Source organism: Polistes fuscatus, unplaced genomic scaffold, assembly GCF_010416935.1.
Source record: "Polistes fuscatus isolate 324 unplaced genomic scaffold, CU_Pfus_HIC Scaffold12, whole genome shotgun sequence".
Lineage (NCBI taxonomy): Eukaryota > Metazoa > Arthropoda > Insecta > Hymenoptera > Vespidae > Polistes > Polistes fuscatus.
The window spans coordinates 3,195,027-3,267,115 of record NW_025113020.1 but is presented as its reverse complement, the minus strand read 5'-3'; the positions used below and the strand labels follow the sequence as shown (position 1 = coordinate 3,267,115).

Sequence of the window (72,089 nt, the reverse complement as noted above, 5' to 3'; positions counted from 1 at the left end):
CGTACTCAATTCGACTTTTAAAACGATCTCTGTGCAATTGATTCTCGTTATTATTAGAAAAAAAATTAAAGTAGTTCTTTAACATATCATTGTATGAAAGATTAGAAAAGTTTATATTATCGTATTATTTTTGACAAGCGTATGGACATCATCGTGCACCATTATAACGAAGAATTTACCCTTTTATCACTTGGTATCTCGATCTTTTTTGCTACATACTCAAATCTATTAAACCACACATAAAATTTTTCTGCATTGTTTGTATTGTAAATACCAATAAAGGTAAGTGCTTTATTTACATAAGAATGTATTTTATTTTCTTCTGAATATGTAATTGCTTTTTCTATCACCTTTTCGAACGATAAGCCTGGAAAATGTTTTATATAATTTCTTATATTATCGTCGCGGATTCCAATTAAGAATTGTTCGCATAAAATTTCATTTCGGTAAATAGTATGACTGCACTTATTTGATAATTTCATTAAATTTATTGCATATTCTTTTATCGTTTATTTTCATATTGATTTCGACACTTAAAACGTTTAACATCTAAATTTATTTCGGAGGAATGAAAATAACGGAGAAAATAGCTTACTGTTTGTTCATATGAAAGTTCTGAGAAGTTGACAGTACGAAAATTTTGCTTGACTCTCGTATGGACATCTTGGTCAACCATTTTATTAAAGAATGCAAGCATCAACTTTTCTGGTACTTTAATCATGTCTGCAACATACTCAAATGTTTTTAACCAAACGTGAAACTCATCTCCCGTTTCTTGATTGTAAATATGAATCATTAAAAGTGCTTGATCCATATAATTAAATATTTCACTATTCCTTTCAAATCCAATTGCCTTTGCCACCATTTCATCGATTACAAAGCAAGGATTTTCTAATAAATATTTTTTAATTTATCATTTCGGATTCCATATTGAAGTTGTTTGCAAAATTTTGAATCATGTCTTTCTATATAATTGCACATATTTAATATTTCTTTTAAATTTAAGATGTATTCTTCTAACGTTTCGTCGTCGTACTCAATTCGACTTTTAAAACGATCTCTGTGCAATTGATTCTCGTTATTATTAGAAAAAAAATTAAAGTAGTTCTTTAACATATCATTGTATGAAAGATTAGAAAAGTTTATATTATCGTATTTATTTTTGACAAGCGTATGGACATCATCGTGCACCATTATAACGAAGAATTTACCCATTTTATCACTTGGTATCTCGATCTTTTTTGCTACATACTCAAATCTATTAAACCACACATAAAATTTTTCTGCATTGTTTGTATTGTAAATACCAATAAAGGTAAGTGCTTTATTTACATAAGAATGTATTTTATTTTTTCTGAATATGTAATTGCTTTTTCTATCACCTTTTCGAACGATAAGCCTGGAAAATGTTTTATATAATTTCTTATATTCGTCGCGGATTCCAATTAAGAATTGTTCGCATAAAATTTCATTTCGGTAAATAGTATGACTGCACTTATTTGATAATTTCATTAAATTTATTGCATATTCTTTTATCGTTTCATTTTCATATTGATTTCGACACTTAAAACGTTTAAGATCTATATCGTTTTCGGAGGGAAGAAAATAACGGAGAAAATGGCTTACTGTTTGTTCATATGAAAGTCCAGAGAAGTTGACATTAAGGCAACTCTGCTTGACATTGTTTTGGACATTTTGTTTAACCATTTTATTAAAGAATGTCAGCATTAACTTTTCTGGTACTTTAATCATGTCTGCAATATACTCAAATTTATTTAACCAAACGTGAAACTCGTCTTCTGTTTGTTGATTGTAAGTATGAATTATAGGAAGTGCAAGGTTTACGTAAGAATCTATTCCATTAATTTCTAAAAATGTAATTGCTTTTTCTGTCATTTCTTGGAACGATATGCCAACAAAATGTTGTAAATAATTTCTTATATTATCGTCGCGGATTCCAATTAGAAATTGTTTGCATAAAATTTCATTTCGGTCACTAGTATGACTGCACTTATTTGATAATTTTATTAAATTTATTGCATATTCTTTTATCGTTTCATTTTCATATTGATTTCGACACTTAAAACGTTTAAGATCTATATCTTTTTCGGAGGGAAGAAAATAACGGAGAAAATGGCTTACTGTTTGTTCATATGAAAGTCCGGAAAAGTTGACATTAAGCCAACTGTGCTTGACATTGTTTTGGACATTTTGTTTAACCATTTTATTAAAGAATGTCAATATCAACTTTTCTGGTACTTTAATCATGTCAGCAACATACTCAAATTTATTTAACCAAACGTGAAACTCGTCTTCTGTTTGTTGATTGTAAGTATGAATTATAGGAAGTGCAAGGTTTACGTAAGAATCTATTCCATTAATTTCTAAAAATGTAATTGCTTTTTCTGTCATTTCTTGGAACGATATGCCAACAAAATGTTGTAAATAATTTCTTATATTATTGTCGCGGACTCCAATTAGAAATTGTTTGCATAAAATTTCATTTCGGTCACTAGTATGACTGCACTTATTTGATAATTTTATTAAATTTATTGCATATTCTTTTATCGTTTCATTTTCATATTGATTTCGACACTTAAAACGTTTAAGATCTAAATCGTTTTCGGAGGGAAGAAAATAACAGAGAAAATGGCTTACTGTTTGTTCATATGAAAGTCCGGAGAAGTTGACAGTAGGAAAATTCTGCTTGACTCTCGTATGGACATCTTGGTCAACCATTTTATTAAAGAATGCCAGCATCAAATTTTCTGATACTTTAATCATGTCTGCAACATACTCAAATCTATTTAACCAAGCGTGAAACTCATCTCCCGTTTCTTGATTGTAAATATGAATCATTGAAAGTGCTTGATACATATAATTAAGTATTTCATTATTCCTTTCAAATTCAATTGTCTTTGCCACCATTTCATCGATTACAGAGCAAGGATTTTCTATTAAATATTTTTTAAATTTATTGTTTCGGATTCCACACTGGAATTGTTTGCAAAATTTTGAATCATGTCTATTTATATAATTGCACATATTTATTATTTCTTTTAAATTAACTATGTATTCTTCTAACGTTTCGTCGTCGTACTGAATTCGACTTTTAAAACGATCCCTGTGCAATTGATTCTCGTTATTATTAGAAAAAAAATTAAAGTAGTTCTTTAACATATCATTGTATGAAAGATTAGAAAAGTTTATATTATCGTATTTATTTTTGACAAGCGTATGGACATCATCGTGCACCATTATAACGAAGAATTTACCCATTTTATCACTTGGTATCTCGATCTTTTTTGCTACATACTCAAATCTATTAAACCACACATAAAATTTTTCTGCTTTGTTTTTTTTGTAAATATTAATAAGTGTAAGTGCTTTATTTACATAAGAATGTATTTTAATTTCTTCGGAATATGGAATTGCTTTTTCTATCATCTTTCTGAACGATAAGCCAGGAAAATGTTTTATATAATTTCTCATATTATCGTCGCGGATTCCAATTAAGAATTGTTCGCATAAAATATTATTTCGGTCAATAGTATGACTGCACTTATTTGATAATTTCATTAAATTTATTGCATATTCTTTTATCGTTTCATTTTCATATTGATTTCGACACTTAAAACGTTTAAGATATAAATCGTCTTCGGAGGGAAGAAAATAACGGAGAAAATGGCTTACTATTTGGTCATATGAAAGTCCGGAGAAGTTGACATTAAGCCAACTCTGCTTGACATTGTTTTGGACATTTTGTTTAACCATTTTATTAAAGAATGTCAGCTTTAACTTTTCTGGTACTTTAATCATGTCTGCAACATACTCAAATTTATTTATCCAAACATGAAACTCGTCTTCTGTTTGTTGATTATAAATATGAATCATTGAAAGTGCTTGATCCATATAAGGAAGTATTTCATTATTCTTTTCAAATTCAATTGTCTTTGCCACCATTTCATCGATTACAGAGCAAGGATTTTCTAATAAATATTTTTTTAATTTATTGTTTCGGATTCCACACTGGAATTGTTTGCAAAAATTTGAATCATGTCTTTTTATATAATTGCACATATTTAATATTTCTTTTAAATTAATGATGTATTCTTCTAACGTTTCGTCGTCGTACTGAATTCGACTTTTAAAACGATCTCTGTGCAATTGATTCTCGTTATTATCAGAAAAGAAATTAAAGTAGTTCTTTAATATATCATTGTATGAAAGATTAGAAAAGTTTATATTATCGTATTTATTTTTGACAAGCGTATGGACATCATCGTGCATCATTTTAACGAAGAATTCAACCATTTTATCACTTGGTATCTCGATCTTTTTTGCTACATACTCAAATCTATTAAACCACACATAAAATTTTTCTGCATTGTTTGTATTGTAAATATTAATAAAGGTAAGTGCTTTATTTACATAAGAATGTATTTTATTTTCTTTTGAATATGTAATTGCTTTTACTATCATTTCTTGGAACGATAAGCCAACAAAATGTTGTATATAATTTCTTATATTATGGTCGCGGATTCCAATTAAGAATTGTTCGCATAAAATTTTATTTCGGTCACTAGTATGACTGCACTTATTTGATAATTTCATTAAATTTATTGCATATTCTTTTATCGTTTCATTTTCATATTGATTTCGACACTTAAGACGTTTAAGATCTAAATCGTTTTCGGAGGGAAGAAAATAACGGAGAAAATGGCTTACTGTTTGTTCATATGAAAGTCCGGAGAAGTTGACAGTAGGAAAATTCTGCTTGACTCTCGTATGGACATCTTGGTCAACCATTTTATTAAAGAATGCCAGCATCAAATTTTCTGATACTTTAATCATGTCTGCAACATACTCAAATCTATTTAACCAAACGTGAAACTCATCTTCCGTTTCTTGGTTGTAAATATTCATCATCGAAAGAATTTCATTTCGATAATGAAGTATATGTTTATATTCGTTTAATAAATTCTCGTTGCTCATTATTTTCAAAGCAGGGTACACTTTTTATCAGTTATTGCTCGTAAATAGTTAATCTTTTATTCCAAAATTATGTCTATGCACTTTCTTTTTGTTTTTATCACAAAACGCAATACACTTTTCATAAAGTAATTCAAAAGACTATTTTTTTTTTGGTTTTCAAGAAAACGTATATATCTTATATTATATATTATATTTTTTACACGTATATATAAAGAAAGTTTCTAAGTGTTGTAATGTATACTGAAGAATTTTTACAAAAAAATTGTATAATTAATTAGAATACAAGTGAAAAATTTCAACTAATATCCAAACGGTTTAATATATGATTAACGACTAAATATTTAAATCTTATTGCTTTCAGATAGAAGTGCCCTACATTAGTCTTAGATAGAGATAATAATACATCTACAGATGATCACAATAAACAATACATGCGATATAATAAATTTAAACGGAGAGCAGAGTAAACAGTTACATTATCCTCTTCTTCAGACGATATTATAAATATACATATTAATTTCAATTTATAATATTGATACAAATAAATATTCTCATAATATCTTAATAAGTATTAAATAATTACAAGCTCCGTTTGGACATTTTACACCAAAAAATAATAATTTAAACATCCGAAAATAAACACACACACACGCACGCACGTACGCACACAACTCATAATGAATCCATACATGAAATGTCTGATTCCTTCTCTCTAGTAAGTTTTCCGAAAAAAAATCTGACGAATAAAAGATAGGAATTATGATAATGTTTATGATAGTTTAGTTTAGTAAAAGAATCTCTTTGCACGCAGATGCGAAATATATTTTTATAAATAAGATACAAAAACAATACCAATACAATAAGACGTGTACGCTGTTTGACTATTAGACGCTGACTGCCTTCTTAGGCCATTTTTTTGTATACTTTGTTTAGTTCTCGTCGTAAGAAACTACAGTTATTCCGCTGTTTACATTATTTTGCCAAAAACCTACTTTGACTTGCATTCAATACTCTCACACCTTACGTCTCACACATACTAACGATTCGTATTACTCGTCATCACACACATACATAAATCTCATTACAAAATACAAAATTAAAATTAATAAAAATATTCTCCTTAATTAATTTTTATTAATAGTAACTTTATATTTTCTTCTAATTCGTAAAAAATATTTAGTATAAAACACTAGTTTTTGAAGCCTAAATATAAATTTATTTCGATAATTACGTAAGATCTATATATATTTGTATGAATTTATTCGAAAACATTGAACAATACTGTTTAATGACTATAACACAGCTTTGTCCTTTATTTCCTTTTATTTATCCTGTAATTGTTATTTGAAAAAATGTTCATATAACATTCATAACAAGAATGTTCATTTTAATCAATTATTTAACGTTGCGAATTATTAATAATAAAAAATTGCATTAATTTGTTACAGTCGGACTATTATACCTTTATTTTTTTCTCTTTTATGTAACTGTAGTTTCTTAAAGCTAATTCACTTGACCCGCGACAGATAATGATTTTTCTCCATAAAAATAGCATTACTAACAATTTCATCAAACGGGAAGTGAAAAATATTACCTAAATGAGATCTTATATAATCGCTGATGATTCCATTGATAAATTTTGTGCTTAATATAGATTCCTTGCGTGCATTATAATCGCACTTATTATAGAGTTTCCGTAAATTAATAGAATATTTCTCTATGGTTTCTTGTTCATACTGATTTCTACATTTGAAACGTTTTACATGCAAATCAACATCCGAGGGTGAAAAATATTCAAGGTACTTTAGTATTGTATCTTCGTATGTAAGTTTATTTAACCGTAAAATAGGGTAGTTTTCTCTGACAGCTGTATGAACGTCATTATCTTCCATTTTTTTGAAGAATTCCACCATCATCTCGTCTGGTACCTTGATCGTGTCTGCTATGTACTCAAATTTATTTAACCAAACGTAAAACTCATCTTCCCTTTCTTGATTGTAAATTTGAATCTTTCAAAGTAATTCGTGTAAGGAAGTATTTCTGTTCCACCGTAAAATTCAATTGCCTTTGCCACCATTACATTTGTGTTCCAGAAAGTAATTTGACTTAAATATTTTTTTAATTCATCGTCTTGGATTCCAGATAGGAATTGTTCGCCTAATCTTGTGTCAAGTGGACGAGTATAATGGCACCTAATTAGTATTTTGCGTAAATTATCAACGTAATTTTTTAATGATTCGTCGTAGTATTGTAATCGACTTTTAAAACGGCGTCTGTGCAATAATTTTTCATTACCATTAGAAAAATAATTAAAGTAATAGCTTGTTTTTTCATAGTATGAAAGTTCAGAGACGTTTATATTAGAATATTTATTTTTGACAAGAGTATGGACATCATCGTGAACCATTTTAATGAAGAATTTACCCATATTGTCATTTGGTATCTCGATCTTATTTACTACATACTCAAATCTATTAAACCACAAACAAAAATCATTTGCAGCATTTTTAGATAAAACTTCGAAAATATTAATCATTGTAAGTGCTTGGTTTACGTAAGGAAGTACTTTTTTATCCTCCAAAAATGTAATGGCTTTCTTTACTAATTCTTCGAACGATAAGCCAAAAAACTGTCTTAAATAATTTCTAACATTATCGTCGAGGATTCCACTAAAGAATTGTTCGCATAATACTTCGTTTTTGTTACTCGCAGAACTGCACTTATTAAACAATTTCAATAAATTCTTAGCATATGTATCTATCGTTTCATTTTCATATTGATTACGACATTTGAAACGTTTTAAATACAAATCAACATCCGAGGGTGAAAAATATTGAAGGTACTTTAGTATTCTGTCTTCGTATGTAAGTTTATTTAACCGTAAAGTAGGATAGTTTTCTCTGACAGCTGTATGAACGTCATTATCTACCATATTTTTGAAGAATTCCACGATCATCTCGTCTGGTAGCATGATCATGTCTGCTATGTACTCAAATTTATTTAACCAAACGTAAAACCCACCTTCCCTTTCTTGATTGTAAATTTGAATCATTGAAAGTGCTTGATTCAAATAAGGAAGTAATCTTTCTTTTCTTACAAATTCAATTGCTTCTGCCACCATTGTATTGATGTTCCCGAAATTATTTTCACTTAAATATTTTTTTAATTTAACGTCTCGGATTCCAGATTTGAATTGTTCGCGTAATTTTTTGTCATCAAAACGAAAGTAATAACACCTAATTTGTATTTTGCGTAAATTATCAATGTAATCTTCTAATGATTCGTCGTCGTATTGTAATCGAAGTTGAAAACGACGTCTGTGCAATATTTTTTCCTTATCATTAGAAAAATAATTAAAGTAATAGCTTGTTTTTTCATAGTATGAAAGTTGAGAGACGTTTATATTAGAATATTTATTTTTGACAAGAGTATGGACATCATCGTGAACCATTTTAATGAAGAATTTACCCACATTGTCATTTGGTATCTCGATCTTATTTACTACATACTCAAATCTATTAAACCACAAACAAAAATCATTTGCAGCATTTTTAGATAAAACTTCGAAAATATTAATCATTGTAAGTGCTTGGTTTACGTAAGGAAGTATTTTATTATCCTCCAAAAATGTAATGGCTTTCTCTACTAATTCTTCGAACGATAAGCCAAAAAACTGTCTTAAATAATTTCTGACATTATCGTCGAGGATTCCATTAAAGAATTGTTCGCATAATACTTCGTTTTTTTTACTCGCAGAACTGCACTTATTAAACAATTTCAATAAATTCTTAGCATATGTATCTATCGTTTCATTTTCATATTGAATACGAAATTTGAAACGTTTTAAATGCAAATCAACATCCCAGGGTGAAAAATATTCAAGGTAATATAGTATTGCATCTTCGTATGTATGTATATTGAACATTAAAGTAGGGTACTTTTGCGTGACATGTATATGAACGTCAATATCTACCATTTTTCCGAAAAATTCCATCATTATCTCGTCCGGTACCTTGATCATGTCTGCTATGTATTCAAATTTATTTAACCAAACGTGAAACTCATCTTCCCTTTCTTGATTGTAAGTTTGAATCATTGTAATTGCTTGATCTATATAATAGGATATTCCTTTTGTTCTTTCAAATTCAATTGCATATGCCACCATTTCATAGAAGGTCGAGAAAGTATTTTCTCTTAAATATTTTTTTAATCCATCGTCTTGGATTCCAGATTGGAATTGTTCGCGTAATCTAGTTTCCTTGTATTCTTTAAATACGCACTTATCATGTAGTTTCCGTAAATTAATAGAATATTTCTTAATTGTTTCCTCTTCATATTGATATCGAGCTTTAAAACGTTCCGTGTGGAAATAATTTTCTTTTACAGAATAAATAAAACTAGCGTAATATTTTATTATATTCTCGTATGAAAGCTCTGGAAAATTTATATCAGAGAATGTGGATTTGACAATTGTATGGATATCATCCTCCACCATGTTTTCAAAGAACTCAATCATTTTATCGTCTGGTACCTGGATCATGTCTGCCACATACTCAAATCGATTTAACCACGTATGAAAAGTAAATTTCTCCTTTTTTTTGAAGATAGTCATAAAGGAAAGAGCCCAATTTACGTAGTAAGATATTTGATTAACTTCGTGTGATGAATCCTGGTTGCTCATTATTTTAAAAAAAAGGAAAACTTCTAATTACTTATTGTTCATTAATAGATGAACGTTTGAAAATTCTTTGTACGGACTTTTTGTTTATTCTTTTACCACCAACTTCAGTACACTATTCATAGAGTGAGTTTATAGGACTTCATTTTGAAAGATCTTGAAAGTTTAGGAACACGAATACGTTTTATATTTTCAATTATTTCTTTTATATTTAAAATGTAGGTTAACGATCTGAATTTCGTTGTTTATATGTGAAAGATTTTGAAAGAAATTATAAAGCAAACAAGAATAAATGTACAAAAGTTCAACTAATACCTTAAAGGTTTAACGTATTCTTAACGACTGACTCACTATTTAAATCTATTTTTTTTTAGATAGATGTAGAGAAGGGAAATTTATTTAGCGTCCCACATTTGTTTTGATTAGAAATAATAATAATGTAAGAAGCAATGAGAAGAATCAAGTCTTCGTTGAATATTTCAAATTTCAACGTTTAGCAGGATCAACGGTTACATTATACTTCTGACAATGTTATTGTTTTATATATGAAAAGAAATGTATTTATATTGACATATTAGTATTCTCATAATATTTTGATAATTATAAATTAATTATTGATAAATGTATCGCTCGAAAGTTGGACAAGATAATAAAAAAATCATAACATGGTGCTTTTATTTTATTGAACGTTTTGTTTTCATTGGGAATTCTTCATCAATTATAAAATTTATGATATAATCTTAAAAATACATAGTTTATCTTTCTCTCAAAACATTTATTAAATAGTTATTAAAGATTATCTCTATCCTCAATGTTTAAAGTCTCCTATGTATTGACAAGATATACATTATTAGATATTAATGAATCTTACAATATTTTGTTATTCATAAAATATTGACCATGTATACTGTGAATTTTTAAACTTAAATGTTCTTATTATTGCCTCCTTATACATAACACATAATCAATTTCTACATCAACGTTTAATTTTTTTTTTTGTCAATTTTCCGAAAGGATATCTGACGAACAGAAAAAAGTAATTCTGATTTTGTGTATGTTAACTTAGTTAAGTAAAAAAATTTCTATATACAGTAATGCAATATATTTTGATAAATAAAAAAAAACAATACTAATACAATAAGACGAGTTCGCTATTTGACTATTGGACACTGACTGCCTTGTAAGGACATTTTTTTTCTATACTTTGATTAGCTCTTGTAAGAGACTATAGTTATTCTATTGTTTACATTATTTTGCCAAAAACCTACTTTGGCTTGCATACAATACTCTCACACTTTATGTCTCACACATACAAACGATTCTTATTATTCGTGGTCACATAAATACATAAGTCTCATAAATTGTGTTCCTGTTTAGTACAATATTTAAATAAATAACAAAATATTCTCTTGAAAATCAATAATAACTTTATCTTTTAGTCTTATTCGTAAAAAATATTTAGTGGAAAAAAAAATTTTTGCGTCCCAAATATAAATATATTTCGATAATTGTGTAAGATCCAAAAATTATTGTTTGAACTTATTCCATAACATTAAAGAATTGTGTTTAATGACAGTAACACAACTTTATCAGTTACTTCATTTTATTTAACTTGTGTTTGTTATTTGAAAAAATGTTCATATAATGTGACATACTTGAAATCAATTATTTAACATTGCAAATTATTAATTACAAAAAATTGCAATAACTATCTACAGTTAGGTTATAATACTTTCACGAGTTCTCTTTTTATGTTCCTGTAGTTTTTTAAAGCTAATTCATTTGAATTGCGACCAATAATTTTCCATAGTAAAAGCAATATTTACAATTAATCTAAACGGTAAGGAAGACATATTATTTATATGATATCTTATATCATCGTTGATGATTCCATTGATGAATTTTTCGCGCAAGTTTTTTTCTTGGCGACTTGTATCATCACACTTATCATATAATTTCTCCAAATTTTTATAATATTTCTTAATCGTTTCTTTTTCATATTGATTTCGACACATGAAACGTTTGATATGTAAATCAGCTTCGGTGGGAAGAAAATAACGGAGGTAATGGTTTACTATCTTCTCGTATGGAAGTTTACAGAAGTTGTCATTATGCAAACTCTGCTTGACACTCGTATGGACATTTTGATCAACCATTCTATTAAAGCTGTCTCTTATACACATCTAGATGTGTATAAGAGACAGCTATTAAAGAGTGTAACCATTTTCTTGTCTGGTACCTTGATCATATCTGCCACATACTCGAATTTATTTAACCAAACGTGAAACTCCTCTTCCCTTTCTTGATTGTAAATATGAATTATTGAAAGTGCTTGATTCATGTAAGAAAGTATTTCTTCTTCATCGTCAAATACATTTACATTTGCCATCATTTCATTGAACGAGAAAGTATTTTCTTCTAACAATTTTTTTAATTTTTTGTTTCGAATTCCACGTAGGAATTGTTTGCGTAATTTAGTTTCCCGGCGACCCGTAAATTCGCACTTATCTAGTATTTTATCTAAATTCATATAGTAATTTTTTAATAATTCGTCCTCGTATTGAATTCGATTTTTAAAACGACTTCTGTAGAATGAAATTTCGTCTTCACTATAAATATATTTTATGTAATAGCTTATTGTATCATCGTATGAAAGTTTAGAGAAGTTTATATTAGAGTATGTATATTTGACATTCGTATGGACATCATTGTGAATCATTTTAACGAAGAATTTACCCATTTTATCGCTTGGTATTTCGATCTTTTTTGCTACATACTCAAATCTATTAAACCACGAAAAAAATTTATATTGATTTTTTGAATTCCAAATATTCATCATCTTAAGTGCTTCATTTACGTAAGTATTTAGTTTAATATCCACAAAAAACGTTATGGCTTTTTCTACCATATCTGCGAACGATAAGCCAAAAAACAGTTTTAAGTAATGTCTTAAACTATCGTCGCAGATTCCATTAACGAATCGTTTGCATAATATTTCGTTATGGTTATCTGCATAACTGCACTTCTTGAATAATTCAAATAAATGTTCAGCATATTCATCTATCGTTTCATTTTCATATTGATTTCGACAGTTAAAACGTTTTATATATAAATTAACATCCAAAGGTGAAAAATATTCATGGTACTTTAGTGTTGTATATTCGTATGTAAATGTTCTTAACCATAAAATAGGGTAGTTTTCTCTGACAGCTGTATGAACGTCATTATCTACCATTTTTTCGAAGAATTCAAACATCATCTCGTCTGGTACCTTGATCATGTATGCTATGTACTCAAATTTATTTAACCAAACGTGAAACTCGCCTGCCGTTGTTAATTTGTAAGTATTAATCATTGAAAGTGCTTCATCCAAATAAGGAAGTATTTCTTTTGTTTTTTCAAATTCAATTGCCTTTGCTACAGTCTTATCGTATGTTTCGCACGGAGATATCGTTAAATGCGTTCTTAAATCTCCCCTGCGGATTCCGGATAGGAATTGTACCAACAATCTAGTTTCCTCGTATTTGTTAAAGACGCACTTATCATGTAGTTTCCGTAAATTAATAGAATATTTCTTAATTGTTTCCTCTTCATATTGATATCGAGCTTTAAAACGTTCCGTGTGGAAATAATTTTCTTTTACAGAATAAATAAAACTAGCGTAATATTTTATTATATTCTCGTATGAAAGCTCTGGAAAATTTATATCAGAGAATGTGGATTTGACAATTGTATGGATATCATCCTCCACCATGTTTTCAAAGAACTCAATCATTTTATCGTCTGGTACCTGAATCATATCTGCCACATACTCAAATCGATTTAACCACGTATGAAAAGTAAAATTCTCCTCTTTTTTGAAGATAGTCATAAAGGGAAGAGCCGAATTTACGTAGTAAGATATTTGATGAACTTCGTGTGATGAATCCTGGTTGCTCATTATTTTTAAAAAAAGGAAAACTTCTAATTACTTATTGTTGATTAATAGATGAACGTTTGAAAATTCTTTGTATGGACTTTTTGTTTATCCTTTTACCACCAACTTCAGTACACTATTCATAGAGTGAGTTTGAAGGACTTAATTTTGAAAGATCTTGAAAGTTTCGGAACACGAATACGTTTTAAATTTTCTATTATTTCTTTTATATTTAAAATGTAGGTTAACGATCTGAATTTCGTAGTTTATATGTGAAAGATTTTGAAAGAAATTATAAAGCAAACAAGAATAAATGTACAAAAGTTCAACAATACCTTAAAGGTTTAACGTATTTTTAACGACTGACTCACTATTTAAATCTATTTTCTTTTAGATAGATGTAGAGAGGGGAAATTTATTTAGCGTCCTACATTTGTTTTGATTAGAAATAATAATAATATAAGAAGCAATGAGAAGAATCAAATCTTCGTTGAATATTTCAAATTTCAACGTTTAGCAAGATCAACAGTTACATTATCCTTCTGACAATGTTATGATTTTATATATGAAAAGAAATGTATTTATATTGACATATTAGTATTCTCATAATATTTTGATAATTATAAATTAATTATTGGTAAATGTATCGCTCGAAAGTTGGACAAGGTTATAAAAAAATCATAACATGATGCTTTGGTCTTATTGAACGTTTTGTTTTCATTTGTTTCATTCATTTTTCATCAATTATAAAATTTATGATATAACCTTAAAAATACATAGTTTATCTTTCTCTCAAAACATTCAATAAATAGTTATTAAAGATTATCTCTATCCTCAATGTTTTAAGTCTCGTATGTAGTTAAAAGACTTATGTATTAAATATTTACCTGGTATGCTTTGAATTTTTACAATTAAAGTTCGAATTATGGTCTCTTTAACATAACTCATAATTATCTCTACATAAATGTTTCATTTGTATTTTTTTCAGTTTTCAAAAGGGATATCTTACGAATAGAAAAATGGAATTCTGATAATGTTTGTGGTAGTTTAGTTAAGTAAAAGAACCTCTCTGCACAGAAATGCAAAATGTATTTTGATAAATAAAATATTTAAAAACCGAACTAATACAATAAGACTAATTAGGATATGTATGTTTTTTTGCCGGTTTCTCACTCTTGTTTGCATTCAACACTCTCACATTCTATGTCACACATACTAATGATTTATCGTACTCGTCTCATCACGTACAGTATAAATATCGTAACTAAATTATCTGCCTTTTTAGTAAAAAATTTCAATAAATAACAATCATAACTTTTTTCTAGATCACATTTTTACAAAAGTTTGGCGTTAATAACAAACTTTTCTGCCTTAAATATAAATACATTTTTGTTAATTGTGTAAAATCCAAAAAAGAGACATTTAAAGTTTCTCGATAACGTCCAGGAATATTGTTTAAGGATAGAAAGACAGCTTCTCGAATAATTTCTTCCTCTATTAATATGCACCAACATAATTTTGTTAGTAAAACTTCTTTGTTCTTAAATAATTGATTAGTAAACTTGACTTGTTTTCAATATTTCTTGTGCTTGTAAAGGATATTACATTAATAAGATATTCTTTTATTAGTTAATAACTTTCGTCAATTTTAAAATATACAAAATTGCACTAATTTACACTCCGCTAATTCCGTTTTATTTGTTTATCGTTCTAACATCTGTAATTTTCTTAATCTTTTCTATTGATCTCGCAAAGAATTTAATTCTTTTGTAAACGTAACGGCAAATTCTACCGTCTTATCGTATGATATCTTAGGCATATTACCTAAATAAATTCTTATAAAATCGTTCCGTATTCCGTTAATAAATTGTTCGCTTAATGCATCTTCTGAGTAATTTGAATGAATGCACTTGTTATATATTTTCCGTAAGCTATCGGCATATTTTTCTATCGTTTCTTCTCCGTATTGCACTCGACACGTAAAACGATTCCTATGTAAATCACTTTCATAACAAGATGAAAAATAACGAAGGTAATAATTTATCATCTCGTCGAATGAAAGTTCAGATAATTTGACGGAAGGGTTAGCCTCCTGGACACTTCTATGAACATCATTCTTCACCATTTTATTGAAGAATTGAACCATTCTCGTATTTGGTACCCCGACGTAATCTGCTACAAACTCAAATTTATTCAACCAGTAATAAAATACAACTTCCTTATCTGGATTATAATTTCGAATCATTGTACGTGCTGGAATTAGATAATTAGATAAATCATTATCTTCTGCAAATTTAATAGCCTTTGCTACCGTTTCATCGAATGACAAATCAAAAGTCTTGTTTAAATAAATTCTTAAATCATCGTCGCGAATTCCACTGACAAATCTTTCGATTAAATTTTCTTCCGTGCGTTCTATAGCACTGCAATTGTTATATATTTTTCGTAATCTATTGGCATATTTTTGTAGCGGCTCTTGTTCGTATTGCTTTCGACACATAAAACGTTTCATATGTAAATCACATTCTTTTGAAGGAGTAAAATAACTTAGATAACAGTTTATTATATCTTCGTATGAAAGTATATAAAAGTTGACAGAAGGGTTAGCTTCTTTGACACTCGTATGGACATCATCGTTCACCATTTTATTAAAGAATTTAATCATTTTCGTATCTGGTATCTCAAGAATATCTGCTACATATTCAAATTTATTCAACCATTTATAAAATGAACGTTTATACCCTGTGTAGTAAGTATGAATGATTGCAGAAGCTTTATCTAGGTAATAAGTTATGTCATTAGCTTTTTCATATTCAATGGCTTTGGCTACTGCTTCATCGAATGATAAGAAACCAAAATTGTTTAAATAAGTTTTCATTTCATAGTCGCGAATACCACAAAGAAATTGTCTCAATAATTTGTTTTCAAGATGAAATTTATTGTCGTCGCACTTATTATATATTTTTCGTAAATTGTAAACATATTTTTCTATCGATTCTTCTTCGTATTGATTTCGACACAAAAAACGAATTCTGTGTAAATTACATTTATGGTTAGGAACGAAATAATATAGGTAATAGTTTATTATATCATCGTATGAAAGTTGAGAAAAGTTGACGGTATAATAATTATGCTTGATAAGATTATGGACATCGTTATCCACCATATTGACGAATAATTGAATCATTTTATCATTAGGTACCTTGATCATATCTGCTACATACTCAAATTTATTTAACCACTCGTAAAACGACTCATTTCCATGTAGTGTGAAAATATTCGTCATTAAATGAGCTCGAATTTGATAATTTTTCGTTTGAATTTCTTCGTATAATACTTCCATGTTGCTCATTGTTTTCAATAAGGATAGCCTTTTTATTATTTTTCTTATGTAAATAAATAATATATTTAAAGTTCGTTTTTCGGATTTTTGTTTTTCTTTTGCCAATAACAGCAATACACTTTTCGTAATGTAATTCGAAATAATTTTCTTTTAATAACAAATATATGTTTTAGATTTTGTATGATATACTTTTGACATTCATATACCGAAGTAACCGATCTTAACGTAGTAACGAATATTAAAAATTTGGTTAAAAAACTGTCAAATTAACTAAATTAAATATGTAAATTCTTAAGCAATATCTTGACGGCTCGAGGTATGATCAACGACTTACAATTTAAACTTTATTGCTTTTAGATAGGAGTGGGGTGATGGGGAAAATATTCAACGTTCTACATTTGCCCTTAATTGTATTTGTATTTGTAAATTGAATACAATCCATAAATCATTGCATAATTTAAATTCGAACGTGGGAAAGATCAATACCTACATTATCCTATTAACAGTGTCATTAATTTAGAAACCTACCAAAATTTCTGATATAAACAGTTTTAGAAATCTATTATAATGTTTATATAGTTTCTTGGTTTGAATTCATTTATAACCGAGTCCACTTCGATTATTTTCGATCGAAAAATCTAACTAATTATTTTATAAATATCGCTAATACATTGTGTTTTTATTTAAAAGAAAATATAAATAATGAAAAGTATTGCGTGTCGAATTAAAATGAATACTTTTGATTTTATCGTTGCCGATTTTATTATGGTATTATTCCCATAATATTTCTTCAACGGTGACTTTTATAACAACATTTATTACATATTTTCTGTAAATTATCAGCATAAATTGCTATCGTTACTTTTTCGTATTGTTTTCGGCAGATGAAACCTTTTTCTGTGTAAAACGGTTTCATTGTAAGAATCAAAATAACGAATAGTAATGTTTTATTATCCGGTTGACCGTAAAGTTATTTTGCTTGATTAGTTTATAGACATTATTATTCAGCATTTTATAGAAACATTTAACCATTTTAACTTCTGGTACTTCGACAATATATCCTAAGTACTCAAATTTATTTAACCACACAAAAAATGGTTCCTTTTCCTCCGATTCATAAATTTGCATCATCGTCAGAGCTCGTTTTTCGTAAAAATACATTTCGTAATTTTCGTTTAATGAATACTCGTTACTCAATATTTTCAAATGAGAAAAATCTTTTTAATGTTTATCGCACATATTTAAATAATTATTTAAAAGTATATTGTTGGGACTTGTTTCTTTTTTCTTTTATCACTACTCTCAATATACTTTTCCTATTAGTAAAACAGAATCAACAGTTAAATTATCCTTCTGTGACAATGTTATGATTTTACATATGAACAGAAATCTATTGATATTGACATATTGGTATTCTCCTAACATTTTGATAATTATAAATTAATTATTGATAAATTTATCGCTGGGAAGTGGGACAAGGTAATAAAGAAATCAGAACGTTATGCTTTGATCTTGTTAAACGTTTCGTTTTCATTTGAACTTCAGCAACTGTAAAATATATTACATAACCTCAAAAATACATAGTTTATGAAAATATTTAATGAATAGTTATTCAAGATTACCTCTTACATTAGTCTTTGGTAAAGATAATAATAAAACTAGAAATAAATGTAATAAACATATCTTGAATATTGCAAATTCAAACGTTAACATAATTCACAGTTTCATTACAATTTTGACAATGTCTTATTTCATAGATTCTTACAAACTAAATGAGTCTCTCTAGCTCATGCTTCTTCACATTCATGCGTATGCCCAAGTATTACATGTTAAATATTTTGTCAGTGAACTGATTTCAAATTATAACTGAAATTATTAAAATGATATTTCTCTAGTGGAGTTTCCCTTTTCTCAATTGAATGTAGAAAACCTTCACCCCTTTCGTGCTTACGTTCCTTTAAAATACAACTTATGCAGTTTCTAATCACTTTGCCGAACTTTGCCCTCATATTTAACCTCGTTGGCTCTTCTAATTATTTTAATTTGCATTGATTGCTATAGTTTTACAAGGGGCCACTTTCGTAACTGGTGCAGAAGTCCCTGATCGCTGATTTTACAAAAATACCATTTTAACAATAACAAAATATAATAAACTTTTAACTCTTTCTTGAGTTTTCGTTCAGACAAATTTAATATTACAGAAAATAATATAATAGAAAAGTCAATATAAATATAATGGTCAAAAAATAAAATTAATTATTATTCGCAATTGAACAATAATTCCGTCAACAATATGTATTACAATAAAATAAATAACACTACTCGAAATTAAATCTAGGTAATATACAATTAAATGAATATAAACTAATGGAGTCAAATATACGAAATATTACAAATAAATAATCGCATTACAATAAATAATCGAATGAAAATAAACCAATTAATAGAATCGAATAATCGATGAAAATATAATCAAAATTAATTTGTAAAGAAAGTTCTCAACAATATTCATAATATTCTAACTGTTCTCTCGATATTGGATGTATTATAATAGTACGATAATATTTAATTGGTTAATTATCTTCCCGAATAATTATGAATAAAATACCAAACACATCCATGCCGCGTTGATAGCACTACTTCTCGTTCAATTATTAAAATCAAGCAGCGCTGCGCATGTTTAGTACATGGATGGGGATGACTGTTTGGGAACACCGTGTGCTGTTGACTACAAAACTCTGCCTAGTTTTTTTAATACCTAGGTGGTCCCAAGCCCAAACAAAGGAGAGGAGGGTTCGAGGGTGAGGCCTAGCAACCTATCCTCGGTGTAAAAACAATAAAGTGCTTCCGGAAATAGCAATAAAAGCTATAACAGAACGAGTCCTAAATAAAAAGAAGAAGAAGAAAATACCAAACTAATTTTTACAATTCGTCTAATTAAATTATATTCTGTTGATTGTTTCAGATCCTGTAGCGTTAAATTTAAGCTATTCTTCTTCACCTTTCGAAATATTTGTTTCTGCACTTAATTCAATGGCCTTTGCTACCAATTTATCGAACGACGTCAGAGAAGTTTCACTTAAATGCTTTTTTATATCACAGTTGCGTAGTCCATGAAGGAATTGTTCGCATAATTTTTTTTCCAAGTATTTTTTGTGGTTAGGTTTATCATTTGTCGTTTGTAAACTATTAGCATGTTTTTCTGTCGTTTCTTTTTCACATTGTTTCCGAGACATTAAACGTTTTTTCTGTAAATCACTTTGTTGGGTAGAACTGAAGTAACGTAGGTAATAGATTATTTTCTCTTCGTATGAAAGTGTATAAAATTTGACGGAAGGGTTAGCCTCCTTGACAATCGTATGGACATCATCCTTCACCATTTTATTGAAGAATTGACCCATTCTCGTATTTGGTACCTCGATAAAATCTGCTATAAATTCAAAATTGTTTACCCATTCAGAAAATATGCCTTCCGTCGTTAAATCGTAAATATTAATTTTTGTAAGAGCTTCATTTATAAAATTAGATATATCATTAGTTTTTTCAAATTCAATGGCCTTTAATATCATTTCATTGAACGATGGGCAAGGATTTTTTAATAAATAATTTCTTAAATCATCGTCACGGATTCCAATAAGGAATTGTTCGCATAATTCTTCTTTCATGCGACTCTTATCAATGCACTTGTCATATAAATCGCATAAACTGTCAGCAAATTTATCTAACCCTTCATTTTCGTATTGCTTACGACAAAGAAAACGTTGCCTGTAAAAATGACTTTCAGAGGTAAAAGAAAAATAACTAGCGTAAAGGTTTATTAGATCTTCGTAGGAAAGTGAAAAATATTTGATGCATGGAAACATTTGCATGATACCCGTTTGCACGTCACATTCAATCATTTTCCTAAGTAATTTAGGCATTATTTTATTTGGCACTCCGACAAAATCTGCTACAAATTCAAATTTATTTAACCAATCTTCAAACGTGCATTCCTTCGTTCGATTGTAAATATTAATCATCTTTGATGCCGAATTTAAATAAGGAGTTAAATTGTTAGATTGTTCAAATGTAATGGCCTTTTCTACTATTTCGTTGAATGATATACCCTGAGATTTATTTAAATGATGTCTTATTTCAATATCGCGAACTCCATCGATGAATCTTTCGATTAACGTTTCTTCCGTGCGAACAAAACTGCATTTGTTATATATTTTTTGTAAACTATTGGCATATATTTTTAGTGGCTCTGGTTCGTATTGATTTCGACACATGAAACGTTTTTTATGTACATCATTTTCATAAAAAGGTGTATAATAACGAAGGTAATGATTTGTTATTTGATCGTATTTAAGTCCAGAAAATATGACGGAAGAAAATGTCTGCTTAACACTCTTATGGACATCATCATCAATCATTTCGTCGAATAATTCAATCATCTTGTCATCCGGGACACCGATGGTATCTGCTACGTATTCGAATTTATTGAACCACTCATAAAACGTGTCATAAGACTTGTCTTCCTTTTCTGGATTGAAAATATTAATCATCCTTAAAGCTGATTTCAGATAACGAGATACGTCATTAGCTTTTACTAATTCCTCGTCCTTTATTACAGTTTCAATGAATGACGGGTCAAAAAAATCATTTAAAAAAGTTCTTTCTTCCTCGCCGCGTAATTCATTTACGAACAGTTTGGATAATTTTTCGTCAAGGTAACTTACATAATCGCAATTGGAATATAAATTTTGTAAATTTTCGGCATAGTTTGCTATCGGCTCTTGCGCAAATTGTCTTCGTTTGGCAAAACGTGTTCTGTATAATTTCAATTTATCAGTACCGTAAAATAAATGTTGATATATATCCAATGTCTGGTCGTATGTAAGTTTAGAAAAGTCGAAAGTTTGGAAACAATTAATGATAAATCTATGGACACTTCCGTATATCATTGACAAGAACAATCTACCCATCATTTTGTATGGTACTTCGATCAAATTTGCTACACTTTCAAATTTGATTAACCAATTAAGAAAAGACGCTTCTTCGTCTGGTTGAAAAACATCTATCGTCGAGAATATCTGATTCAAATAATAATTTGTTCGATTATCCTTTAAATATGCAGCGGCTTTTTCTAACATTTCATCGAATGATAACCAAAAAGTTTCACTTAAATATTTTCTCATATTATCGTCACGGATTCCCCTGAGGAATTGTTCGCATAATATTTCTTCTGTCTGATTCGTAAAAGAGCACAATACGCATAGGGTACGCAAATTTTTAGCATATTTATTTAACGATTCTGATTTATATTGATTTCGATTCTTTAAACGACGTCTGTGAAAATCAGAAGGGCAGGGAAATGCAAGATACGAGATATATAAGTTTACTAGGTCATGGTATGAATGGCCATGAACATCGTGGAAAGAAGAAGTCTTCAAAATAATTTGATGGACATCATTATCAACCATTTTAGAAAAAAAATTACCCATTTCCCTATTCGGTACTTTGATCATATCTGATACGTACTCAAATTCATTTAACCAAACGTCAAAGTCAGAATTCTCTTTTGGATTGAAAATATTAATTATTGAAAGAGCTTGCTTTGAATAATAAGTTATATTAATAGTCATTTCTAATCTACGGGCTTCTATTACAAACTCCTCGAATGATGAAGGCCGATACTTTCTTAAAGAATCTCTTATATCATTGCTGCGTATTCCATGAAGAAATTGATAGCACAATCTAGCGTGTAGGTTAGTTTCGAAATTGCACTTCATAAATATTTTTCTCAAATTACAACCATATTGTGAAATCGGTTCTAGTTCGAATTGCATTCGACAATTAAAGCGAAATTTGTGCAAATCACATGCCTTATTATCAAGAAATAAATTACTATAATAGTGTAATGCCTGATCATATGAATATCTATGAACGTCGTTTAATTTAATATGATTCCTGGTAGATCGTTGGACATCAAAATGCAACATTGAAACGAATAATTCACCCATTTCATATTGCGGTACATTAATCATATTTGCTGCATGCTCTAATGTATTTAACCACATGGGAAAAAACGTTTCTTCATTTATTTTGAAAACATTCATCAACGAAAGTGCTTGATTTCGATAAGTAGATATTTCATCATGTTTGATATATGATAGCAGTTTACTGAACATTTTCAATAAAAAAGAACAAAAAATGAGAAAGCTTTTATTACGTATTGCTCGTAAACAGATGTACGTTTGAATATTCTTTGTTCAAACTTTTTTTCTTTCCTTCCCCCACTAACTTCAGTCCACTTTTCATAAAATATTACGTATATGTTATATATTTTCTATTATATTATTTGTACATGAACATATAAAAAAAAAAGTATGAAAATGTTGTAATGTATATTAAATATTTTCTATTAAAATTACAAAGTTAATAAGAATACACGTAAATACTTTAACTTATATCTTAACACTTCAACGAAAGTTTAACGACTCACTATTTAAACTTTATTGCTTTTGAATTAAATGAGAGTGGAAAATTTATTCAGCGTCCTACATTAGTCTTTGGCAGAGGTAATAATAAAATTGTAAATAATGATAATAAGTATTTCTTCATTATTAGAAATTCAAACTTAAACATTGTTAATATTTCATAATTCCTAGTTCATATTTTTTATGACGATGTCGTATTTCAAAGATTCCTTTAAACTAAAAGCTAAAATACTAAAGAATAATGTAAGTCTTACTAAATGAGTCTCCTTTTCTAATGCTTTTTACTGTTCTTACTTATGCGTAAGCATAAGTATTATATGTTTAAACATTCTTTGATGAATTTCCAGTTCCTTTTCATGGTCCAACAGGCTCGAGATTTAACGAAAAATTAAAATATTTTCGAGTCACTGAAAAAAATAGAAACATATTAATAAATAAATATATTTAAACTTTCCGTTTATTTATTTATATTATTCGAGGAATATACGATCAAAATTAAAGGTTAAAATTTAAAATGTTTTCTTGTCAACGTGATAGATTGAAATAAGTTGTACAAAAAGTATAAACGAATATATATTTTTTATGCCATAATTATAATTCCATTTAACAAAATTTGATTCTTTGATTAAAAGAGAACTGTTTAGTTCTGGGTACTTAAATTGAGTTTTGAAAAAAATTATTAGCTAGAAAATTGGGATGATTTGTTCAACAAATTTTATACCGTTCGCTGTAATACGTTATTTCCTTCTCTATGGGGATGACGGAAGCTTAATGCACTGCTGTGCTCTATTAGATTCTTGCGCAGCGGTGCATTTCACAACAGAGGAAAATTAGGCTTACCGATTAAGGGGGGAAATACGTGTAGAGGCTTCAAAAAATTTAATTCTTTGTTTTTATAAATCGCTTGTAAAACTATTAAAAAATATAGTCATAAAATTTCAAGTAAAAAATCCGAGTCGTTCAAAAGTTATAAACGATTAAGTGAGCGCCCGTCGTTCAATTGTCGGAACGCGTGGCAAGTAATACGGAACGGTCGAGGTTTTTTCGGATTTGTGTACACTCTATCTTACAAAGTTTTTAACCAATCATATTTAAATTTTGAATATAGTTTTTTTTATATAATTACGTTCTATTTGAACCTGAATCCTAAGCGATATCTTTGTTTAAAGTATTATTTTTATAATGAAAAATATATGAAAAAATAGTAAAAAAATCATGCTATATGTTCTCACCCCTGTACAAAATACAAATTTTTATTTTTTCTAAGGAAATGAGGTTCAAATAGAAGATACACATATAAAAAAAGTAATTTTTCTTTGTAAATAATTTCTGATGAAAATTGTGGCTTCCAAGATGTACACAAATTGCTCAGTCGAATGGAAACCTAAAATGCGCGAAAGCTGATATCTCCGCTAGTTTTCGAGATAAATCTTGAAAAATTTTGGAATATGCTCTCAAATATATGTATAAAATGACCTTATAATATTAATAAATAAGATAAATTTTTAATACGTTAAAAGAATTCATGAAAATCATAATGAAAACATCGTTTTACACGTATTTCTCCCCTTAAACCATACTCGTGATTCCGATTAACGCGATCAGCGATACACAGACTCGATCGACCGATATCATTGAAGAAAAAAAATTCAAATCGTTGAATAACAAATATAAACGGATCCTTTTATTACAAATTTTGCCTAAAATAGGCAACGAGGTTTTAATCGAAGTTTTTCTACGTGAACTCGTGAATATTCAGGCTAATCGCGAAAATTAGTTCATCGTCATTCCCACTTACCATGATTATCTCGATATTTTGATGGGCTTGGGAATCACGTAAGCTTTTAAGACTGTCGAAGAGTTTTCTCTAACACGATAACACGGTTATTTAATTCTTCAAAAAATACAGTTGGACAAGCGTAAGTCCGACGTTGAATTTTTGTTCAAACGTCGTTCATTATTGTATTTGAAATACCATACAGGGTTTTTATATTGCAAGGATTTTCTTTGACGGGTCAATTAAGTTTTACGTTTTCTATTGGCACAATTACGTCTTTTATTTGTCATTTTTATTAAAAATTTATCTACCTCATGATAAGCTTATCGCAATAATTCCACGTTGGACGAATCTTTGTACAAACATTGGTTGATATGACATAAGTTTGTGACTTTATCCATAATAAATCTCAAAATATAAAAATTTAATGGTGTTTTTATTCAATGAAAATTGAAATACATAACAATAATGTTTTAGTCTACAATTATTACTAGTCGTTTACATCTAATTTTTACGAAAGTTTACCGTTCGGAACAAACTTTTATGTCTTAAGAAAAAATATTTTCTTATAATCGTATCAGTTTAAAAAAAATAAACCTGTTTAACTTTTCGAGGAAGTGAAAGAATACCGTTTGAAGATAGAAACACAGCAGCTTTGCTTATCTTTTTTTTTAACATGAACAAAAGTATTCTTGCAAAAGGAACTTCTTTGTTCTTAATTGATGCAATAACATAACTCCATTAGAATACTTCTTTTATGGTAAAAAAAAAGTAAAAAAATAATAGCTAATTTGTAAACTATCTTTGCGAATTATTAAAGAATAAAAGTAGCAAAGATTTACAGTCTTCTTATTCTAATTGATTTATTTATAGTTTAGGAACATTTACTTTATTTAAAGTTTATTAATATTTTTAGAAAATACGTATTTATTTTAAGGTTAATTCATTGGCCATTTCTACCGTTCGGTCGAAAGATATAGGTTTCATTCTCAATAGAAACGTTCTTATTAGTTCGTCGCGTATCCCTTTAATAAATTGTTCGATTAATTTTTCTTCCCTGCAATTTGTAAAATTGCACTTATTATACATTTTCTCTAAATTATCAGCATAATCCTCTATCGTTTCTTGTTCATATTGATTTCGACAAAAAAAACGTTTTTCGTTCAAATCAGTTACGTTGGAATAAAAATAACGAAAATATTTGTTTATTAACTCTTCGTATGAAAGTATTAAGAAATTGATATAATAGTAATATTTCTTGACACACGTATGAACATTATTATCCACCATTTTAATGAAGAATTTGATGAGTTTATTATCTGGTACTTTTACAATATCTGCTACATATTCAAATTTATTTAACCAATCATGAAACATACCTTCCTTCAATGGATTGTAGGCATTAATTATTGAAAGGGCCGGTTTTAGATATTCAGATATGTCATTAGTTTTTTCAAAAGAAATGGCCTCTGCTACCAACTCATTGAATGATAAGCCAGAAATATACTTTAAATGATCTCTTAAATAATCGTCGATTATTCCTTTAATAAATTGTGTCCTCAATTTAAATTCATCGTCGTTTATATTGTTGCACTTATTATATAATTTCCGTAAATTGTTAGAATATTTTTCTATCGACTCTTCTACATATTGATTGCGATAAGTGAAACGTCTACGTTGAAATAATATCATTCTATCAGAAACAGTGGAGTATAAATATATAAAATAAGAGTTTATTATTTGTTCGTATGTCAGTTCAGATATATTGACAGATTTGGATTTCCTAATAATATAATTATTTACATCATCATGCACCATTTCGACGAACAATTCACCCTTTTTATCATCTGGTGTCTCGATCTCATCTGCCACATACTCAAATTTATTGAACCACATAGGAAAATACGTTTTTTCTTCTAGTTTAAAAATCTTCATCAATAAAAGTGTTTGACTTAGATAATGTGTTATTTGATTACCTTCTAGATATTTAATGGCTTTTGCTACCGTTTCATCAAATGATAAATTAGGAGTTTTATTTAAATGAGATCTTATATCATCGTCCCGGATTCCATCAACGAATTGTTCGCACAATTTTTTTTCTGTGCAGTATATTTTACTGCTCTTTTTATACATTTCCATTAAATTATTGGCATATTGCTTTAGCGTTTCTTGTTCATATTGATTTCGACAGATGATACGTTTTCCGTATAAATCAGTTTCAAACGTGGGTGCAAAATAGCAAAGGTAACTGTTTATTATTTCTTCGTATGAAGGTAAAGGGAAGCTTACAGAAGGTAAATTCTGCCTAACAGTTTGATGAACATCAGTATGTATCATTTTGCCAAAGAATTCAATCATTCTATTATCCGGTACCTCGATAATCTTTGCTACATATTCAAATTTATTTAACCACGCACAAAAGTCTCCTCCGTTTTTTGTACCGAAAATATTAATCATTGATAAAGCCGGATTTAGATAATAAGTTATATCACTTTCTTTTTCAAATTCATGGGCCATATGTACTATTTCATTGAACGTTGGGTTAGGGGAATATGTAAATACATTTAGATACAAATAATTTCTTATGTCATCTTCGCGGATCCCATTAATGAATTGTTCGATTAATTTTTGTTGAACGGCCTTTTTATAACAGCACTTAACAACTATTGTTTTTAAATTTGTAGCATACGTCTTTAGCGGCTCATACACGTATTGTTTCCGTAAAGTAAAACGTCTTTGGTGTGAATTAAATACATAGGAAGAGGAATAATGTTGAATGCAATATTCTACTAATTCATCATATAAAATTTCCGACAATCTAAGAGATTTTTTTTTTTTAGAAAATGGTTCCTTAGCATTATCGTCAATCATTGTTAAAAATAATTCAGCCATTATATTATGTGGTACCTCGATCATATCTATTACATACTCAAACTTATTAAACCACGTAAGAAAAAACCCTTCTTCTTCTTGTTTGAAGATATTTATCATCGTAAGTGCTTGATTACGATAATAAGATATTTCCTTAACTTCGTTTAATGAATTTTCGTTGCTCGTCATTTTCAAAATAGTGAAAGCTTTTTATTATGTATTGCTCGTTAATAGATTTACGTTTGATTATTCTTCCAAACTTTCTTACTTCTCTTTCCACTAACGTCAGTATACTTCTCATACAATAATATATGTTCCTTTTTTTCAGTTATATGTTTTACATGTATATATAAACAAAGGTTAAAAGTAATTTAATGTATATTAAATATTTTCTATTAAAATTACACAGTTAAGAAAAATACACGTAAATACTTTAACTGATATCTTAACACTTCAACGAAAGTTTAACGACTCACTATTTAAACTTTATTGCTTTTGAATTAGATGAGAGTGGGAAATTTATTCAGCGTCCTACATTAGTCTTTAGAAGAGATAATAATAAAATTGTAAATAATGATAATAAGTATTTCTTCATTATTAGAAATTTAAACTTAAACATTGTTAATATTTCATAATTCCTATAGTTCATATTTTTTATGACGATGTCGTATTTCAAAGATTCCTTTAAACTAAAAGTAAAATACTAAAGAATAATGTAAGTCTTACTAAATGAGTCTCCTTTTCTCATGCTTTTACTGTTCTTACTTATGCGTAAGCCTAAGTATTATATGTTTAAACTTTCTTTGATGAATTTCCAGTTCATTCTCATGGTCCAACCGGCTCGAGATTTAACGAAAAATTAAGTAATTTTTGAGTTACTGAAAAAAATAGAAACATAATGATAAATAAATATATTTAAACTTTCCGTTTATTTATTTATATTATTCGAGGAATATACGATCAAAATTAAAGGTTAAAATTTAAATTGTTTTCTTGTCAACGTGATAGATTGAAATAAGTTGTACAAAAAGTATAAACAAATATATATTTTTTATGCCATAATTATAATTCCATTTAACAAAATTTGATTCTTTGATTAAAAGAGAACTGTTTAGTTCTGGGTACTTAAATTGAGTTTTGAAAAAAATTATTTGCTAGATAATTAGGATGGTTTGTTCAACGAATTTTATACCATTCGTTGCAATACGTTATTTCCTCCTCTATGGGAGTGACGGATGCTTAATGCACTGCTGTGCTCTATTAGATTCTTGCGCAGCGGTGCATTTCACAACAGAGGAAAATTAGGCTTACCGATTAAGGGGGGAAATACGTGTAGAGGCTTCAAAAAATTTAATTTCTTTTTTTCTAAATCGCTTGTAAAACTATTAAAAAATATAGTTATAAAATTTCAAATAAAAAATCCGAGTCGTTCAAAAGTTATAAACGATTAAGTGAGCGCCCGTCGTTCAATTGTCGGAACGCGTGGCAAGTAATACGGAACGGTCGAGCTTTTTTCGGATTTGGGTACACTCTATCTTACAAAGTTTTTAACCAATCATATTTAAATTTCGAATATAGTTCCTTTATATAATTACGCTCTATTTGAACCTGAATCCTAAGCGATATCTTTGTTTAAAGTATTATTTTTATAATGAAAAATATATGAAAAAATAGTAAGAAATCATGCTTTATGTTCTCACCCCTGTACAAAATACAAATTTTTATTTTGTCTAGGGAAATGAGGTTCAAATAGAAGATACACATATAAAAAAAGTAATTTTTCTTTGTAAATAATTTCTAATGAAAATTGTGGCTTCCAAGATGAACACAAATTGCTCAGTCGAATGGAAACCTAAAATGCGCGAAAGCTGATATCTCCGCTAGTTTTCGAGATAAATCTTAAAAATTTTGGAATATGGTCTCAAATATATGTGTAAAATGACCTTATAATATTAATAAATAAGATAAATTTTTAATACGGTAAAAAAATTCATGAAAATCATAGTGAAAACATCGTTTTACACGTATTACTCCCCTTAAAACATACTTGTGATTCCGATCAACGCGATCAACAATACACAGATTCGATCGAAGGATATCAATGAAGAAAAAAATTCAAATCGTTGAATAACAAATATAAACGGATCCGTTTATTACTAATTTTGACTAAAATAGGCAACGAGGTTTTAATCGAAGTTTTTCTACATGACAACGTTATCGCAATAATTCCACGTTGGACGAATCTTTGTACAAACATTGGTTAATATGACATAACTTCGCGACTTTAACCATAATAAATCTCAAAATATAATAATTAAATGGTGTTTTTATTCAATAAAAATTAAGATACATAACAATAATATTCTAGTCTACAATTATTACTAGTCGTTTACATCTAATTTTTACGAAAGTTTACCGTTCGGAACAAACTTTTATGTCTTAAGTAAAAAATATTTTCTTATAATCGTATCAGTTTAAAAAAAATAAACCTGTTTAACTTTTTCGAGAAAGTGAAGGAATATTGTTGGAAGATAGAAACAGAGCAGCTTTGCTTATCTCTTTTTTTAACATGGACAAAAGTATTCTTGCAAAAAGAACTTCTTTGTTCTTAATTGATGCAATAACATAACTCCATTAGAATACTTCTTTTATGGTAAAAAAAAAAGTAAAAATATAATAGTTAATTTGTAAACTATCTTTGCGAATTATTAAAGAATAAAAGTAGCAAAGATTTACAGTCTTCTTATTCTAATTGATTTATTTATAGTTTAGGAACATTTACTTTATTTAAAGTTTATTAATATTTTTAGAAAATACGTATTTATTTTAAGGTTAATTTAATGGCAATTTCTACCGTTCGGTCGAAAGATACGGGTTTCATTCTCAATAGAAACGCTCCTATTAGTTCGTCTCGTATCCCTTCAATAAATTGTTCGATTAATTTTTCTTCCTTGAAATTTGTAAAATTGCACTTATTATACATTTTCTCTAAATTATCAGCATAATCCTCTATCGTTTCTTGTTCATATTGATTTCGACAAAAAAAACGTTTTTCGTTCAAATCAGTTACGTTGGAATAAAAATAACTACAATACTTGTTTATTATCTGCTCGTATGAAAGTATTGAGAAATTGAAATGATAGTGATATTTCTTGACACACGTATGAACATTATTATCCACCATTTTTATGAAGAATTTACCCAGTTTATTATCTGGTACTTTGACAAGATTTGCTACATATTCAAATTTATTTAACCAAGTATGGAACATTCCTTCCTTCATTGGATTGTAGGCATTAATTATTGAAAGGGCCGGTTTTAGATATTCAGATATGTCATTAGCTTTTTCAAAAGAAATGGCCTCTGCTACCAACTCATTGAATGATAAGCCCGAAATATTCTTTAAATGATTTCTTAAATAATCGTCGATTATTCCTTTAATAAATTGTGTCTCCAATTTAAATTCATCGTCGTTTATATTGTTGCACTTATTATATAATTTCCGTAAATTGTTAGAATATTTTTCTATCGACTCTTCTACATATTGATTGCGATAAGTGAAACGTCTACGTTGAAATAATATCATTCTATCAGAAACAGTGGAGTATAAATATATAAAATAAGAGTTTATTATTTGTTCGTATGTCAGTTCAGATATATTGACAGATTTGAATTTCCTAATAATATAATTATTTACATCATCATTCACCATTTCGACGAACAATTCACCCTTTTTATCATCTGGTGTCTCGATCTCATCTGCCACATACTCAAATTTATTGAACCACATAGGAAAATACGTTTTTTCTTCTAGTTTAAAAATCTTCATCAATGAAAGTGCTTGACATAGATAATGAGTTATTTGATTACCTTCTAGAAATGCAATGGCATTTAATACCGTTTCATCAAGTGATAAGTTAGGAGTTTTATTTAAATGAGATCTTAAATCATCATTCCGAATTCCTCCAATGAATTGTTCACACAATTTTTTTTCTGTGCCGTATGTTTTACTGCACTTTATATACATTTCCTTTAAATTATTAGCATATTGCTGTATCGATTCATCTTCATATTGAATTCGACACATGATACGTATCTCGTCTAAATCAGTTTCGAACGAAGAATAAAAATACCAAAAATAATGCTTAACTATTTCTTCGTATGAAAGTGAAGAGAAGCTTACAGAAGAGAAATTCTGCATAACAGTCTGATGGACATCATTACCCACCATTTTTTCAAAGAATTCAATCATTCTATCATCCGGTACCTCGATAATCTTTGCTACATATTCAAATTTATTTAACCACGCACAAAAGTCTCCTCCGTTTTTTGTACCGAAAATATTAATCATTGATAAAGCCGGATTTAGATAATAAGATATATCACATTTCTTTTCAAATGCAACAGCCCTAGTTACTATTTCATTGAATGAAATGTATGAAACAAATTCTGGAAAGTTTCTTCTTAAACACGTTTTAATCGACATTTCACGAATTCCATTAATGAATTGTTTGTATAAATTTAGTTCAACGTATTGCCCATAACAGCAATTAATAATTAATTTTTTTAAATTTGTAGCATACTTCTTTATCGGCTCATTCACGTATTGTTTCCGTAAAAAAAAACGCATTTGGTGTGAATCATATACATAGGTAAAGGAATAATATCGAAGGAAATATTCGATTAACTCGTTATATGAAATTTCCGAGAATTGGACATTATCGAAGTGGTTCTTGACAGGTTCATGAGCGCTATCGTGCAACATTGTTAAGAACAATTTAGCCATTTTATTATATGGTACCTCGATCATATTTGCCACATACTCAAACTTATTTAACCACAGAAGAAAAAACCCTTCTTCTTCTTGTTTGAAGATATTTATCATCGTAAGTGCTTGATTATGATAATGAGATATTTCCTTAACTTCGTTTAATGAATTTTCGTTGCTCGTCATTTTCAAAATAGTGAAAGCTTTTTATTATGTATTGCTCGTCAATAGATTTAGGTTTGATTATTCTTCCAAACTTTCTTACTTCTCTTTCCACTAACGTCAGTATACTTCTCATACAATAATATATGTTCTTTTTTTTCAGTTATATGTTTTACATGTATATATAAACAAAGGTTTAAAGTAATTTAATGTATATTAAATATTTTGTATTAAAATTACACAGTTAAGAAAAATACACGTAAATACTTTAACTGATATCTTAACACTTCAACGAAAGTTTAACGACTCACTATTTAAACTTTACTGCTTTTGAATTAGATGAGAGTGGGAAATTTATTTAGCGTCCTTCATTAGTCGTTGGCAGAGATACTAATATATATGAAAATAATCATAATAAATATTTCTTCAATATTATAAATTCAAACGTAAACATATTTCACCGTTACATATTTATTACAACGATGCCGTATTTCATTGATTTTTATACACTGAAAGCTATGAGACAAAAAAATAAGTCTTACTAAACGAGTCTTCTTTTCTCATGATTTTACTGTTCTCATTTATGTGTATGCCTAAGTATTATATTTTTAATCTTTCTTTGATGAATTTACAGTTCATTCTCGGGGTTCAACAAGCTCGAGATTTAACGAAAAATTAAATAATTTTTGAATCATTGAAAAAAATAGAAATATATTGATAAATAAATATATTTAAACTTTTAGTTTTTTTATTTACATTATTCGAGGAATAAAGAATCAAAATTCTTTATTCCTTTTTCTTAATTCGTTTATTCTTATACAGTGTTTTTATGTTGAAAGGATTTCTTTTGACTGGTTAATTAAGTTTTAAGTTTTCTTATAACACAATTACATCTTTTACTTGTTATTTTTATTGAAAACTTATCTACCTCATGACCAGCTTATCACAATAATTCCACGTTGAACAAATCTACGTACGTCTATTGGTTGATATGACATAACTTCGTGACTTTAACCATAATAAATCTCAAAATATAAAAATTTAATGTTGTTTTTATTAGGTAAAAAATTGAAATACATAAGAACAATGTTCTAGTCTACAATTATTACTACTTGTTTACATCTAATTTTAACAAAAGTTTATCGTTCGGAGCAAATTTTTATGTCTTAAATATAAAAATATTTTCTTAACTGTATTAGATTAAAAGATAAATGCATTTAATTTGTTCAAAAATGTGCAAGAATACCGTTTAACGATAGAAACGCAGCAGTTCTGCTTATCTCTTCTTTTAACATAAAAAAATTGTTTTAAAAGGAACTTGTTTGTTCTCCATTGATGCAAAAACAAAACTAGATTCGAATACTTCTTCTTCTGGTAAGAAAATGTAAAATAAAAATATTCAATCAGTTAATAATTAATTATCCTCGCGAATTATTAAAGATCAAAAGTTGCACTGATTTGCAGTCTTCTTATTCTGATTGGATTATTTATAATTTAAGAGCATTTAATTTATTTAAGCTAGTCGAATATTTAGGATTGTATTATGCTTATATAGAAATTATAAGTAATGAGCGGCTGAGAATAAAAAACCTCAATCCCCCTATTGACTAAAATACATTTCAGAAGATCGAAATTGAAGTACCTGAAGATTCGGGAGAATATGCAAAAATGGACAATGCCCATAAAGAATTTCAAAAAGCTATCGGGACTGCAGTATGTTGATATGTGCCTGATCGAAGAGTACTGCTGGCCATCTACCGTCATGAAAATATATCGTCACAGTACCATGCTGTAAGAAATGTATTTTCGTAATTCATCGCAAAAGGTTTTGCTGTTGAAAAGAACAGAAGAAGCAGCTTGTCAAAACTCGAATCTACGAAATTTCAAACGATGGGGGGATACATATAGATGAATATAATGTTCCAGAATAAGAAGACTTCATGGGACTAGCTATCGGTGCTCATGGTGCAAATATACAACAAGCAAGAAATGTAGACGAAATAACAAATATAGTACTGGAAGAAAATTCTTGCACATTTAAAATATATATATATATATAAGTATAAAATATATATATTAAGAGTAACACGAAGCTCCCAAAAAAGTTTGTTCAATGTTGGAATATAGCGAAAAGTTCATTCAAGTTCTATGCGTGTTGGTAGGAAAAGTAATTGGCAAAAATGGTCGCATTATAGAAAAAATTGTTGACAAAAGTGGTGTACTGGCAACCTCAGTCCAATTCCCTTTTGTTCAAGTACGATTACAACCAAAAATGGTATCAAAGCAGATTTTCAAGAGAACCAATATATTCAAATATTTTCTAGATCTAACTAACATGAAGCATGGGGATGGTGGATAAATAACCTCATGAAGTACTTATTGGTTTTAAGCTTGATGTAAAGGCTCTTTCTACCGTTTTTTCGAATGATATGCAAGGCATTGTTAATAGAAACGTTCTTATTTGTTCGTCGCGTATCCCTGTAATGAATTGTGTGATTAATTTTTCTTCCTGGCCATTTGTAACATTGCACTTGTTAAGTATTTTCTGTAAATTATAAGCATAATTCTCTATCGTTTCTTGTTCATATTGATATCGAAATAAAAAACGTTTTAAGTGCAAATCAGTTACATCGGAAAAAAAATAACTAAAATATTTGTTTATTATCTCTTCGTATGAAAGTATTGAAAAATTGACTTTATAGTGATATTTCTCGACACACGTATGAACATTATTTTCTACCATTTTTATGAAGAATTTACCCAGTTTATTATCTGGTACTTTTACAATATCTGCTACATATTCAAATTTATTTAACCAATAATGAAACATACCTTCCGTCTTGGGATTGTAAGCATTAATTATTGAAAGGGCCAGTTTTAGATATTCAGATATGTCATTAGCTTTTACAAAAGAAATGGCCTCTGCTACCAACTCATTGAATGATAAGTCAGAAATATTCTTTAAATGATTTCTTAAATAATCGTCCATTATTCCTTTAATATATTGCTTCCTCAATTTAAATTTATCGTCTTTTATATATTTGCACTTATTATATAATTTCCGTAAATTGTTAGAATATTTTTCTATAGACTCTTCTACATATTGATTGCGATAAGTGAAACGTTTACGGTGAAATATGAGTTCCATTTTATTAAAGGGGAAGTAAAAATATTGAAAATAAGGGTTCATTATTTGCTCGTATGTTTGTTCAATTTTGTAGAAATAAGGTAAGTGATAGGAGAAAGACTAGGTACATTAGCGTCCACCATTGTAACCAACAATTCATCTATTTTATCATCTGGTACCCCGATCTCGTCTACTATATACTCAAATTTATTGAACCACATAGGAAAAAACGTTTTTTCTTCTAGTTTGAAAATTTTCATCATTGAAAGTGCTTGACTTAGATAATGAGTTATTTGATTACCTTCTAGTAATGCAATGGCATTTGCTACCGTTCTATCAAATGATAAGTTAGGAGTTTTATTTAAATGAGATCTTATATCATCGTCCCGGATTCCTCTAACGAATTGTTCGCACAATTTTTTTTCTGTGCAGTATATTTTACTGCTCTTTTTATACATTTCCATTAAATTATTGGCATATTGCTTTATCGTTTCTTGTTCATATTGAATTCGACACATGATACGTCTCTTATAAATATCATTTTCAAACTGAGTATAAAAATACCAAAAATAATATTTAATTAGTTCTTCGTATGATAGTGTAGAGAATCTTACAGAATTGAAACTCTTCCTAATACTCTGATGGACATCATTATGAATCATTTTGACAAAGAATTCGATCATTCTATCTTCTGGTACCTCTACCATCCTTGATACATATTCATATTTATTAAACCACGTACAAAAGTCTTCTCCGTTCTTTATATCGAAAATATTAATCATTGAAAAAGCCGGATTAATGTAATAGTATATGGAATCTATTCTTTGAAATCTAACGGCTTCTTCTACTATTTTATTGATTGACATGTTAGGGCTAGGTAATTCAAAGTTTCTTTTTAAATAATCTCTTATTTTATCTTCGCGGATCCCAATAATAAATTGTTTGCATAATTTTTGATGAGTGACTTCCCCATAATTGCACTTACAAATTATTTTTCTTAAATTTTTAGCATAATTCTTTATCGGCTCATTCACGTATTGTTTCCGTACAGTAAAACGTCTTTGGTGTACATTTTTAACAGAACGGAAGGTATAATATCGAAGGAAATATTCGATAACTTCGTCATATGAAATTTCCGAGAAATTGACATTTTCGAAATGGTTCTTGACAGGTTCATGAGCGCTATCGTGCAACATTGTTAAGAACAATTTAGCCATGTTATTATATGGTACCTCGATCATATTTGCCACATACTCAAACTTATTTAACCACAGAAGAAAAAACCCTTCTTCTTCTTGTTTAAAGATATTTATCATCGTAAGTGCTTGATAATGATAATGATATATTTCCTTAACTTCGTTTAATGAATTTTCGTTGCTCGTCATTTTCAAAATAGTGAAAGCTTTTTATTATGTATTGCTCGTCAATAGATTTAGGTTTGATTATTCTTCCAAACTTTCTTACTTCTCTTTCCACTAACGTCAGTATACTTCTCATGCGATAATATATTTTCTATTTCTTCAGTTATATGTTTTACATGTATATATAAACAAAGGTTTAAAGTAATTTAATGTATATTAAATATTTTGTATTAAAATTACACAGTTAAGAAAAATACACGTAAATACTTTAACTGATATCTTAACACTTCAACGAAAGTTTAACGACTCACTATTTAAACTTTATTGCTTTTGAATTAGATGAGAGTGGAAAATTTATTCAGCGTCCTTCATTAGTCGTTGACAGAGATACTAATATATATGGAAATAATAATAATAAATATTTCTTTAATATTATAGAAATTCAAACGTAAACATAATTCACAGTTACATATTTATTACAACGATGCCGTATTTCATAGATTTTTATACACTGAAAGCTATGAGACAAAAAAATAAGTCTTACTAAACGAGTCTTCTTTTCTCATGATTTTACTGTTCTCATTTATGCGTATGCCTAAGTATTATATTTTTAATCTTTCTTTGATGAATTTACAGTTCATTCTCGGGGTCCAACAAGCTCGAGATTTAACGAAAAATTAAATAATTTTTGAATCATTGAAAAAAATAGAAATATATTGATAAATAAATATATTTAAACTTTTAGTTTGTTTATTTACATTATTCGAGGAATAAAGAATCAAAATTCTTTATTCCTTTTTCTTAATTCGTTTATTCTTATACAGTGTTTTTATGTTGAAAGGATTTCTTTTGACTGGTTAATTAAGTTTTAAGTTTTCTAATAACACAATTACATCTGTTACTTGTTATTTTTATTGAAAACTTATCTACCTCATGACCAGCTTATCACAATAATTCCACGTTGGACAAATCTACGTACATATATTCGTTGATATGACATAACTTCGTGACTTTAACCATAATAAATCTCAAAATATAAAAATTTAATGTTGTTTTTATTAGGAAAAATTGAAATACATAAGAACAATGTTCTAGTCTACAATTATTACTACTTGTTTACATCTAATTTTTACAAAAGTTTAACGTTCGGAGCAAATTTTTATGTCTTAAATATAAAAATATTTTCTTAACTGTATTAGATTAAAAAATAAATGCATTTAATTTGTTCAAAAATGTGCAAGAATACCGTTTAACGATAGAAACGCAGCAGTTCTGCTTATCTCTTCTTTTAACATAAAAAAATTGTTTTAAAAGGTACTTGTTTGTTCTCCATTGATACAAAAACAAAACTAGATTCGAATACTTCTTTTCTGGTAAGAAAATGTAAAAAAAAAATATTAATCAGTTAATAATTAATTATCCTCGCGAATTATTAAAGATCAAAAGTTGCACTGATTTGCAGTCTTCTTATTCTGATTGGATTATTTATAATTTAAGAGCATTTAATTTATTTAAGCTTTATAAATAACCTTGGGTAGTGGGAAGCCCTTATCAAGATGATCAAAGGAGGTTTTCTAGTAGTCGAATATTTAGGATTGTATTATGCTTATACAGAAATTATAAGTAATGAGCGGCTGAGAATAAAAAACCTCAATCCCCCTATTGACGAAAATACATTTCAGAAGATCGAAATTGAAGTACCTGAAGATTTGGGAGAATATGCAAAAATGGACAATGCCTATAAAGAATTTCAGAAAGCTATCGGGACTGCAGTGTGTTGATATGTGCCTGATCGAAGAGTACTGCTGGCATCTACCGTCATGAAAATATATATCGTCACAGTACCATGCTGTAAGAAATGTATTTTCGTAATTCATCGCAAAAGGTTTTGCTGTTAAAAGAACAGAAGAAGCAGCTCGTCAAAACTCGAATCTACGAAATTTCAAACGATGGGGGATACATAGATGAATATAATGTTCGAGAATAAGAAGACTTCATGGGACTAGCTATCGGTGCTCATGGTGCAAATATACAACAAGCAAGAAATGTAGTCGAAATAACAAATATAGAATTTGAAGAAAATTCTTGCACATTTAAAATATATATATATATATATATATATATAAATATATATATATACATATATATATGTATATGTATAAATATTAAATGTATATAATATAGAGTCACACGAAGCTCTCAAAAAAGCTCGTTCAATGTTGGAATATAGCGAAGAGTTCATTCAAATTCTATGCGTGTTTTTAGGAAAAGTAATTGGCAAAAATGGTCGCATTATAGAAAAAATTGTTGACAAAAGTGGTGTACTGGCAACTCAGTCCAATTCCCTTTTGTTCAAGTACGATTACAACCAAAAAATGGTATCAAAGCAGATTTTCAAGAGAACCAATATATTCAAATATTTTCTAGATCTAACTAGCATGAAGCATGGGGATGGTGGATAAATAACCTCAGGAAGTACTTATTGGTTTTAAGTTGATGTAATGGCCCTTTCTACCGTTTTTTGGAATGATATGCAAGGCATTGTTAATAGAAACGTTCTTATTTGTTCGTCGCGTATCCCTGTAATGAATTGTGTGATTAATTTTTCTTCCTGGCCATTTGTAACATTGCACTTCTTAAGTATTTTCTGTAAATTATAAGCATAATTCTCTATCGTTTCTTGTTCATATTGATATCGAAATAAAAAACGTTTTAAGTGCAAATCAGTTACATCGGAAAAAAAATAACTAAAATATTTGTTTATTATCTCTTCGTATGAAAGTATTGAAAAATTGACTTTATAGTGATATTTCTCGACACACATATGAACATTATTTTCTACCATTTTTATGAAGAATTTACCCAGTTTATTATCTGGTACTTTTAAAATATCTGCTACATATTCAAATTTATTTAACCAATAATGAAACATACCTTCCGTCTTGGGATTGTAAGCATTAATTATTGAAAGAGCCAGTTTTAGATATTCAGATATGTCATTAGCTTTTACAAAAGAAATGGCTTCTGCTACCAACTCATTGAATGATAAGTCAGAAATATTCTTTAAATGATTTCTTAAATAATCGTCCATTATTCCTTTAATATATTGCTTCCTCAATTTAAATTTATCGTCTTTTATATATTTGCACTTATTATATAATTTCCGTAAATTGTTAGAATATTTTTCTATAGACTCTTCTACATATTGATTGCGATAAGTGAAACGTTTACGGTGAAATATGAGTTCCATTTTATTAAAAGGGAAGTAAAAATATTGAAAATAAGGGTTCATTATTTGCTCGTATGTTTGTTCAATTTTGTATAAATTACGGTAAGTCATAAGAGAAAGACTAGGTACATTATCATCCACCATTGTAACCAACAATTCATCTATTTTATCATCTGGTACCCCGATCTCGTCTACTATATACTCAAATTTATTGAACCACATAGGAAAAAACGTTTTTTCTTCTAGTTTGAAAATTTTCATCATTGAAAGTGCTTGACTTAGATAATGAGTTATTTGATTACCTTCTAGTAATGCAATGGCATTTGCTACCGTTCCATCAAATGATAAGTTAGGAGTTTTATTTAAATGAGATCTTATATCATCGTCCCGGATTCCTCTAACGAATTGTTCGCACAATTTTTTTTCTGTGCAGTATATTTTACTGCTCTTTTTATACATTTCCATTAAATTATTGGCATATTGCTTTATCGTTTCTTGTTCATATTGAATTCGACACATGATACGTCTCTTATAAATATCATTTTCAAACGGAGTATAAAAATACCAAAAATAATAGTTAATTAGTTCTTCGTATGATAGTGTAGAGAATCTTACAGAATTTAAACTCTTCCTAATACTCTGATAAACATCATTATGAATCATTTTGACAAAAAATTCGATCATTCTATCTTCTGGTACCTCAACCATCCTTGATACATATTCATATTTATTAAACCACGTACAAAAGTCTTCTCCGTTCTTTATATCGAAAATATTAATCATTGAAACTGCCGGATTAATGTAATAATATATAGAATCTATTCTTTGAAATGTAACGGCTTCTTCTACTATTTTATTAAAAGACATGTTAGGGCTAGGTAATCCAAAGTTTCTTTTTAAATAATCTCTTATTTTATCTTCGCGGATCCCATTAATAAATTGTTTGCATAATTTTTGATGAGTGACTTCTCCATAATTGCACTTACAAATTATTTTTCTTAAATTTTTAGCATAATTCTTTATCGGCTCATTCACGTATTGTTTTCGTACAGTAAAACGTCTTTGGTGTACATTTTTAACAGAACGGAAGGTATAATATCGAAGGAAATATTCGATTAATTCGTTATATGCAATTTCCGAGAATTTGACACTTTCGAAATGGTTCTTGACAGGTTCATGAGCGCTATCGTGCAACATTGTTAAGAACAATTTAGCCATTTTATTATATGGTACCTCGATCATATTTGCCACATACTCAAACTTATTTAACCACAGAAGAAAAAACCCTTCTTCTTCTTGTTTGAAAATATTTATCATCGTAAGTGCTTGATTAAGATAATGAGATATTTCCTTAACTTCGTTTAATGAATTCTCGTTGCTCGTCATTTTCAAAACAGTGATAGTTCTTTATTATGTATAGCTCGTTAATAGATGTACGTTTGAATATTCTTCCAAACTTTCTTATTTCTTTTTCCACTAACATCAGTATACTTCTCATGCGATAATATATTTTCTATTTCTTCAGTTATATGTTTTACATGTATATATAAACAAAGGTTTAAAGTAATTTAATGTATATTAAATATTTTGTATTAAAATTACACAGTTAAGAAAAATACACGTAAATACTTTAACTGATATCTTAACACTTCAACGAAAGTTTAACGACTCACTATTTAAACTTTATTGCTTTTGAATTAGATGAGAGTGGGAAATTTATTCAACGTCCTTCATTAGTCGTTGGCAGAGATACTAATATATATGAAAATAATCATAATAAATATTTCTTCAATATTATAAATTCAAACGTAAACATATTTCACAGTTACATATTTATTAAAACGATGCCGTATTTCATAGATTTTTATACACTGAAAGCTATGAGACAAAAAAATAAGTCTTACTAAACGAGTCTTCTTTTTTCATGATTTTACTGTTCTCATTTATGCGTATGCCTAAGTATTATATTTTTAATCTTTCTTTGATGAATTTACAGTTCATTCTCGGGGTCCAACAAGCTCGAGATTTAACGAAAAATTAAATAATTTTTGAATCATTGAAAAAAATAGAAATATATTGATAAATAAATATATTTAAACTTTTAGTTTGTTTATTTACATTATTCGAGGAATAAAGAATCAAAATTCTTTATTCTTTTTTCTTAATTCGTTTATTCTTATACAGTGTTTTTATGTTGAAAGGATTTCTTTTGACTGGTTAATTAAGTTTTAAGTTTTCTAATAACACAATTACATCTGTTACTTGTTATTTTTATTGAAAACTTATCTACCTCATGACCAGCTTATCACAATAATTCCACGTTGGACAAATCTACGTACATATATTCGTTGATATGACATAACTTCGTGACTTTAACCATAATAAATCTCAAAATATAAAAATTTAATGTTGTTTTTATTAGGTAAAAATTGAAATACATAAGAACAATGTTCTAGTCTACAATTATTACTACTTGTTTACATCTAATTTTTACAAAAGTTTAACGTTCGGAGCAAATTTTTATGTCTTAAATATAAAAATATTTTCTTAACTGTATTAGATTAAAAAATAAATGCATTTAATTTGTTCAAAAATGTGCAAGAATACCGTTTAACGATAGAAACGCAGCAGTACTGCTTATCTCTTCTTTTAACATAAAAAAATTGTTTTAAAAGGAACTTGTTTGTTCTCCATTGATGCAAAAACAAAACTAGATTCGAATACTTCTTCTTCTGGTAAGAAAATGTAAAATAAAAATATTCAATCAGTTAATAATTAATTATCCTCGCGAATTATTAAAGATCAAAAGTTGCACTGATTAGCAGTCTTCTTATTCTGATTGGATTATTTATAATTTAAGAGCATTTAATTTATTTAAGCTTTATAAATAACCTTGGGTAGTGGGAAGCCCTTATCAAGATGATCAAAGGAGGTTTTCTAGTAGTCGAATATTTAGGATTGTATTATGCTTATACAGAAATTATAAGTAATGAGCGGCTGAGAATAAAAAACCTCAATCCCCTTATTGACTAAAATACATTTCAGAAGATCGAAATTGAAGTACCTGAAGATTCGGGAGAATATGCAAAAATGGACAATGCCCATAAAGAATTTCAAAAAGCTATCGGGACTGCAGTGTGTTGATATGTGCCTGATCGAAGAGTACTGCTGGCCATTTACCGTCATGAAAATATATATCGTCACAGTACCATGCTGTAAGAAATGTATTTTCGTAATTCATCGCAAAAGGTTTTGCTGTTGAAAAGAACAGAAGAAGCAGCTCGTCAAAACTCGAATCTACGAAATTTCAAACGATGGGGGGATACATAGATGAATATAATGTTCCAGAATAAGAAGACTTCATGGGACTAGCTATCGGTGCTCATGGTGCAAATATACAACAAGCAAGAAATGTAGTCGAAATAACAAATATAGAATTGGAAGAAAATTCTTGCACATTTAAAATATATATATATATAAGAGTATAAAATATATATATTTTTAAAATATATATATATATATATAAAATATATATATATACATATATATATATATATGTATATGTATAAATATTAAATGTATATATATATATATATAGAGTCACACGAAGCTCTCAAAAAAGCTCGTTCAATGTTGGAATATAGCGAAGAGTCCATTCAAATTCTATGCGTGTTTTTAGGAAAAGTAATTGGCAAAAATGGTCGCATTATAGAAAAAATTGTTGACAAAAGTGGTGTACTGGCAACCTCAGTCCAATTCCCTTTTGTTCAAGTACGATTACAACCAAAAAATGGTATCAAAGCAGATTTTCAAGAGAACCAATATATTCAAATATTTTCTAGATCTAACTAACATGAAGCATGGGGATGGTGGATAAATAACCTCAGGAAGTACTTATTGGTTTTAAGCTTGATGTAAAGGCTCTTTCTACCGTTTTTTCGAATGATATGCAAGGCATTGTTAATAGAAACGTTCTTATTTGTTCGTCGCGTATCCCTGTAATGAATTGTGTGATTAATTTTTCTTCCTGGCCATTTGTAACATTGCACTTCTTAAGTATTTTCTGTAAATTATAAGCATAATTCTCTATCGTTTCTTGTTCATATTGATATCGAAATAAAAAACGTTTTAAGTGCAAATCAGTTACATCGGAAAAAAAATAACTAAAATATTTGTTTATTATCTCTTCGTATGAAAGTATTGAAAAATTGACTTTATAGTGATATTTCTCGACACACATATGAACATTATTTTCTACCATTTTTATGAAGAATTTACCCAGTTTATTATCTGGTACTTTTACAATATCTGCTACATATTCAAATTTATTTAACCAATAATGAAACATACCTTCCGTCTTGGGATTGTAAGCATTAATTATTGAAAGGGCCAGTTTTAGATATTCAGATATGTCATTAGCTTTTACAAAAGAAATGGCCTCTGCTACCAACTCATTGAATGATAAGTCAGAAATATTCTTTAAATGATTTCTTAAATAATCGTCCATTATTCCTTTAATATATTGCTTCCTCAATTTAAATTTATCGTCTTTTATATATTTGCACTTATTATATAATTTCCGTAAATTGTTAGAATATTTTTCTATAGACTCTTCTACATATTGATTGCGATAAGTGAAACGTTTACGGTGAAATATGAGTTCCAATTTATTAAAAGGGAAGTAAAAATATTGAAAATAAGGGTTCATTATTTGCTCGTATGTTTGTTCAATTTTGTAGAAATTAAGGTAAGTCATAGGAGAAAGACTAGGTACATTAGCGTCCACCATTGTAACCAACAATTCATCTATTTTATCATCTGGTACCCCGATCTCGTCTACTATATACTCAAATTTATTGAACCACATAGGAAAAAACGTTTTTTCTTCTAGTTTGAAAATTTTCATCATTGAAAGTGCTTGACTTAGATAATGAGTTATTTGATTACCTTCTAGTAATGCAATGGCATTTGCTACCGTTCCATCAAATGATAAGTTAGGAGTTTTATTTAAATGAGATCTTATATCATCGTCCCGGATTCCTCTAACGAATTGTTCGCACAATTTTTTTTCTGTGCAGTATATTTTACTGCTCTTTTTATACATTTCCATTAAATTATTGGCATATTGCTTTATCGTTTCTTGTTCATATTGAATTCGACACATGATACGGCTCTTATAAATATCATTTTCAAACGGAGTATAAAAATACCAAAAATAATATTTAATTAGTTCTTCGTATGATAGTGTAGAGAATCTTACAGAATTTAAACTCTTCCTAATACTCTGATGGACATCATTATGAATCATTTTGACAAAGAATTCGATCATTCTATCTTCTGGTACCTCAACCATCCTTGATACATATTCATATTTATTAAACCACGTACAAAAGTCTTCTCCGTTCTTTGGATCGAAAATATTAATCATTGATAAAGCCGGATTAATGTAATAGTATATAGAATCTATTCTTTGAAATCTAACGGCTTCTTCTACTATTTTATTGATTGCCATGTTAGGGCTAGGTAATTCAAAGTTTCTTTTTAAATAATCTCTTATTTTATCTTCGCGGATCCCAATAATAAATTGTTTGCATAATTTTTGATGAATGACTTCTCCATAATTGCACTTACAAATTATTTTTCCTAAATTTTTAGCATAATTCTTTATCGGCTCATTCACGTATTGTTTCCGTACAGTAAAACGTCTTTGGTGTACATTTTTAACAAAACGGAAGGTATAATATCGAAGGAAATATTCGATTAATTCGTTATATGCAATTTCCGAGAAATTGACATTTTCGAAATGGTTCTTGACAGGTTCATGAGCGCTATCGTGCAACATTGTTAAGAACAATTTAGCCATTTTATTATATGGTACCTCGATCATATCTGCCACATACTCAAACTTATTTAACCACAGAAGAAAAAACCCTTCTTCTTCTTGTTTAAAGATATTTATCATCGTAAGTGCTTGATAATGATAATGATATATTTCCTTAACTTCGTTTAATGAATTTTCGTTGCTCGTCATTTTCAAAATAGTGAAAGCTTTTTATTATGTATTGCTCGTCAATAGATTTACGTTTGATTATTCTTCCAAACTTTCTTACTTCTCTTTCCACTAACGTCAGTATACTTCTCATGCGATAATATATTTTCTATTTCTTCAGTTATATGTTTTACATGTATATAAAACAAAGGTTTAAAGTAATTTAATGTATATTAAATATTTTGTATTAAAATTACACAGTTAAGAAAAATACACGTAAATACTTTAACTGATATCTTAACACTTCAACGAAAGTTTAACGACTCACTATTTAAACTTTATTGCTTTTGAATTAGATGAGAGTGGAAAATTTATTCAGCGTCCTTCATTAGTCGTTGACAGAGATACTAATATATATGGAAATAATAATAAATATTTCTTTAATATTATAGAAATTCAAACGTAAACATAATTCACAGTTACATATTTATTACAACGATGCCGTATTTCATAGATTTTTATACACTGAAAGCTATGAGACAAAAAAATAAGTCTTACTAAACGAGTCTTCTTTTCTCATGATTTTACTGTTCTCATTTATGCGTATGCCTAAGTATTATATTTTTAATCTTTCTTTGATGAATTTACAGTTCATTCTCGGGGTCCAACAAGCTCGAGATTTAACGAAAAATTAAATAATTTTTGAATCATTGAAAAAAATAGAAATATATTGATAAATAAATATATTTAAACTTTTAGTTTGTTTATTTACATTATTCGAGGAATAAAGAATCAAAATTCTTTATTCTTTTTTCTTAATTCGTTTATTCTTATACAGTGTTTTTATGTTGAAAGGATTTCTTTTGACTGGTTAATTAAGTTTTAAGTTTTCTAATAACACAATTACATCTGTTACTTGTTATTTTTATTGAAAACTTATCTACCTCATGACCAGCTTATCACAATAATTCTACGTTGGACAAATCTACGTACATATATTCGTCGATATGACATAACTTCGTGACTTTAACCATAATAAATCTCAAAATATAAAAATTTAATGTTGTTTTTATTAGGTTAAAAATTGAAATACATAAGAACAATGTTCTAGTCTACAATTATTACTACTTGTTTACATCTAATTTTTACAAAAGTTTAACGTTCGGAGCAAATTTTTATGTCTTAAATATAAAAATATTTTCTGAACTGTATTAGATTAAAAAATAAATGCATTTAATTTGTTCAAAAATGTGGAAGAATACCGTTTAGCGATAGAAACGCAGCAGTTCTGCTTATCTCTTCATATAACATAAAAAAATTGTTTTAAAAGGTACTTGTTTGTTCTCCATTGATGCAAAAACAAAACTAGATTCGAATACTTCTTCTTCTGGTAAGAAAATGTAAAATAAAAATATTCAATCAGTTAATAATTAATTATCCTCGCGAATTATTAAAGATCAAAAGTTGCACTGATTAGCAGTCTTCTTATTCTGATTGGATTATTTATAATTTAAGAGCATTTAATTTATTTAAGCTTTATAAATAACCTTGGGTAGTGGGAAGCCCTTATCAAGATGATCAAAGGAGGTTTTCTAGTAGTCGAATATTTAGGATTGTATTATGCTTATACATAAATTATAAGTAATGAGCGGCTGAGAATAAAAAACCTCAATCCCCCTATTGACTAAAATACATTTCAGAAGATCGAAATTGAAGTACCTGAAGATTTGGGACAATATGCAAAAATGGACAATGCCCATAAAGAATTTCAAAAAGCTATCGGGACTGCAGTGTGTTGATATGTGCCTGATCGAAGAGTACTGCTGGCCATCTACCGTCATGAAAATATATATCGTCACAGTACCATGCTGTAAGAAATGTATTTTCGTAATTCATCGCAAAAGGTTTTGCTGTTGAAAAGAACAGAAGAAGCAGCTCGTCAAAACTCGAATCTACGAAATTTCAAACGATGGGGGGATACATAGATGAATATAATGTTCTAGAATAAGAAGACTTCATGGGACTAGCTATCGGTGCTCATGGTGCAAATATACAACAAGCAAGAAATATAGTCGAAATAACAAATATAGAATTGGAAGAAAATTCTTGCACATTTAAAATATATATATATATATAAGAGTATAAAATATATATATTTTTAAAATATATATATATATATATAAAATATATATATACATATATATATGTATATGTATAAATATTAAATGTATATATATATAGAGTCACACGAAGCTCTCAAAAAAGCTCGTTCAATGTTGGAATATAGCGAAGAGTTCATTCAAATTCTATGCGTGTTTTTAGGAAAAGTAATTGGCAAAAATGGTCGCATTATAGAAAAAATTGTTGACAAAAGTGGTGTACTGGCAAACTCAGTCCAATTCCCTTTTGTTCAAGTACGATTACAACCAAAAAATGGTATCAAAGCAGATTTTTTAGAGAACCAATATATTCAAATATTTTCTAGATCTAACTAACATGAAGCATGGGGATGGTGGATAAATAACCTCAGGAAGTACTTATTGGTTTTAAGCTTGATGTAATGGCCCTTTCTACCGTTTTTTGGAATGATATGCAAGGCATTGCTAATAGAAACGTTCTTATTTGTTCGTCGCGTATCCCTGTAATGAATTGTGTGATTAATTTTTCTTCCTGGTAATTTGTAACATTGCACTTCTTAAATATTTTCTGTAAATTATAAGCATAATTCTCTATCGTTTCTTGTTCATATTGATATCGAAATAAAAAACGTTTTAAGTGCAAATCAGTTACATCGGAAAAAAAATAACTAAAATATTTGTTTATTATCTCTTCGTATGAAAGTATTGAAAAATTGACTTTATAGTGATATTTTTTGACACACGTATGAACATTATTTTCTACCATTTTTATGAAGAATTTATCCAGTTTATTATCTGGTACTTTTACAATATTTGCTACATATTCAAATTTATTTAACCAAAAATGGAACATTCCTTCCGTCATTGGATTGTAGGCATTAATTATTGAAAGGGCCGATTGTATATAATAAGATATGTCGTTAGTTTTTTCAAAAGAAATGGCCTCTGCTACCATTTGATTGAATGATATGAAAAAATTATTTTTTAAATGAGTTCTTATATCATCGTCGCGAATTCCGTCAACAAATTGTATCCATAATTTACATTCTTCGTTGTACATATATCTGCACTTTTTATGTAATTTCCGTAAATTGTTAGAATATTTTTCTATAGACTCTTCTACATATTGATTGCGATAAGTGAAACGTTTACGGTGAAATGTTAGTTCGTTTTTAGAAAAAGGGAAGTAAAAATATTGAAAATAAGGGTTTGTTATCTGCTCGTATGTTTGTTCAGTTTTGTAGAAATTACTGTAAGTCATAAGATAAAGAGTAGGTAAATTATCATGCACCATTGTAACCAACAATTCATCTATTTTATTATCTGGTACCCCGATCTCGTCTGCTATATACTCAAATTTATTGAACCACATAGGAAAAAACGTTTTTTCTTCTAGTTTGAAAATTTTCATCATTGAAAGTGCTTGACTTAGATAATGAGTTATTTGATTACCTTCTAGTAATGCAATGGCATTTGCTACCGTTCCATCAAATGATAAGTTAGGAGTTTTATTTAAATGAGATCTTATATCATCGTCCCGGATTCCTCTAACGAATTGTTCGCACAATTTTTTTTCTGTGCAGTATATTTTACTGCTCTTTTTATACATTTCCATTAAATTATTGGCATATTGCTTTATCGTTTCTTGTTCATATTGAATTCGACACATGATACGTCTCTCATAAATATCAGTTTCAAACGGAGAATAAAAATACCAAAAATAATGGTTAATTATTTCTTCGTATGAAGGTAAAGGGAAGCTTACAGAAGATAAATTCTGGCTAACAGTTTGATGGACATCATTATGAATCATTTTGACAAAGAATTCAATCATTTTATTATTCGGTAACTCGATCATCTTTGTTACATATTCAAATTTATTTAACCACATACAAAAGTCTTCTCCGTTCTTTGGATCGAAAATATTAATCATTGATAAAGCCGGATTAATGTAATAATATATAGAATCTGTTATTTCAAATGTAACGGCTTCTTCTACTATTTTATTGAATATGTTAGGGACAAGTAATCTAAAGTTTCTTTTTAAATAATCTCTTATTTTATCTTCGCGGATCCCATTAATAAATTGTTTGTATAATTTTTGATAAGTTACTGCTCCATAATTGCACTTATAAATTATTTTTTTTAAATTTTTAGCATACTTCTTTATCGGCTCATTCACGTATTGTTTCCGTAGAATAAAACGTCTATGGTGTACATTTTTAACAGAACGGAAGGTATAATATCGAAGGAAATATTCGATAACTTCGTCATATGAAATTTCCGAGAATTTGACATTTTCGTAATCGTTCTTGACAGGTTCATGAGCGCTATCGTGCAACATTGTTAAGAACAATTTAGCCATTTTATTATATGGTACCTCGATCATATCTGCCACATACTCAAACTTATTTAACCACAGAAGAAAAAACCCTTCTTCTTCTTGTTTGAAGATATTTATCATCGTAAGTGCTTGATTATGATAATGAGATATTTCCTTAACTTCGTTTAATGAATTTTCGTTGCTCGTCATTTTCAAAATAGTGATAGCTTTTTATTATGTATTGCTCGTCAATAGATTTACGTTTGATTATTCTTCCAAACTTTCTTACTTCTCTTTCCACTAACGTCAGTATACTTCTCATGCGATAATATATTTTCTATTTCTTCAGTTATATGTTTTACATGTATATATAAACAAAGGTTTAAAGTAATTTAATGTATATTAAATATTTTGTATTAAAATTACACAGTTAAAAAAAATAGACGTAAATACTTTAACTGATATCTTAACACTTCAACGAAAGTTTAACGACTCACTATTTAAACTTTATTGTTTTTGAATTAGATGAGAGTGGGAAATTTATTCAGCGTCCTTCATTAGTCGTTGACAGAGATACTAATATATATGAAAATAATAATAATAAATATTTCTTTAATATTATAGAAATTCAAACGTAAACATAATTCACAGTTACATATTTATTAAAACGATGATTTATTTCATAGATTTTTATGCACTGAAAGCTATGAGACAAAAAGTAAGTCTTACTAAACGAGTCTTCTTTTCTCATGATTTTACTGTTCTCATTTATGCGTATGCCTAAGTATTATATGTTTAAACTTTCTTTGATTAATTTCCAGTTCATTCTCGTGTTCCAACAGGCTCAAGATTTAACGAAAAATTTAATTAATTTTGTGATTTTGAAGAGAATAGAACCATAACGGATATGTAATATGTTTAAATTTGTTTGTATATTTTTTTATTATTCGATAAATATACTATTTAACTTGAAGCTAGCATTTCAAGTAATTCTAGCCGACTTGAAATGAGTTTCTAAGTTTAAAATTATGTCACAATGATAAATGTAAACTAATATATATTTTACAAAATAATTATATTACTATTTAACCAAATTTTATTCCTTCATCACAAGGGTAAAAATTTTTAACTCTTCGTACTGAATTCGAGTTTACGAGTAAATAGCATTTAGTAATGGCCACATAAAATTGTCTTGTGGAACACAGGATAAAATTGAAAAAGCTTTTGTTGATTGGTTTTGATACTTGACTATGAATTTTTTATTTGTTAACTGAAATACAAGGATTATGTAGAAAGGATATGACTGAGTTTTTTGTTTTTTTAATTTCTTCAATAGTCTAGTGTTCTATATTTTATCGATAGCTTGTCTAATGCCCATTAATACTGCTGAACAGTATTTTTTCAATTCGAAATCTTGTGATATATGACGAATTACACGATAAATTTTCTCAATAGTGGAATGGTGTTTTCGAAAGTCAAACTAATGCTTAAAGAATGCTGGGGTATCTGATGCTTTGAAGAGACAATTGATTGGTATATTTTCAAACAATTTTGATATTTTTAAAAAAGACAAATTGGATGATATAATATAACTTCGTGTACTAACTCAATGTAATCAGTCTCTTCATAAATATCATCATTAAATTATATTTTGTTAATAAAACATTTCAATAAATAACATTATTATTCTAAATAACAATGATAACTTTTTGTTTTCGTTTAATTTTTAGAATAATTCAATGTACGACACACGATTGTTTATGTTTTAAATATAACAAAATATTTCTTTAATTATGTAAAATCCAAAATAATAATCTTGGAACTTTTTTGATAGTACGCTGGAATAATGTTTAAGGATAGAAACATAGTTTCTTTACTAAGTTCTTCAATTATTAATACGCACTAACATAATTTTGTTTAGTTTAATTTCTCTGTTTTTAAATAATTGATGAGTCAACTTCACTCGTTTTGAATATTTCTGGTTGGTATTCTTATATTAATTATTTTCTTCGTGAATTATTGAAGACAAAATATTTGAATTATTTTACAGTTCTATTGTTATATTTTTCTTTTTTTTATTGTTTGAAGTCATGTAGTAAATTTAAGCTTTATATTAACGTTAAAAAATCCCTAAATTTCTTGCGGATTCAATGGCCATTTTTACCGTATAATCGAATGTTCTGCACTGTCTTGTAGATAAAAACTTTTTTAATTGTTCGTTGCGTATCCCTTTAATGAATTGTGTGATTAAATTTTTTTCCTGGTTAATTGTAAAATTACACTTTTTAAATATTTTCCATAAGTTAACGGCATATTTTTCTATAGTTTCTCGTTCGTACTGATTTCGAATCATAAAACGTTTTCTGTGTTGATCACATTCATTGGAAGATGAAAATAAAAGGAGGTAATAATTGATTATTTTTTCGTATGAAAGCTCAGAGAAGTTCACACAAGGGAAAGTTTGTTTGACACTCTTACTGATATCATTTTCTATCATTGCATCGAAAAAAATAGCCATTTCCTCGTTTGGTATCCCGAAATAATCAGCTGCAAATTCAAATTTATTTAACCAATCACAAAATAAACCTTCTCTCATTGGATTGTAAGTATTCATTATTGTTAGAGTTTGATTTACATAATCTCTCATTTCGTAAGCTTTTTCAAATTCAATGGCCTTTCTTAAAATTTCAATGAACGATGAGCTAGGATTTTGTTTTAAATGAGTTCTCAATTCCTGAATTCGGATTCCATTAATAAATTGTTCTAATAATTTATCTTCTACGTTAATGATATAAAAGCACTTATTGAGTATTTTTCGTAAATTATCTGCATATTTGCTTATCGTCTCTTTTTCATATTGATTTCGAATATAAAAACGCTTTCTGTGAAAAGTAATTATAGTGGCAGGATAAGCAAAATGTATAATGTAATAGCTTAATACTTCTTCGTATGAACGTAACGAGAAATTGACAGAAGGAAAACATTTCTTGACTGTCGTGTGTATAGAATTATCCACCATCTCATTGAAGAATTTCATCATTTTCTTATTTGGTACTCGCAAAAAATCTACCACAAATTCATATTTATTGAACCACATATAAAACATATCACTATTTTCTGAATTGTAAATATTAATCATCGTAAATGCTTTATTCAGATAATGAGTTATTGGATTATTTTCCTCAAATTCAATGGCCTTCGTTACCAATCCATCGAATGAGAAATAAGGAGTTTCAGTTAAATAATTTCTCAAATCATCGTCCCGTATTCCAATAAAAAATTGTTTGCATAATTCTTTTTCTAGGTCACTTTTAATAGAAAAATTAGAAGATAATTTTCGCAAACTTTCAGCATATTTTTGTATCGTTTCTTTTTCATATTGACATCGATGTTTAAAACGTATTCTGTTGAAATCATTTTCATTGTAAGTAGCAAAATAGAGAAGGTATTTGTTTATTATGTTCTTGTATCCAAGGTTAACGAAGTTGACAGAAGAAAAAGTCCGCCTAACGCACTTATGAACATCCATGTCCACCATTGTCCCGAAAAATTCAATCATTTTATCATTTGGTACTTCAATAACATCTGCTACATATTCAAATCTATTTAACCACGTAAAAAAGTTTACTTCTGTTTCTGGATTGAAAATATTAATCATTTTAAGAGCTCTATTCGTTAAATGAGTTATTTCATCAATTTTGCGTAATAGACCTTCGTTGTTCATTATTCTCAAAATGAAAAACACTTGTTGTCACTTATCGTACTTAAACTGATATTCTTATGAATGTTCTTCGTTCGTACTTCTGTTTTGTTTTTACCAATAACTGCATTACTTCACATTTATATATAATTAAAGGATCTAATAATTGCAATGATTATTAAAAATTTCAAAAAATACTAATAAAATGAATAAAAATAAATGTACAAAAATTCAATGAATATCTTAACGTTTTAACGAACATTTAACGACTCACTATTTAAACTTTATTGCTTTTGAATAAGATGAGAGTGGGGAATTTATTCGGCGTCCTACATTAGTCTTTGGCAGAGATAATAATAAAACAGACAATAAGCATAATAAACAATTCTTGAATATTGCAAATTCAAACTTCAACAAAGTTCACAGTCACGTATTCATTCTAACGATGTCATTTTTAATAGATTCCTGTAGACTAAAAGCCAAAAGTAAGAAAAAAAGAATACTAACTGAACAATTTTCTCTTACCCATGCTTCTTCCGTTCACATTCATGCGTATACACAAGTATAATACATGTTAAATATTATTGCAAATTCGAAAATGAAGATACTTAATTGTACATTACCTTTAAGACGAAATCGTACTTTTATATTGTAGGATTCGTGAAAAAATTGGGACGTTGAACTGACACTGGACCAGGAACCTTGAACCACAGATTTTTCGCTTTCCGGGCGACTGCTTTTTATCGATTGAGTTATTCAGGAACCACCACCGTCCAATCTCTCCACGAATTGCCTATTTAAGTATTTGACATGGAGGCACTCATCCCACCCTCTATCCCCCCCTCTATCCCCCCCTATAACAACATTCGACCCCGAATGTTCCATCATTTTAAACTTCTTTTTGAACTATCTATTTTTTACGTTGTACGTTCGTTTTTAGTCTTCGTCGTTACGTCATTACGTCATTATATCGTTACATCATAACCTTGAACGCACTGCTGCGCGCTTAAAAAGGTCTCTTGCCTAGTTCTCTAGCCAACCACCACCCAATCAACGTCGCTACTATCGCCTAACCTCCTTTTGATAGATCTTCAATGAATTATTTTTTCTCCCGTTGTTGTTCGATTGTAGAAGCGTGTTATGAAGCAAACTTTCAATCTCGGACGAGTCTCCAATTGATAGGATTCGTGAAAAAATTGGGCTCGATGGATCTGACTGGACCGGGACTCGAACCACGGATCTTTTAATTTCCGGGCGACTGTGCTTTTTATCCATTGAGCTATCCAGAGCCCACCTGTCCAATCTCTTCACGAATGCCTATTTAAGTATTTGGCATGGAGGCGCTCGTCCCACAATATCTTTGTTCAAACTAACAACCGAAAATCAAAACAAAATGACTAACCAAACAAGTGTTGAAGATCAAACTTTATGTCAAATATTTAAATAGGTATTCGTGTGAGAATTGGGCTGAGGACTCTGGATAGTTCAATTTATAAGAGCAGTTTATCATAAAGCAAAAGATTTGTGGTTCTAGTCCCGGTCCCCCACTCTTCTCACCATTGCTAAGTTCGCACTTCTAGGCCCACTAACAAAAACAAACTTCTCATTCAAAAATGAGACAAATAAGTGACGAATTAGGCAAAGAATGGGCACTCTTTATGGTTCCACATACGAGCGAGGTATGCCACGAAGGTGGTAAGTTGAGTGAAAGGTGAGACAGGTTTTCAACATTTTGTTGAATGTCGTTAATTATTGTATTCTTGTATATTAGACAGTGGTTTTATGTTGCAAGGATTTTCACCGACGAGCCAATAAAGTTTTACGTTTTCTATTGGCTTTATTATTTCTTTTATTTGTTGTTATTGTTATTTAACACTTATCTTCCTCATCATTAGCTTATCACAAAATTCAGAGGACTCCATGTTTGATGAATTTGCGTACATATATTGGTACATTTGACATAATTTCATGTGTTAACTCATAATCAGTCTTTAAGTAAATATCATAAATAAATTGTGTTTTTATTCAGTAAAAAATTGAAATAAATTACAATAATGTTCTAAATTACAATTGTCACTTTTTGTTTAGATATAATTTTTACAAAAGTTTATCTTTCGGAAACAAACTTTTATGTCTTAAATATTATATTATTTTCTTAATCGTGTCAGATCTAAAAATAAACCCGCTTAATTTTTTCGAAAACGAGCAGGTATATCGTTTAACGATAGAAACATAAAAGTTTTGCTTATTTCTTCTTGTAACATGGACTAAATTAATATTCTAAGAGAAATTTCTTTCTTCTAAAATAATTGACGCAAAAACATAAATAGATTTGAATACTTCTTGTTTCCATAGAAAATGTTTAAATAAAGAGATATTTTTTGATTTGTTAATTATCCTAGCGAGTTATTAAAGATTAAAAATTACATTGATTTGCAGTCCGCTTATTCTAATTGAATTGTTTTTAATTGATGAGTATTTATAATTTATTTTAGCCGCTATAATTATTTTTGCAATAAAGTTAGTTGTCTTTTAAATGCAATTGCCATTCTGACCGTTTTATCGAATGGTATCGTTGGTAATGTATTTAACAAAGTTCTTACTTCATCGTTGTGTATTCCTTTAATGAATAGATTGCGTAATTTTATTTCCCGGCGACTCGTAGAATTGCACATATTATATATTTTTCGTAAATTTTTAGCATATTTCTCTATTGTTTCTTGTTCGTATTGATCTCGACACATTAAACGTTTTACGTGTAAATCATTTTTGTGAAAAGAAGTGAAAAAACGAAGATAATAATTAATTGTCTCCTCGTACGATAGTTTTGAGAAATTGATAGAAGGATAAGCATTCTTAATGCGCGTATGTAGATCATTATCTATCATTTTATTGAAGAAATAAATGATTTTATTATCTGGTACCTTGATGGCATCTGCTACATACTCAAATTTATTTAACCAATCATAAAACATATCTCCCTTAGACGGATCGTATTTATGAATCATTGTAAGAGCAGGATTAATATAATTGGTAATAAAATGACGATTATCAAATTCAACGGCAAACTTAACCATTTCGTCGAATGATATATCAGGAGTTTTACTTAATTCATTTTTAATATTATTATTGCGTATTCCTTTAATAAATTGTTCGCATATTATTTTTTCCGAAGGATTTGTATAACTGCAATTATTATATATTTTTCTTAAACTTTCAGCATATTTTTCTATCGTTTCTTTTTCGTATCTAATTCGACAAGTGAGTCGTTTTTCGTGTAAGTCATGTAAATTTGACAAATTGAACAAACTGAAGTAATGGTTTATTATCTCATCGTACGAAAGTACAGAGAAGTTGACATTAGGATGAATATTCTTTACATCCAAATGAATATCATTGTCGACCATTTTATTAAAAAATTCCACCATTTTATCATTTGGTACGTTGACGATATCTGCCACGTATTCAAATTTATTTAACCACGAATAAAACATACCTTCTCTCGTTGGATTGTAAATATGAATCAATGAAAGTGCGGGATTAATATATTTGGTAATAAAATTACGATTATCTAATTGAACAGCAAATTTAACCATATCGTCGAATGATGTGCCAGTAATTTGACTTAATTCACTTTTAATATCGTCATTGCGTATTCCTTTAATAAATTGTTCGCGTATTATTTCTTCTTGGCGATTTTTATCGATACACTTGTTATATATTTTCCGTAAATTCTCAGCATATTTGACTATCGTTTCTCGTTCATACTGATTTCGACAAATAAGTCGACATTTGTATAAGTCAGGTACATTTGATAAATCAAAAAAACGAAGGTAATGATTTATTATCTCATCGTATGCAAGTATTGAAAAATTGACGCATGGGTAAGCCCTCTTTACCGTCAAATGTATATCATCGTCTACCATTTTATTGAAGAATTTAACCATTTTATCATTTGATACTCTGACAAAATCTGCCACATATTCAAATTTATTTAACCATTCATAAAACATACCTTCCTTAGCCGGATCGTAAATATTAATCATTAATAGAGCAGGATTTAAATAATTAGCAATTAGATTATGATTTTCTAGTTCAATAGTAATTTTAACCAATTTATCGAACGACATGCCAGAAGTTTTAGATAATTTTTTTTTCACAGCATCATCGCGGATTCCATTAAGAAATTTACTGCATAATATTTCTTCATTGCAATGCGATTTATTGCAGTTATTATATATTTTTTTTAAGCAATCGGCATATTTCTCTATCGTTTCTTGTTCGTATTGATTTCTATACATAAAACGTATAGTATTTAAATTACTATCGTAGAAAGTAGAAAAAAAATAATGATAATAATTTGTTATCTCTTCGTAGGAAAGTTCAGAAAAGTTTACACATGGGAACGTTTGTATGACACTCGTATGAACATCATTTTCTACCATCATATTAAAGAATTGAATCATTTTATCATTTGGTACACCGACGAAATATACTACATACTCAAATTTATTTAACCATTCATAAAATGTATTTTCCTTTTTTGGATTGTAAATATTAATTATTGTTAGAGCTTGATTTACATAATGATTCATTTCATTCATTTCTTCAAATTCAATTGCCTTTCTCAACGTTTCAGCGAATGATAAGTGTGGTGTTTTATTTAAATGAATTCTCACATCGTCGTTTCTGATACCGATAATAAATTGTTTCCAAAATATATCTTTTATATTACTTGTATAAAAACACTTGTTAAGTATTTTTCGTAAACTATCTGCATATTTTGCAATGGGCTCTTTTTCGTATTGAATTCTATGAAAAAAACGCTTTCTCTGAAAAGAAATTTCATAGGTGGAATCAAAACAACGAACGTAGTATTTGATTATTTCTTCGTATGGATGTAACGAGAAGTTGACAGAGGGATAAGTTTTCCTGACATTCGTATGGATTTCATCATCCACCATCCCATTGAAGAATTTAAGCATTTTATTATTTGGTACCCCGACAAAATCTGCCACATATTCAAATTTATTGAACCACTCATAAAACATACCTTCCCTTTCTACATTGTAAGTATTAATCATTGTAAGTGCTTCATTCAGATAATTGTTCATTTGATCATTTTCCTCATATTCAATGGCCCTTCTTACCGTTTCAACGAATGATAAGCCAGGAATTTCGGTTAAATAATTTCTCATATCGTCGTCCCGTATTCCAATAATGAATTGTTCGCGTAATTCTTTTTCTAGGCCAATTGTACAATAACAATTATTAGATATTCTTCTTAGACTATTAGCGTATTTTCGAATTGTTTCTTTTTCATATTGTCTACGACAAAAAAGACGTGTCCTGTTTAAATCATTTTCATAGGATTTGGCAAAATAGAGAAGATAATCGTTTATTATTTGTGTGTATCCAAGTATAAGGAAGTTGACAGAAGTAAAATACTGCCTGACGGTCTTATGGACGTCATTATCAACCATTCCCTCGAAGAATTCAATCATTTTATCATTCGGTACACCAACAATATCTGCTACGTATTCAAATCTATTTAACCACTCATAAAAAACCTCCTCTTGATGTGGTTTGTAAATATTTATCATTGTTAGTGCTTTATTTAAATAATAAGTTATTGGATTAACTTTGCGTAATGAATCTTTGTTGCTCATTATTTTCAAAATAGAAAAACCACTTGTTTTTTATCACTCTTATTCCACTTAAATAGATATTTTTATGAATGTTCTTTGTCCGTATTTCTCTTTTGCTTCTATCAATAATTGTGATAAACTTTTCATGAAATAATTTGAAAGAATCTTCTTTTTTTTTTTTTAGAAATCCATATCCTTTTTATATTTTCTATTATTTTCTTTAAATTAATATGTAAGCAAAGGATCCAATAGTTATAATAATTTTTAACAATTTTAAAAGATAATAATAAAATGAATGAGAATAAACGTAGAAAAATTCAATGAATATCTTAATGTTTCAACGAATGTTTAACGACTCATTATTTAAATCTTATTGCTTTCGAATTAGATGAGAGTGGGGAATTTAATCAGCACTCTACACTTGTCCTTCGTAGAAATATCAATATACTTAACAATAAATACAATAAACACAGTTTATTGTATATTTTAAATTTAGTTTTAAATTCAGGTTAAGATATCAGTACACATTTTGTTTTTATTCTTATTAACTTCGTATACTCCTATTGTGTAAAAATTAGTATTCTGCATTACGACTCTGAAAATCTTCATTTATAGGTGCATTTTAAATAAACTATTAAAAAGTATAAAACATTAAAAATTCTAAAAAAAAGATATCATTTTGAACTATATTACCAGAAGTGTTAAGTGGTGCGTAATTGGTGAAAGTTAAAGAAAAAAAAATTAAGGAAAGAACGTTAGACGAATTTTCTATTTACGTAAATAAACAAAAATAAAAAGCTACTCTTGTTTCAGGAGTAATGGGTAGAACCGTTAAATCAGTGAAAGAAATTCTTCTTCATCTGGAAAAATTCGATCCTGCAAAAAAAAATTTTTTAGATTGGCGAAATAAGATGGAGTATATACTACATAAGTTTAATATAGAAAATGAGTGCAGAAAAGCTTTTATCTTATTAAATATAATCAATACTTCAATTATTCCTGTAATTAAGGCTATTATAAAACCTGTCAACATTCACCATATTTCATACGAAATGATCATTTCTATATTAGAGGAGAAGTATTCACCTTATGGGAAATATGACTCATTAAAGTATCGTTTATCAACTCGAGATCAGTTCCCAAATGAATCTGTAATAGACTACCTCTTCGCCTTAAAAAATTTAAACGATCAGATTATTTTTGGTACTGTAGCAAATTCGAAGTTACTGTCTTGTTTCATAAAAGGATTAAATAGTCAGGAAATTCGTCAAAAGTTAAATACCATACCAGATTTAAACGCATCTAATGCAGTTCGAATAGCAATGAAAATGGAATTTGACAAAAATTTGTCCACAGGAAATGTAACTTCCGAACAGAAGAAGAAGAATCTACTAAATGAATTAGAAGAAGAAGAGAAAGGACAAACAAGTCAAGCAGCAACACTTAAGAAGAAATAACTGAAAAATTTGTTAGAAAATTATCATTTATATAGAATCTTTCAATAAATGTCATATTATTACGATGTATTTTGCTAAAACAAGAAGTATTAGAAATAAATCAGATTAATGCATTGATTATGTTAAAAAACATTGTCTTCGTTTAAGCCAACATATAAGTCAAGGTGAAAAGAAGAAATTTTTTTAAAAAAGCTGTATTAATAATGGAATAATTAAATATTCAGAACATTATTTTGTAAGTACAATATTTTAATTTAGGGTCTTGATTGTCTAATGTAAGCATAAATCCTTGTTCTTGTCACTAAACTATTCTAATGTTAGATGAACATTTATTATGTTATTTGTTTATCAGAATAACATTGCATTTAAATAATAATAAACGATAGATATATTATATACATATATGTAAGTATAGACTGAACTAGAAATTCACTTTGAGTAGGAAATTTTAATTTCATGAGACTAGGCAGCATTGATAATAAACAAAAAGGAAATATGTAATGATGTTAGTGGAGTATATTGACGCAAACAATATTTGTAAAAGAATTATAATTTAAAAGATTTCTTTAAATTAAGAAAAACATAACATCGTTAGAATAATATTAAACAAAATCAAATCTGTAACAGTTAACTTTAGTAAATGTTTACATTTCGAATAATCAACAAACTGTTTAGAATATTTAAACATATTGATATTTCGTACGAGGATTTATGTTGGGTTCTAAGCCTTTTAGGTACTGCGGAATTTTTGGGGGAGGTGCTATTTCTCTGAACGGCAGAGTCTGACGCGAACTACGGCTGAAAGATGTATTACTGGAATGTGTAACAGACAATGCCGTTTTCTACGCGAGTACAATGGATTAAAGTATTCGATGATTAAATTATAATTTTTTTTCAATATATATTGCACATACTTCAATTTTAACAATTCATTTTGACAATTAATAATACATTTGGGTATGATATATGATACATTATTGGGATCGTTATATATTGTTTTAGAACGCCAAAGAAGTATTACTTTTTACGAGCGTACATATATACACTAACCAGTTTGTGAAGTTATACTTCATTTTGAACCACATTTTAAAGATTTGTTGAAAAATATTACCGACATTGTTATATATCCTTGATTTGTTTTATTTACAAGAATTTAAAACATATTTTTCCTATTCTCGTTTTCTAAAAAAAGCAAATTGATGAATATTTACTAAATTGATAAAAATCAACTGATCATTCTAGCAATTGACCGAGCTATCTATGAAGAACATGTTTAATATATACTATTACGTAATAAATCTTTTTCATTGTTTTTCTCTTGTTTCGTTTTCGAAACGTTTTCCTCGTTGGAGGCGATAGTCAAGCAACCAAAGAGAAGCTTTATTGTTAAAACAAAAGAATTAAGCGACGAAAAATTTTCAGATCACCGCCTCATTGCTGCCGTAAGAATTTTCGATAAGGTTCACAGAATCTGGAAACCCTAGAAATCTCGTAAATTTAATCCTTCTAGCAAAATATAATTTATTTAACAATAGATTTGTTCTTTCATCCATTGGACTTGTAAAAACTCTTAGATTGGAAAGTTATCTAGAATTCAGTCCCAAATAGTATACAAAACTCTTTATTAACTTCCTTGACCTATGAGAACGAGGTTTTATGTATCCAATAAACTGATTTATTACTAAAAAAAGTTACTAGTTAGGAAGTGGGAGAACCAATAGGTTTGGAAGAAAAATCAGTAAGTCAAACGAATCATCTGACGCTGATCTCTTGAATATTACATTTCGTTTCAATTTAAAAGCACGTATTCTGCATTCCACTAAAATCAAGGAATTTTCGTTAGGATTGATAGTTAATGTAAAAGAATAAATATTAAAGATAAATAAATTTAAGAGTGTATATTTGAGTAAAATTCATTAATATCAGTTACTACAATTATTCCGTTTGTGTTTAACAATGCAGAGACAAAGGCCTACCCCACGAGCTACAGAAGAAGGTAAGGATCTTCATTTAATTCTTTATCATCTGCCTCAAATAGAATTCTCTGCCTGTAATAGAATTCTAACTATTTTTTTAGCTTAACTACCCTCTTACTCTTCTAGTTATTACATATTTAAAAATTACATCACGTGGACGCACACACACAATTATTTAGGTCATTCTGATAAAAGCTTCGCAGCTTGACTAAAAATTTTCATAACTATTCGAATTCTCAACATTAACCACAACATATATACAATTATATATTAATGTATAATATATAATAATATATCGTATATAATAATGTATCGTAAAAGACCGAAATTGGACAATTTACAAATTCACATGGTTAAATGTTCCGTGTTTGTTCCGTGTTTTGTTTGCTAGATGGCAGCACTGAAGGATATAACCTAACATTTCGTCGTATAGCAACCTCCGAAATATTTCCGATTCGGAAGTAAAAGAATAATCTACCGGAACTGGTAGAGAAGTTTCGAGAAAAACGCTACAGGAAATGACGAAATACGATAGAGGGAGATGATTACTATATATGTTACCGTCCAAGACGTATATCTTTTTTAAGAATTACGACGTTTAAACTAACTTAAAACACGACAAATATTAATAATTAATTTACACGATTATAGATATTTACGATTTTATCCTATTTCATTATAATTTATTTTAAACCTTTTAATAAACATTATTCAATAAGATTAAGAAAATAAATTAAGAAATTCATAATAAATCTTACACATAAATATTTCGGACATACATCACGCGGCCATGTGAATTTTTAGACATTCATCTATTTCGGTTTTTTTCAACAACATATACAATATAATATAATAGTAAATCTTATTATACTAAATAAATTATTATATTAAATAAATTATTATATTATATATATATATATATATATAATAAGGTATAATAAGGTATATATATATATTAGGTTAGTGCATATGAAATGTTGTCTTTTCCTTACATGTGAACGTTTGTCCTCCCTGTTTTCGTTATTCTTTTATTTTTGGCATAACTTCGTTTATAATCGTACTGTCGACAGCCAGAGTCACACTTCAACAAAACAGATTTTCTCAAAAATGTTTAATTTTTTAATATTTTTAAAATTTTATAAGGATATGAATTTAACTGATATTCGTGTAATTTTTTAATATGAGTATAATCTTGGTAATAATGAATTTTTATTTTACGTAATGAATATTTTACGTAAATGAACAAAAATAAAAAGCTTTTTTTGTTTCAGGAATAGTGAGTACCGATCCAAAAATGGAAGAAATTTATCGTCGTATAGAAAAATTCGATCCTGCAAAAAAAAATTTTTTAGATTGGCGAAATAAGGTGGAGTATTTACTGGATAAGTTTAATATAGAAAATAAGGGCAAAAAAGCTTTTATCTTATTAAAAATAATCAATTCTTCAATTCTTCCTGTAATTAAGGATATTGTACAACCTGACAACATTCACCATATTTCATACGAAATGATCATGTCTATATTAGAGGAACAGTATTCACCTTATGGGAAATATGACTCATTAAAGTATCGTTTATCAATTCGAAATCAGTACCCAAATGAATCTGTAATAGACTACCTCTACGCCTTAAAAAAATTAAACGATCAGATTATTTTTGGTACTAAAGCAAATTCGAAGTTACTGTCTTGTTTCATAAAAGGATTAAATAGTCAGGAAATTCGTCAAAAGTTAAATACCATACCAGATTTAAACGCATCTAATGCAGTTCAAATAGCAATGAAAATGGAATCTGACAAAAATTTGTCCACAGGAAATGTAATTTCCGAACAGAAGAAATTGAATCTACTAAATGAATTAGAAGAAGAAGAGAAAGGACAAACAAGTCAAGCAGCAACACTTAAGAAGAAATAACTGAAAAATTTGTTAGAAAATTATCATTTATATAGAATCTTTCAATAAATGTCATATTATTACGACGTATTTTGCTAAAACAAGGAGTATTGGAAATAAATCAGATTAATGCATTGATTATGTTAAAAGACATTGTCTTCGTTTAAGCCAACATATAAGTCAAGGTGAAAAGAAGAAATTTTTTTAATAAAGCTGTATTATTAATGGAATAATTAAATATTCAGAACATTATTTTGTAAGTACAATATTTTAATTTAGGGTCTTGATTGTCTAATGTAAGCATAAATCCTTGTTCTTGTCACTAAACTATTCTAATGTTAGATGAACATTTATTATGTTATTTGTTTATCAGAATAACATTGCATTTAAATAATAATAAACGATAGATATATTATATACATATATGTAAGTATAGATTGAACTAGAAATTCACTTTGAGTAGGAAATTTTAATTTCATGAGACTAGGCAGCATTGATAATAAACAAAAATGAAATATGTAATGATGTTAGTGGAGTATATTGACGCAAACAATATTTGTAAAAGTATTATAATTTAAAAGATTTCTTTAAATTAAGAAAAACATAACATCGTTAGAATAATATTAAACAAAATCAAATCTGTAACAGTTAACTTTAGTAAATGTTTACATTTCGAATAATCAACAAACTGTTTAGAATATTTAAACATATTGATATTTCGTACGAGGATTTATGTTGGGTTCTAAGCCTTTTAGGTACTGCGGAATTTTTGGGGGAGGTGCTATTTCTCTGAACGGCAGAGTCTGACGCGAACTACGGCTAAAAGATGTATTACTGGAATGTGTAACAGACAATGACCTTTTCTACGCGAGTACATTGTAATAAAGTATTCGATGATTAAATTATAATTTTTTTTCAATATATATTGCACATACTTCAATTTTAACAATTCATTTTGACAATTAATAATACATTTGGGTATGATATATGATATATTATTGGGATCGTTATATCTTGTTTTAGAACGCCAAAGAAGTATTACTTTTTACGAGCGTACATATATACACTAACCAGTTTGTGAAGTTATACTTCATTTTGAACCACATTTTAAAGATTTGTTGAAAAATATTACCAACATTGTTATATTTCCTTGATTTGTTTTATTTACAAGAATTTAAAACATATTTTTCCTATTCGCGTGTTCTAAAAACAGCAAATTGATGAATATTTACTAAATTGATAAAAATCAACTGATCATTCTAGCAATTGACCGAGCTATCTATGAAGAACATGTTTAATATATACTATTACGTAATAAATCTTTTTCATTGTTTTTCTCTTGTTTCGTTTTCGAAACGTTTTCCTCGTTGGAGGCGATAGTCAAGTAACCAAAGAGAAGCTTTATTGTTAAAACAAAAGAATCAAGCGACGAAAAATTTTCAGATCACCGCCTCATTGCTGCCGTAAGAATTTTCGATAAAGTTCACAGAATCTGGAAACCCTAGAAATCTCGTAAATTTAATCCTTCTAGCAAAATATAATTTATTTAACAATAGATTTGTTCTTTCATCCATTGGACTTGTAAAAACTCTTAGATTGGAAAGTTATCTAGAATTCAGCCCCAAATAGTATACAAAACTCTTTATTAACTTCCTTGACCTATGAGAACGAGGTTTTATGTATCCAATAAACTGATTTATTACTAAAAAAAGTTACTAGCTAGGAAGTAGGAGAACCAATAGGTTTGGAAGAAAAATTAGTAAGTCAAACGAATCATCTGGCGCTGATCTCTTGAATATTACATTTCGTTTCAATTTAAAAGCACGTATTCTGCATTCCACTAAAATCAAGGAATTTTCGTTAGGATTGATAGTTAATGTAAAAGAATAAATATTAAAGATAAATAAATTTAAGAGTGTATATTTGAGTAAAATTCATTAATATCAGTTACTACAATTATTCCGTTTATGTTTAACATTGCAGAGACAAAGGCCTACCCCACGAGCTACAGAAAAAGGTAAGGATCTTCATTTAATTCTTTATCATCTGCCTCAAATAGAATTCTCTGCCTGTAATAGAATTCTAACTATTTTTTTAGCTTAACTACCCTCTTACTCTTCTAGTTATTACATATTTAAAAATTACATCACGTGGACGCACACACATAATTATTTAGGTCATTCTGATAAAAGCTTCGCAGCTTGACTAAAAATTTTCATAACTATTCGAATTCTCAACATTAACCACAACATATATACAATTATATATTAATGTATAATATATAATAATATATCATATATAATAATGTATCGTAAAAGACCGAAATTGGACAATTTACAAATTCACATGGTTAAATGTTCCGTGTTTGTTCCGTGTTTTGTTTGCTAGATGGCAGCACTAAAGGATATAACCTAACATTTCGTCGTATCGCAACTTCCGAAACATTCCCGATTCGAAAGTAAAAGAATAATCTACCGGAACTGGTCGAGAAGTTTCGAAAAAATCGCTACAGGAAATGACGAAATGCGTTAGAGGGGGATGATTAGTATATATGTTACCGTCCAAGCCATAAATTTGTCCTTACTAGATGTACCTAGCCGCAGTCAGAAATGCAAATCGCGTTTAGACAAAGTCGGAAATAACACTTATTATTTATTTTTTTATTATTATATTATTGCGCACAGGTACAGACAGACATACGGACCCCTCCCCCCAAAAAAAACAACCAATACCACGCTTCCATATACACACACAAAAGCGAGCATCTTAGTATTGAGGAATTTCATCGAAAAAGGTTTCAAACAAAAGTTGTAGAGAATAGAAAAATACATAAAAAATATTCTGAAGGTTTATCTTCGTATTTGCAAAAATAAATGAAAAAAAGATGTGGGATGCGAGCACCTCCAACCCAACTTTAAAGTAGGCATTCGTGAGGAAAAGCGGAAGATCCGGGTTTGAGTCCCGGTCCAGTCTGTCCAACGGCCCAATTTTTTCACGAATCCTACATTTTGGGGGCTCGTCCGGGATGGAGGTTTGCTTCGCGTCACACTTCTACGGCCGGGCAATAATTAGGGAAAAATAATTAATTGAACATCTATCAAAGAGAGGTTAGACCGACGTCTTACGTATAGTGGCGACGTGAACGATTGGCTGGGGAACTAGGAAGACAGCCTTTAGACAGCAATGCGTTCAGGACTAGAAACGTAAGACGTGTAGTAAGAGGTCTACGACGAAGAAGGATAGATGGTTCAAGAACGGGGTTTTCCAATGACGGACATTCGGGGTCGAATGTGGTTGCGGGGGGGGGGGTAGAATGTGGGATGCGAGCACCTCCAACCCAACTTTAAGGTAGGCACTCATGAGAAGATTGGACAGTGGGCCCCTGGATAGCTCAATGGTTAAGAGCAGTCGCCCGGAAAGCGGAAGATCCGGGTTCGAGTCCCGGTCCAGTCTGTCCAACGGCCCAATTTTTTCACGAATCCTACAAAGATAGCAAAAAATAATTGTAAAAGTGGGGAAGCAAGTTCCGCCTCTCAATCGGCTTTTACACGCGAGCGGGCTAGTGTGCGTGCGAGCGTCCGTGTGTACTAATGCATAAACAAAGGACCTTCGGCAATCTTTGGGCCTCTCGGCCTTGAATGCATGTGCGAGTGAGAGAAGAAACCAATATTTTTTTCTTTCTATTTATTCATGCGATAGCGAGTATTTTTTGTCTTGACCATCGATTGTTGAGCGTCAACGGCCCAATTTTTTCACGAATCCTACAAAGATGGCAAAAGATAATTGTAAGAGTGGGGAAGCAAGTCCCGCCTCTCAATCGGCTTTTACACGCGAGCGGGCTAGTGTGCGTGCGAGCGTCCGTGTGTACTAATGCATAAACAAAGGACCTTCGGCAATCTTTGGGCCTCTCGGCCTTGAATGCGTGTGCGAGTGAGAGAAGAAACCAATATTTTTTTCTTTCTATTTATTCATGCGATAGCGAGAATTTTTTGTCTTGACCATCGATTGTTGAGCGTCTGTTTACGAGTGCGAGTGGGACAAGAAACCAATAAACGCATAAAATTAATTCAAGATATACAGGAAAGGATATTCTTAAAACAATTTATTTTTAGTCTAGACATAATTTTAATTCATTTCTATTATGTTATAAGAAAACAATAATGCATTTTTATTCAGCTTCAAAGTCATAAAAATTGAAAAAAGAAAAAAATTTGTATAAAAGATGTATATTATTATCGGTGAAATTATTATAATTATCCAGAACCTTATTGGAGAAGTTGAAAATTTTAATTAATAATCTTGATTGTCTACCAAACTAAATTAATATCAAAGGCATACAACGTTATTCTTGACATTAAACTTTTCTAATCTAAGATGAACATTTATAATGTTATTGGTTTTTCAGAATAACATTGCTTTTTCAATAAAAATAGACGATAATTGTGTGATATACATATTCGTACGGATTGGATTTAAAATCAATTTTGTATGATTAGGAAATTTTAATTATATAATTCTTGGCAACATTGATAATAAACAAATAGGAAATATGTAATGATGTTAGTGGAGTATATTGACGCAAACAATATTTGGAGAAATATTTTAATGTAAAAGATTACTTTGAATTTAGAAAAGCATACATCGTCAGAATAATATTAAATAAAACGAAATTTGTAACTGTTAACTTTAGTAAATGTTCGAGTAATCGAATAATCAACATCATTTCGAATGATCAACAAACTGTTTAAAATGTTTGATCATATTGATATTTTGTACAATGACTTATATTTGGTTCTTAAGGTTTATCTTTTGTAACTTTCCGTTATTAAATTGTTGAGTTTAAATATAGAAACGTTCATTGTTTGTTAAACGTTTTGGACATCTGTATATTTTTTATTTTTATTCTCGTTAACTAAATACTTTTATTGTACAAATTTGTATTCATCATTACGACACTGAGAGCTTTCATTAACATGTAAATATTTAAATTGAAAATAACCTTTTAAATAATATACAACATTGATTAATTGAATAATTGAATAACAAAAGAAAAAGCTGTATTATTTAAGAGATAATGGGTGAATGGGATTCAAATGAGAAGATATTGGAAAGAGTTCTTCATTGTCTCAAAAAATTCGATCCTACAAAAGAGCACTTCATTAAATGGCAAGAATACGTGGAGCAAATGTTGAATATGTTTAAAATAAAAAATAATAGAAGAAGTCATATCTTATTAAATATATTGGAATCTTCAGTTTTGACCTATGTAAGGTCACATGTAGAACCTGACGACCCTTTCAATATTCCATACGAAATGCTCATATCTATATTAGAGGAAAAATATTCACCTTATGGAGTATTTCAATCGGCAGTGTATCGTTTTACATTTCGTGATCAGATGAGAGGAGAATCCATAGAAAACTACTACTGCACTTTAAAGAAGTTAATGAATAACTATGACAATGGTCCTAAAGCAAAATCGAACTTACGGTTTCGATTCATATATGGATTACAAAATGCGGAATTACGTAAAAAATTATTAAAAATGCCAACTATAACCACCTATAGAACAATTCTTGCAGCCATGAAAACAGAATTTATAGAGAATTCTTCAGTAATGAATCATATCGACGATAAGTGGTTTCATCTACTTCAGGAATTAAAGAAGGAAGAAGAACGCGCAAGGAAAGCAAGTAAGATTAAAAATTAGATTTGAGAAAAATTTGTTTAAGAATCATTAGTGAATGTTTTATTATTACGACATATTCTGTTAGAACAATAAATATTAGAAATAAGTAGAATTAATATATTGATTATATTAAAAAAATATTGTCCTAGTTTTAGCAAATATATAAGTCCAGGTGAAAAGAAGAAAGTTTTTTTAAAAAAAAGTTGTATTATTAATCGAATAATTCAATATTCAGAAAATTCACAACTTTTCTAATCTGAGATGAACATTTATAATGTTATTTGTTTTTTAGAATAACAATGCTTTTTGAATAAAAATAAACGATTATATTTTTATATCTTTATAAGACTAGGCATTTGATAATAAACATTGATAATAAACACATAGGAAATATATAATGAGTTAATGAAGTATTGAAGCAAACAATATTTGTAGAAGTATTTTAATGTAAAAGATTTCATCGAATTACATTATTTTGTAAGTACAATATTTTAATTTAGGGTCTTGATTGTCTAATGTAAGCATAAATCCTTGTTCTTGTCACTAAACTATTCTAATGTTAGATAAAC

At 28.6% G+C, this 72,089-nt stretch overlaps 4 pseudogenes; all 4 read left to right on the top strand.

Annotated features, from left to right (window-relative positions):
• Positions 1-34,224: 34,224 nt before the first annotated feature.
• On the top strand, positions 34,225-35,351 carry LOC122513178 (annotated as a pseudogene).
• A 3,685-nt stretch (positions 35,352-39,036) lies between these two features.
• On the top strand, positions 39,037-39,942 carry LOC122513177 (annotated as a pseudogene).
• A 3,686-nt stretch (positions 39,943-43,628) lies between these two features.
• On the top strand, positions 43,629-44,561 carry LOC122513176 (annotated as a pseudogene).
• A 3,711-nt stretch (positions 44,562-48,272) lies between these two features.
• On the top strand, positions 48,273-49,193 carry LOC122513175 (annotated as a pseudogene).
• Positions 49,194-72,089: the final 22,896 nt, after the last annotated feature.